This window comes from Bufo gargarizans, chromosome 2 (genome assembly GCF_014858855.1).
Source record: "Bufo gargarizans isolate SCDJY-AF-19 chromosome 2, ASM1485885v1, whole genome shotgun sequence".
Taxonomy (NCBI): Eukaryota; Metazoa; Chordata; class Amphibia; order Anura; family Bufonidae; genus Bufo; species Bufo gargarizans.
Genome location: NC_058081.1, coordinates 76,539,434 through 76,611,522, shown reverse-complemented (window position 1 = coordinate 76,611,522; position 72,089 = coordinate 76,539,434). Strand labels below are relative to the sequence as shown.

General features: G+C 43.3%; 1 protein-coding gene across 5 annotated transcripts; it reads left to right on the top strand.

Annotated features, from left to right (window-relative positions):
• Positions 1–13,902: 13,902 nt before the first annotated feature.
• LOC122927401 (zinc metalloproteinase-disintegrin-like crotastatin) lies at positions 13,903–59,922 on the top strand. Of its 5 annotated transcripts, none has more exons than XM_044279206.1 (26): positions 13,907–14,140; positions 24,635–24,717; positions 26,000–26,079; positions 27,602–27,680; positions 28,166–28,242; positions 28,636–28,816; positions 29,144–29,206; positions 29,322–29,393; positions 29,732–29,901; positions 30,645–30,729; positions 35,811–35,938; positions 37,762–37,939; positions 39,175–39,264; positions 43,476–43,671; positions 44,290–44,350; positions 44,450–44,594; positions 47,122–47,208; positions 47,470–47,556; positions 49,095–49,175; positions 49,979–50,054; positions 50,586–50,694; positions 52,294–52,384; positions 52,983–53,042; positions 53,620–53,679; positions 57,223–57,276; positions 58,593–59,922. In XM_044279206.1, the coding sequence occupies exons 1-26, from the start codon at positions 14,089–14,091 to the stop codon at positions 58,617–58,619; spliced, it is 2,472 nt and encodes an 823-aa protein (XP_044135141.1). In that variant the 5' UTR covers positions 13,907–14,088; the 3' UTR covers positions 58,620–59,922. The 5 variants fall into 5 exon arrangements, with proteins under 5 accessions (XP_044135144.1, XP_044135143.1, XP_044135141.1 ...); XM_044279207.1 differs by having other exon boundaries at positions 13,909–14,140; positions 26,003–26,079; XM_044279209.1 differs by lacking the exon at positions 53,620–53,679 and having other exon boundaries at positions 13,903–14,140.
• The last annotated feature ends 12,167 nt before the right edge of the window (positions 59,923–72,089 follow it).

Genomic DNA, 72,089 nt, shown 5'->3' with positions numbered 1-72,089 from the left:
ATTAAATTGCCCTGCAACAAGCACCATAGCTCCTCATCTTCCCTGTATACTCAATACTGCTGGATGTACCATAAATTATATTTTAGGTAGAGACTGTTAAACCTTTACTTCTGACCTCCTAGAACAACTGCAGCTGCTGCAAACCCTAAGAGCAGCTGTTTTTTATTTATTTTTTATGTTGAGAACACCTTGTCTCCACATAGTTTAACTTTTTTTGGGTTGAGTTCTTTTTTTTTATTTTTTTTTATTGAGTTTTCAATTTTAGATGAACAAACACAAACATAAGGAAGGAAAAGGAAAGGACAAAAAAAACAGTTTGTCATCATCTATGTCTGTTTTTGACAAGTCTGAAGTGTAGTAGTCGCCTAAGGCTTTCCGGATTCATACAGACAGGGTATCAAATTGGTACCATAATTTCAGTATAAGCGAGGTTAACACAATAGCATATGTCAGTCTCTGACAATGACCCGTCTATGATGTTATGGACATATACGATCCGCCAGTAACCAGCAAGTTATTTGCTGTAACGTTTTCTCGTTGCTTGGGCATCAAGTACCTTTTAATGTGATTCTCGCAACCAAGAAGAAAATGAGCCACAACAACAGAAAAAGAAGAAAAAAAAAAGGTCGGGCTTATCTGGGCACACACCCCCCCCCCCCGCCCCCCAAGAATAGTTTAAAAGGGGGAATTGTAGGTTTTAGCCAAGCTTGCAAGATCGCCTTGGTGCCTGCTGCTGCCACAAAATGCAACAGTTTTCTGCATCCTGAGGTGCAGTTATATTTGTCTGTGTCCAGGTACCCGAATAAAGCCCAAAGGGGGTCGGGTGGGATAAAATTAGTTAAAAGTGTGTTAGTGAAATTGATGATTTTGTCCCAGAACTCTCTGATCTTTGGACGATCCCATAAACAGTGATATAGTTCCGCGTCCAGAGCCCCACACTTAAAACAGCATGTAGAGTCATAACTGCCCATTTTAAATCCTCTCCTTTGAGTCAAATAGGATCTATGGCATATTTGTAAGACCATCTCTACATAGTGCGCTACGGGTAAGTGCTTGTGAGAGAGTTTGAGTGCCCTAAGTATCACGGATGGGATGGCCTGTGGTACCTCAGTCTTCCACTTTGTCAGGGAGACTTTGCATGTGGTGTAATCAAGAGGTATGTGCAGGAACCTGTAATTAACAGAGATTTGTTTTCCCCCTCATTAGGGCTCGAGTACAATTTTTTCAAATATGGGCTCCACTCAGTGTCTGGCATAGAGGAAATTACCTAGCTCTTTCCTGTAGATACGGGAAAAAGGGGAAAACTACGTTTGGATAGTCTCTCTGTAGCTCATGGATTGGTTTTGACCGACTTAGTTTGCTCATTTATGAGTTTACCTATATTAGTGATGCCTTGCGTTTGCCAATGGGCAAAAATTGGGTGTGAAGACCCATTCTGAAAAGAGGGGTTCAGCACCAATGTTAATTGTGCCGAGAATGAAGAGTGCAATTTACACAGACCCCTTGACTTGCACCATGCTCGCAACGTTGTCATGAAAATTGGATTATCCTTCACTATTTGGGGGAGATTCCCGTGCGAGGTGTGTAATAGCTTTGGCTGGGCTATGTGAGGTATGAAGGATTGGTCTATGGTCACTGAAGTATATCGCGACGAGGAGTGTAAGCAATCCGGCACTTCATCAGGGCTGCAATATTATACAGTTTAATATCAGGGAAATTTAAACCCCCGTTTAGTTTGGGCTGTTGCAATATGTGCCAGGCTATCCTGGGGCGTCTCCCAGTCCAGATATATTTCCTATACAAGTAATTTATTCGTGCTTGGATCTACCGTCTTAGGTAGATAGGCAGCATTTGTAGTGTATAAAGTAACCTAGTAATCATTCTTCCCACATAGGATAGTGAGAAGTGTTGCCAAACCTTGAGAGTAGACTGTAGTGAGGAAATATAGGGTTTTACATTGTAGTTATATAATTGAGATTTTTTTTTAGGGTTAGATATCCCCAGGTACGTTATGGCCCTTTCCTTCCATGTAAACGGAAAAGCCCTAGTCCAAATCGGTCGCTTGGGCCCGCTCAAAAGTAATGCCTCTATTTTGTCCAAGTTAATGGTGTATCCCGATAAGGAGCCAACAGCTTGGAGTTCAGCTAGTAGCTTCCCGAGCGAGTCTTTGGGATCAGAAATCATCAACAGGACATTTGTCCACAAATGCCGCTGTCCTCATATCGCTGTTACCTATCCTCACCCCATGAAAACTATGTGTGGCATGAAGACAGAACAAGAGCGGGTCCAAGGACAGATTGAATAATATCGGGGACAGGGGGCATCCCTGCCTCGTGCCTCTAAAGAGATCTAGAACCTGTGAGTTCTTCCTATTAATGGTTAACATAGTTGTCACATCAGTATACATATTAATTAAAAACTGCCTAAACCCCATTCCAAAACCACGTGCAGCTAGGGTTGTGTGTAGAAAAGGCCAGGACACCTTGTCGAATGCCTTTTCGGCATCTAGACTAAGAAGAAATATCTGGGGCTGTGTGGGATCTTGGGCTGCGACCGTAGCTGCCACCACAGGACGTACATTGTTAACCGCGTGCCTCCCTTGTGTAAAACCCATTTGAGTGGGGTGGATCAGGGTTGGGAGAAATGCTTGCATTCTATTAGCAATAATTTTAGCTAGGAATTTATAATCCTGATTCATTAAGGTAATTGGCCTGTAGGATTGAGGTAGTTCATGGTTTTTCTTTGGTTTGGGGAGCACAATCACCCTTGACTCCGTGAACCGGTCTACTTCCATGCCCTTCCTATATATCTGAGTGTACAGAGTTGTCAAGATAGGGATGATCTCTGGTGATAGCATTTTGTAATATTCTGCCGTTGGACCGTCAGGACCTGGCGTTTTACGGTTGTGTGATTCAGAAATAGCTTCTTGTTTCACCTCCTCCTCTGTGACATCTGCGTCTAAGTACGCTCTTTGTTCCTCAGTTAGGGAGGGCATGTGTAAAGAATCTAGGAAAGACCGCATCTCCTGATTTGTAGGAGAGGCCCTGTAAAGGTCCTCATAGTATTTAAAGAAGACCTCAGTTATTTTATCAGTCATAGAGTATAGATGGCCCTTTGTCCGGGCATTTAATACAGGTTATTGGTTTGATGCTTCTATAAGGTTTGGTAAGAGAGGCAAGTAGAATTCCTGCCTTATTTCCCTAGCGCAAGTACTTGTTTTGTGTACAGCGGATGAACCAGTGTGCCTGTCCTTGAACAAATGTGTCTAATAGTGAATTTGCGTCTAAGAACGCTTGTCTTGTTTGAGGAGTGGGAACTCTAGAGTGGGCCCGTTGGGCTGACAGAAGATCAGAGTGTAGTGAGTCGAAGCGCTCCCTAGCCTGTTTCTTTTTATGTGTGACATAGGCTATTATGTGACCGCGCATGACCGCCTTGAAGGTTGCCCATAAAAGTGGGTATCATTTAGATGAATGTCATTATCATCCATATAGTTAGTCCAGTGGACCCTAAGATATGTCCCAAAGTCCTCCGACTCCGAGAGATATGTGGGGAACCTCCACAGGCAGGACCTTTCTTGTGGTTGTAGTGCCGGAATAGTACCTGTGACCGGAGCGTGATCCGATATCGCTATGGGGTGTATGGTGACTGGGTTGAAGTTTTTAAAACCATCATATACATGTCTTACCTTCACTACCCTACGTATTGTAAGACATGTATATGATGGTTTTAAAAAGTGAACAAAAACATCTGTCAGTGATAAGATGAAATATTAGGCATAAAGCCGTGTTGTTTCATCTCAACACAATTCAAATTAAATTTTTTGGGGTTGAAGTTTTTAAAACAAGAATATATGTGTCTTACATTACACAGGATAGCGGAAAAATTAACTTTGAGTGATAACGTGACATATTATATTATGTATTTCTATCTCCACACAGTTCCAATTAATTTTTTGGGGGAGTTGAATCTATTAAAACCAGCATATACATGTCTTATTATACGAGGGGTAGTGAAGGATAACATTTGTGAGTGATAACATGACATATTAGGCCTAAATCCGCATATTTCTTCTCCACACAGTTCCAATTAAAGAGGAACTTTCACCGTTCATTACAATATAAGTACCCGGCACTGTAGGGTATTATTAGTAGATATCATCGCTATAATTTTTTTCAGCTCGACTGCTCTGTTGACCTGCTGTGCCCCCTGTTCCTATTTCGCGCCCTGTATACTAATAGATAACATTGGTACAGGGAGGAGCAGAGCGTGTCACAGTCAGGGAGAAAAAAAAGCAAACTTTCTCCCTGGCTGTGACGCTCACCGCTGCGATTGGACAGCGCCATAGCAAGAGAGAAGTAGACACCCCCTGCCCCCTAAGAAAATTTTGTATCTCCTCTCCCTGTACTGATGCTATCTATTAGCATACATGGTGCAAAACCAGAACAGGGGGCACAGCAGGGCAAAAAAGCAGCTGAGCTAAAAAAAAAACCAGCAATGACATCAACTAATAATGCCCAACAATGCCAGGTACTTATATTGTAATGTCAGGACCGGTGAAGGGTCCTCTTGAAAAAAAAATGTTGGGGGTTAAACTTATTAAAACAAGCATATATGTGTCTTACAATACTCAGGGTAGCTGAGGATAACATCTGTGATTGATAACGTGACATACTAGGCTGAAATCTGTGTTGTTTCATCTCCAGGCACTATAAGTGTTGGTCTGGTAGGAAGAAATAATTGCGTAGTTGTTTGTCAACTTGTGTTCTTGTGTTTTACACTGGAGAAAAGAGCGAGAGCAGTCAGCATTTCTACTGCCCTGAGAAGGAGATTCAGGAGGAGGCTGCAGACCTCATGCATAGCTGTGTTGGTGGTGATAGTAGTTGCACCCGTAGCCATGGTATAGTGGCAGTTGGGCAAATTCAGAGCAGGAGAGACCAAAAAACCCACCATAATATCTCACAGTCTGATAAAAGTGGTAGGGAGGGTGAGGACTCCGATAACGATAGTGTGCTGGACAGGACCTGGAAGCTGGATTGGGCTACTGAGGAGGAGGCAAGCCAGAGCCATGTCTACTTAAGGATCTGGTGATGCTGCTGATGCTGTGAGTCGGTTAGGCCCAAAATGTACCAGAGCTAAGCCTCTAGCTCTGCACAAGTATCTCCTGTCTGGCAGTTTTTCTCTATGCTTCTGGAAGACAGAAGCACTGCCCTGTGCAAGTTGTGCAAGAACAAAGATGTGGACATGTAAACAGAAATGTAGGCACCACAGCTCTATTGAACTACGTAAAGCGGCATCACCCCATCCCACTGCAAGCAAAGGCGGCAGCCAGCTGCCACAATAGGAATTCCCCACTTCTTTCGGTCCCCATCGTGGCAACCAGGCTGCATCCACGGGCAGTGCGGTGTCTTTCACATCGTCATCATCTCTTTCTGCCTCTCCCACTCATATTCCTCCTCCTCTCCATTGTCAGCCATCAATAATAGAATGCATGGCCAGGAAACAACTAAACATGCCCTGCAATCCGCTGGCCAAGTTTCTGGCAGTGCAGTTGCTGCCGTACCATTTAGTCAAGTCTGCTGCCTTAAGGGGGCCAATGGTGTGTGCTCAGCCTCACTAGAAGATACCTAGCCACCATTATTTCTCGCAAAAAGCATCCCTGGCTTGTACACATGGCGGAAAACGTGTGCCACTGCCTGTCTTTCATGGCCCATTGGGTCAATGTTTTTTGCGGTAACAGCAAGGCAGCACCCCGGCAACAAGGCCAGGTCCTTTTCTCCCACACATGATTGTGTTGGCCTGGCTCCCATACCAGGCATTTATCCACCTCCTCTTCCATGGACACTCTCCCCCTCCCCAACAGTAGCAGGGCACAGTGTCGCTCCCACTTCCCCTCCTTCCATCATATGTGTGAAGTCCAGCAACCGCAGTGTTGGAGCTGATCAGTCTGGGTGAGAGTAACCACACAGTTGCTAAAATACATCAAGAAGCAAACATCCCGCTGGCTGACACCCTGTCAACTCCAACTGGGCAAGGTGGTCAGCGATAATAGGCGCTACGTCGTGACTGCTTTGATCCTGGGGGAAATAACACATGCTCCCTTCATGGTAGTCGTGCAAGGCTTTTTAACCCCTACAGGACCGCAGCACGCAGGATTGCGTCTTTGCGGCGGCCCTGTTATTCCTCCTGGACGCGCCGGGGCGTCATCTAGCGAGACGCGAGATTTCCTGTGAACGCGCGCACACAGGCGCGAGCGTTCACAGGAAGTGCAGGTAAACTAGCTGATCTACAGCCTGCCAGCGGCGATCGTTTGCTGGCAGGCTGTAGATGCGATTTTTTTAACCCCTAAAATTTATAAGTTTTGATAACAGCGTCTAATATACCTGCTACCTGGTCCTCTGGTGGTCCCTTTTGCTTGGATCGACCACCAGAGGACACAGGCAGCTCTTTAAAGTAGCACCAAACACCACTACACTACACCCCCCCCTGTCACTTATTAACCCCTTATTAACCCCCTGATCACCCCATATAGACTCCCTGATCACCCCCCTGTCATTGATCACCCCCCTGTCATTGATCACCCCCCTGTAAGGCTCCATTCAGAGGTCCGTATGTGTTTTGCGGATCCACGGATCCATGGATCGGATCCGCAAAACACATACGGACGTCTGAATGGAGCCTTACAGGGGGGGTGATCACCCCATATAGACTCCCTGATCACCCCCCTGTCATTGATCACCCCCCTGTAAGGCTCCATTCAGACATTTTTTTGGCACAAGTTAGCGGAAATTGATTTTTTTTTTTGTTGTTTTTTCTTACAAAGTCTCATTTTCCACTAACTTGTGACAAAAAATAAAATCTCACATGAACTCACCATGCCCCTCACGGAATCCAAATGCGTAAATTTTTTTTGACATTTATATTCCAGACTTCTTCTCACGCTTTAGGGCCCCTAAAATGCCAGGGCAGTATAAATACCCCACATGTGACCCCATTTTGGAAAGAAGACACCCCAAGGTATTCGCTGAGGGGCATATTGAGTCCATGGAAGATTGAACTTTTTGTCCCAAGTTAGCGGAAAGGGAGACTTTGTGAGAAAAAAATATATATATCTTCTATGAACTCGCCATGCCCCTCATTGAATACCTTGGGGTGTCTTCTTTCCAAAATGGGGTCACATGTGGGGTATTTATACTGCCCTGGCATTTTAGGGGCCCTAAAGCGTGAGAAGAAGTCTGGGATCCAAATGTCTAAAAATCCCCTCCTAAAAGGAATTTGGGCCCATTTGCGCATCTAGGCTGCAAAAAAGTGTCACACATGTGGTATCGCCGTACTCAGGAGAAGTTAGGCAATGTGTTTTTGGGTGTCTTTTTACATATACCCATGCTGGGTGAGATAAATATCTCTCTATAATGACAACTTTGTATAAAAAAATGGGAAAAGTTGACTTTTAGAGAGATATGTCTCTCACCCAGCATGGGTATATATAAAAATACACCCAAAAACACATTGCCCTACTTATTCCGAGTACGGCGATACCACATGTGTGACACTTTTTGCAGCCTAGGTGGGCAAAGGGGCCCAAATTCTAAAGAGCACCTTTAGGATTTCACAGGGCATTTTTAACACATTTGGATTTCAAACTACTTCTCACGCATTAGGGCCCCTAAAATGCTAGGGCAGTATAACTACCCCACAAGTGACCCCATTTTGGAAAGAAGACACCCCAAGGTATTCCGTGAGGGGCATGGCGAGTTCCTAGAATCTTTTATTTTTTGTCACAAGTTAGCGGAAAATTATGATTTTTTTTTTTTCTTACAAAGTCTCATATTCCGCTAACCTGTGACAAAAAATATAAAGTTCTATGAACTCACTATGCCCATCAGCGAATACCTTAGGGTGTCTACTTTCCGAAATGGGGTCACTTGTGGGGGCCCTAATGCGTGAGAAGTAGTTTGAAATCAAAATGTGTAAAAAATGCCCTGTGAAATCCTAAAGGTACTCTTTAGAATTTGGGCCCCTTTGCCCACCTAGGCTGCAAAAAAGCGTCACACATGTGGTATCGCCTGTACTCAGGAAAAGTTGGGCAATGTGTTTTGGGGTGTCTTTTTACATATACCCATGCTGGGTGAGAGAAATATCTCTCTAAAGACAACTTTTCCCATTTTTTTTATACAAAATTGTCATTTGACACATGGGCATGTGTAAAAAGACACCCCAAAACACACTGCCCGACTTCTCCTGAGTACGGCGATACCACATGTGTGACACTTTTTTGCAGCCTAGGTGGGCAAAGGGGCCCATATTCCAAAGAGCACCTTTAGGATTTCACAGGGCATTTTTCACACATTTTGATTTCAAACTACTTCTCACGCATTAGGACCCCTAAAATGCCAGGGCAGTATAACTACCCCACAAGTGACCCCATTTTGGAAAGAAGACACCCCAAGGTATTTCGTGATGGACATAGTGAGTTCATGGAAGTTTTTATTTTTTGTCACAAGTTAGTGGAATATGAGACTTTGTAAGGAAAAAATAAATAAAAAAAATCATCATTTTCCGCTAACTTGTGACAAAAAATATAAAGTTCTATGAACTCACTATGCCCATCAGCGAATACCTTAGGGTGTCTACTTTCCGAAATGGGGTCACTTGTGGGTCATTTATACTGCCCTGGCATTTTAGGGGCCCTAATGCATCATTTGTGGGGGTTTTCTACTGTTTCTACTGTTTTTTCTACTGTCATTGTAGAACCTCAGGAAACATGACAGGTGCTCAGAAAGTCAGAGCTGCTTCAAAAAGCGTAAATTCACATTTTTGTACCATAGTTTGTAAACGCTATAACTTTTACCCAAACCATTTTTTTTTTTTACCCCAAACCATTTTTTTTATCAAAGACATGTAGAATAATAAATTTAGAGAAAAAATTATAAAGAAATGTAGTTTTAAAAAAAAAATTACAACTGAAAGTGAAAAATGTCATTTTTTAAAAATAATTTCGGTAAATTTTGATTAATAACAAAATGAAAAGCTCTATTAGTGAGAAGAAAAGGAGGTAAAATTCATTTGGGTGGTAAGTTGCATGACCCAGCAATAAACTGTGAAACCTTTATAGCCTTACCCTATATTTTGGACTCACATGTACCGTATTTATCGGCGTATAACACGCACGGGCGTATAACACACACCTTCATTTTAGAGGGAAATTTCAGGAAAAAAAAATTAAATTTCAAATAAAGCCTCTGATCTGCCCCCTCTGGTAACACAAACCCCCCCCTCCCTCCCCAGTATTAATCATTGGTGGCAGTGGCCACAGGGTCCCCCTCCTCCCCCCCATCATTGGTGGCAGTGTCAGTTCCTATCGGAGCCCCAGCAGTGTAATGCTGGGGCTCCGATCGCTTACCATGGCAGCCAGGAGTCACGCTACTGAAGTCCTGGCTGCCATGGTATGTTAGTGAGCAGAGAGCAGCGCATTATACTCACGTGCGCTGTGGCCGCCGGTCGCTCCTTCTCATAGGTCTGTGCGGCGCATTGCTAATGCTTACAGCATTAGCAATCCGCCGCACAGACAGAAGAAGGAGCGACCGGCGGCCACAGCGCACGTGAGTATAATGCGCTGCTCTCTGCTCACTAACATACCATGGCAGCCAGGACTTCAGTAGCGTGACTCCTGGCTGCCATGGTAAGCGATCGGAGCCCCAGCATTACACTGCTGGGACTCCGATCGGAACTGTGGGATATGGCCGGCACATTCATTGGTGGCGCAGTGGCCACAGTCCCTCCCCTCCTCCTCCTACTCTGTCCTCGTTGGTCTTCAGCGGCAGCCGCTCACAGTGGGGAGGGAGGGACTCCCTCCTCCTCCCTCCGCTGTGCCGGCCGGCTCAGTCCTGCCTCTCTGGCCTCCGGAGGACACGTTTCAGCCCTAATCGGCGTATAACACGCATACATCATTTGCCCCCTATTTTCAGGGGGAAAAAGTGCGTGTTATACGCCGATAAATACGGTAATTTCATCTATGTTCAACTTAATTGTGATTTTCTATGTAGACACTGTAGAGCTGGGATGGCGTCTGTGCTCCCTACTCCCCTTGTTTTTATGGCATTTTATGATTCACTGATTGAGTATTTAATAAAGCTTACTATTTTTTCACTATTGGACGTCTAAGAGCTTTTAGTTCTCTGTTTTCTTCATGTATGTACAAAGCTTGTCCAGTTACATTGGGACATTGGGTAGTCTTTTTGTATGAAGCCGCACCATTATGTGTACATATACTAGGCCATTGACACCCTTGGTTGTTTTTTATTTATATATTTTTTTATTTTTTATTTTTTATTTTTTTTATAATAAACGGTGAAAGTAGTGTAGTGCAGAATTGTAAAAAGTGGTCTGGTCATTAAGGGTGTTTAAGCTAGGGGAGCTGAGGTTGTTAAATAAGGACACTGGCTTGCACAAGGTGCTGGCAATGTCCAGGAGACTGTCCTCACATTTCAGCCAAAGCTTTCCTGGACTTGTAGCAACAGAGACATCTGCCGCTACACCACTTTAATCGCAACGTTCCAACTCACTGGAATTAAACTTTGCACATGCTCGATCATCTGTGAACAATTATGTCATGCACCAGTCTGCCTAAGCAGCAGGGAGCATGTGTTGCTTTGAGATTAGGGAGTGGCAGCTCATCCGAGACGCCTGTAGGGTGCTGAAGCCCTTCTAAGAGGCCCCAAAGTTTGTCAGCAGGGACAACTGTCATTCCCCTCATATTTATCTTAGAACAGACGCTGACGGTCATGCAGCAGGTGATGACGGCTGAAGAAGTACAGCTAATGCATCTTGTTGTCTGTCCTGTAGCTATTGGGGACCAACAAGTAGAATCTGCCATGAAGAACAAGGATGAGGAGTTGCCACTGCAGGAGGAGGAGTTGGAGGTGGAGGAGCAACAGGACGATGATGAGGTTGGCACTGGCCAGGACACCCAATAGCCTCAGTATGGGTTGGAGCCGGAGAGAACTGGCTCCACAGGAACACTGGCCAGAAAGGAGAGCTGTATGCTTTCTTGCTTACGCAGTGACAGGCGTATCGTTGACATCAAGCAGGCTGATGATTACTGACTAGCCATGCTTTTATACCCTTGTTATCAAAGTAAAATGGGGGAATGAAAGGGGACAAATTACATTATTGCCAGGAAACACTGTGTACGCATCTTGCCGCAGCTTTTGGCAAGCAGATGCCTGCCACCAGCGTGTCTGAAAGGTAGAACCCTCTCGCCCTCCACAGAGTCACCCCCCTCCCGCGGCCACAAGCAGTAGCAGCAGCTAGTTCAGTCTCCTCAACATGATGGAGCAGTTTTTCCACATACCGCACCAGGCTGAGTCCAGTCAGCAAGCCGAGAGCTCCCGCCTCAACGCACAGGTTCATGCCTACCTACACTCTGGTGCATACCCTGTTCTCTGACCCTATGGATTTCTGGGCAGGCAGACTAGGACAGTGGCCTCTTTCCCTCTTACTTGCCCAGCCTCCAGTGTCATTTAGGAGAGGGTTTTCAGCGCTGCAGAGGGTGACACCCAAGTGGACAAGGTTGTCCTCCACCAGTGTCCAAAACATCACTTTTGTCAAAATAAACAAAACCCTGTATTCCGGAAAATTTTCATACTATTCCTGCTGAGGCCAATGAATAGATTTGGCCTTACTGACAGTGCCCCATCTTGCCATTGTTGCTGTATGCTTGCCTGCTGCCCTGCCTCAATTATGCCACTGTCACCATCATGCCACTGCTGCAGCTTGCCAATGCCAACCATCATGTTCTGTACAGCTGCTGCCTGCATTATACCACTGTTGCCTTCATGCCACTGTCACTGCCTGACGACCATCATGTACTGTACGGGTACTGCTGCCTCCATCATGCCACTGCCGCCTTCATGCCACTGCTGCAGCTTGCCAATGCCAACCATCATGTACTGTACGGGTACTGCTGCCTCCATCATGCCACTGCCGCCTTCATGCCACTGCTGCAGCTTGCCAATGCCAACCATCATGTACTGTACGGGTACTGCTGCCTCCATCATGCCACTGCTGTTGCCTACCATCATCTTCTGTAAGGCTGCTGCTGCCTCCATCATGCCACTGCCGCCTTCATGCCACTGCTGTTGCCTACCATCATCTTCTGTAAGGCTGCTGCGGCCTCCATCATGCTTCTGCCTGCCTGCCAACATGGTACATAGGGCTGCTGCTGCCGCCGTCTCAGCTGATTCTGCTCCTCGCTCCTAAACCTCTACTGCCACCTGTATTAACACGAAGCATCTGCCACTGCTACCACTACTACTGTTACTACTACTACCCATAGACAGTCGACAGCCTTGTTTGTTCCATGCTATGCTGCTTCTGCTGCCGCTACTATTGCAACCACATGCCTCTTATTATCTTACCTGTTCCACATCCACGCTGCAGTGCTACCACTCGCAGCATGCCACTAGGTTTGTTCACAGCAAGTCACTTTTTTATTGACAATTGACACTTGTGCATGTCATATGGGCAGGCATTCTGACCTTGTCAAGGCATACTTTTTGGACTCTTGGTCCCCCAACAAACCACTGTTTGTTTGTTTTTTTATCCCATAACACTGTGTGTGCTTAAAGAGTAACTAAACTTTTGAACACATTTTTGATAACATGTCCCTAATGTCCTAATAACAGTTTTTGTAATATACTTTATTAATGGTTTTTGTATTTTTAATACACTTTGTTTGTGGCTTGTACTCCACTGACCTGTAGTAAAATTGTTATCCACTGACCGCCTAATATACCTCCAGCGACATAATCATTTTTGGGGTCCGTACTCCAGTGGCCTAAAATAAAAATTTTATAGGCTCCAGCAGGGAACATTTTGAGAGTTTCCCTTTAATGGCCCCTGATTAAAATGCATATTTTTTGTGGGAATTTTTGCCATTGACCCCCTCTGGTATGTCACTGTCCATGTTGTGGGACTATTTATGCACTTCTAGTAAGTATTTGGTGGCTGCAAATATGACCTGAAGGCTTTTCAGGTTCGCCTGCCATTAAAGTGAATGGGGCCTGCCGCGAATGCGCGGTTCGCGAACATTTGATTGCGAACGCATTCGGGAAACATCCCGGACGATTTTTGTCCATCACTATTTATCTGTATCTTTGTTCAGGGAACCTTTCCTCCTGGCTTCTGAGGCTTGTAGCTTGGGCCTCTATGCCCAGCAGAGCAGGGGGTAAGCTAGACTCTACACAACCTGGGGAAGGCTGGACTGACTAGAAACTAACTCAACTCCTCCCTCTCTAGAGGGTTCTATTGTATCTAACACAGCTCTGCCAGAAGTGCCGCCATCTGCTGGTGAACCAGGCACATTATATGTCAAACCATTACCAAATCATAAATACATTTACACACTGTGCAGGACCTAGGGATAAATACACGAGATGATACAGGGTGCACCATTAAAGAGGACCTTTTATTGATTTGTAGTAAGTGAGATAGATATCTGCACCTGCGGTGTACCCCCCACTGTGCTGCCGCCCTGCCTGTTTTTTTTAAACAGCGCTCCTGTGCCCCGTTATGACCCCCGCATTTTTCATGCTCAGTATTATATCAGAGCAATGGGGAGGAGATGCAGTCTTTCTCTGTGGGCGTCTTCTTCTCTCCTGGCTGTAGCGCTGTCCAATCGCAGCGCAGAGCGTCACAGTCAGGGAGAAAAAAAACTCCCTGGCTGTGACGCTCTGCGCTGCGATTGGACAGCGCTACAGCCAGTGCCTGTTTTAAAAAAACAGGCAGCACAGCGGGGGTACACCGCTGGTACAGATATTTATCTCACTTACTACAAACCAATGAAAGGTCCTCTTTAAGGATAGTGGAGGGGTAAAAGGAGTGGTAATGCCCCCTTGCAGGGCGTTATACATGTAGGGGAAGAGGAGCTAGCAATCAATTTTGGCTCCTAATATGGCATTTGGGAAGTAATGCTCTCAATATGCACAGCATTATTGAGAAATCCTCTTGCAGATGCAGATTTTAAACACTTGCATACACTTCCTCTGACACCAGTTCATCGGAAAGACAAGACCGACCAGCACAGCAATAATGTTGAGGGCTGCGCTGCTCCTCCTCGTGCTGCTGAGTGACCAGATTAGAGGTAAGTCCTTACCAAAATGTAAGTGTCCCTTGTGATTTGATAAAATTTGTTCTCTTGGCGCTCAGAAGTCCTTTTTGTACCTTTTTTGGATGAAAAAGGTTTCCATTCTGATTTCTTAAGGACATATGCAATAAGTGGTTGTTTAACCAGGTTCCTCTTTTCGATACCATCATGGTGCTACAGTTTCAGCATATCAGAAGAAGTGACAACTTAGACTCATCCATTCCTTCTCTCAACAAGTCTTAGCAATTTTTTTTATATATGTCCAGGTTCTGCAATGGTGCCTAATTTTTCAGGACGGATCAAACTATAGGGGGTGCAGACATTACAATTGTACTCAGGTGCTGGAATTTAAGGGAGTCCAAATAATCCCTCATATGAGGAGACCAGTACTGTAAAATACATCTGATAGTTGGGGCTTTGTTATGGACTTTGCATTAGAGTCCAGATGCTTGAAGTTGGTGGGTAGGGGGTCAAGGCTGATTCTAGCTTTTCTGCAGCTTGAGGCTCAAATTGAAATGGCGTACATACCTCTTACAAACCAGTGATGTAGTCACTGAGGCCTATGAGGCTGAACGTCAGGGACAGAAACCATAGGCTCAGATGACCCTCTGTAAACTGCCGCCACCCTCAGAAGCAGATCAGCTGCCGCCTGAGGCAAGATGCTCATCATGCCTCATGTCAGAAGCATCCCTGGTAGGGTTGTATGCAGGTATCTTACTAACTTTATATGTCTTGTTTGAAGTTGGCATTGAATGGCTCTAAAGCAGTACTCCTTAACTCTGGTCCTCAGGGCCCACCTGTTGGTCATGTTTTCAAGTTTTCCTTACTATTGAGCAGGTGATATAATTAGTGTCAATGCATCAGGACTTAGCCCAGGTGGGATATTCTCAAATCATGACTGGCAGGTGGGCCCTGACGACTGGAGTTGAACACTGCTCTAAAGGATTGAAAGAAACTACACTGAGTTGGTATGGGCTAGATAGTCCTTTTTCTGGTGGAGTGCCGCTTCTTGTGACAGACTTAATTTTTTGGATTGTTTTCCTGAAACAGTGCCATTTTTGTCAATGGGATGCATTTGGTATTGTAGCTCTACCACAATGCAGTAAGTCAAATGCAGTAAGACTTGCTCACACAATGTTTTTGGACTTTGGCACACGGTACATACATCAAACATTTATCCACACTATACAGTTGCATATATTGCCTATTGATTCCCACAGTGAGAAAAAAAATTCAGCACAGTATAATTTTTTTATTGTAAATTATTATGGCCTATGCTTTTCAGTACAGTAAAAAGGTGTTCCTTTCTATGTATGCCACACAAACACATACCAAGGAAGAATTTTTTTAGATATGTCGGGAACAATTCACAGGACATTTGTGGTGTGGGCAAAGCCTTAGCTACTAAGCCGCCCATAGTGGTGGCTACAGTCATGTGTGTTGTTCAGTGGTGGACTTATATATTAAGAGAACCTACGATTCCTAATACATTTTTACTAGTGAAAGTGACTGAATCCAATAAATAATGCCCGACGTGCCGAAGGTGGGTTTGAAAGAGGTAGTATGGGATTGAATGGTGTATCACATGATCCATGTCAGCTAATTGACAGCTCTGAGTAAAGTGTTGATGTCATTTTCCAGAATTTTGTAACTGTGGTGAGCTATGGTCACACTACCAGTTAGCCCTTCCATTAAGCCCAGCTTGTTTTGTACAGCTGTACATTTTGGATCTTTCAAAAACATAGCGAGATATATTATTATTATCATTATTATTTATTATTAAAGCATCATTTATTCCTTGGCGCTGTACATATCATAAGGGGTGCACATACATAATACAGACAATTGCACTAAGCATAAACAAGACGAGTTACAGACTGGTACAGAAGGAGAGAGGGCCCTGCCCGTGAGGGCTTACAATCTACAGGGTATGGGAGAAGGACACTGTAGGTGAGGGTAAAGTTGGTCATAGGGGTATAGCAGCAGCAAGATCACTGTAGGTTGTAGGCTTGTCTTAAGAGGTGGGTTTCAGGTTTCTTTTGAAGGATTCCACTGTAGGTTAGAGTCTGAAGTTTTGGAGTAGACAGTTCCAGAGTATGGGGGTGCATGGGAGAAATCTTGGAGCCGGTTGTGGGAAGAGATTATAAGAGGAGAGGAGAGAAGGAGGTCTTGTGGGGATCGGAGATTGCATTTGGTAATGTATTGGGAAAGTAGCTCAGAGATGTAGGAAGGGGACAGGTTGTGGACAACCTTGTATGTATTTGTTAGTATTTTAAACTGAATTCACTGAGCAATGGGGAGCCAGTGAAGGGGTTGGCAGAGGGGAGAGGCAGAGAAGTAATGGGGGAGAGGTGGATTAGCGGGGCAGCAGAGTTGTACAGTCGTGGCCAAAAGTTTTGAGAATTACATAAATATTGGAAATTGGAAAAGTTGCTGCTTAAGTTTTTATAATAGCAATTTGCATATACTCCAGAATGTTATGAAGAGTGATCAGATGAATTGCATAGTCCTTCTTTGCCATGAAAATTAACTAAATCCCCCAAAAAACTTTCCACTGCATTTCATTGCTGTCATTAAAAGACCTGCTGAGATCATTTCAGTATTCGTCTTGTTAACTCAGGTGAGAATGTTGACGAGCACAAGGCTGGAGATCATTATGTCAGGCTGATTGGGTTAAAATGGCAGACTTGACCTGTTAAAAGGAGGGTGATGCTTGAAATTATTGTTCTTCCATTGTTAACCATGGTGACCTGCAAAGAAACGCGTGCAGCCATCATTGTGTTGCATAAAAATGGCTTCACAGGCAAGGATATTGTGGCTACTAAGATTGCACCTCAATCAACAATTTATAGGATCATCAAGAACTTCAAGGAAAGAGGTTCAATTCTTGTTAAGAAGGCGTCAGGGCGTCCAAGAAAGTCCAGCAAGCGCCAGGATCGTCTCCTAAAGAGCATTCAGCTGCGGGATCGGAGTGTCACCAGTTCAGAGCTTGCTCAGGAATGGCAGCAGGCAGGTGTGAGCGCATCTGCACGCACAGTGAGGAGAAGACTTTTGGAAGATGGCCTGGTGTCAAGAAGGGCAGCAAAGAAGCCACTTCTCTCCAAAAAAAAACATCAGGGACAGATTGATCTTCTGCAGAAAATATGGTGAATGGACTGCTGAGGACTGGGGCAAAGTCATATTCTTTGATGAAGCCTCTTTCCGATTGGGGCATCAGGAAAAAGGCTTGTCCGGAGAAGAAAAGGTGAGCGCTACCATCAGTCCTGTGTCATGCCAACAGTAAAGCATCCTGAGACCATTCATGTGTGGGGTTGCCTCTCATCCAAGGGAGTACGCTCACTCAAAATTTTGCCCAAAAACACAGCCATGAATAAAGAATGGTACACAAAACACCCTCCAACAGCAACTTCTTCCAACAATCCAACAACAGTTTGGTGAAGAACAATGCATTTTCCAGCACGATGGAGTACCGTGCCATAAGGCAAAAGTGATAACTAAGTGGCTCAGGGACCAAAACGTTGACATTTTGGGTCCATGGCCTGGAAACTCCACAGATCTTAATCCCATTGAGAACTTGTGGTCAATCCTCAAGAGGGGGGGTGGACAAACAAAAACCCACTAATTCTGACAAACTCCAAGAAGTGATTATGAAAGAATGGGTTGCTATCAGTCAGGAATTGGCCCAGAAGTTGATTGAGAGCATGCCCAGTAGAAGCAGAGGTCCTGAAAAAGAAGGGCCAACACTGCAAATACTGACTCTTTGCATAAATGTCATGTAATTGTCGATAAAAGCCTTTGAAACGTATGAAGTGCGTGTAATTATATTTCACTACATCACAGAAACAACTGAAACAAAGATCTAAAAGCAGTTTAGCAGCAAAATTTGTGAAAACTAATATTTGTGTCATTCTCAAAACTTTTGGCCACGACTGTAGATAGTTTGGAGGGGTGCGAGGGTGCTAGATAAGAGGATGTTACAGTAGTCTAGGCGGGAGATGATGCATACATGTACAAGCATTGTTGCGGACTCCTGGTTGAGGATAGATATTTTTGAGTTGGAGGCGGCAGGTGGTGGAAAGGGCCTGGATATGCGCTTTGAAGGGCAGGGCAGAATCCAAGGTTACTCCAAGGCAGCAGACTTGGTTGACCCGGGAGAGTGTGCAGCTATTGATGGGGGAAAGATGGTAAATTCTGTTTTATCCATGTTAATTTTTAGAAAGCGAGAGGAGAAGAAGGAGGATATAGAAGATAGTACGGTAGTGATGTCTGGACCAGTGAGGTAAATTTGTGTGTCGTCAGCATAAAAGTGATACTGAAAGCCATGGGACTCTATGAGCTGTCCCAGAACAAAGGTGTAGATTGAAAAGAGTAGGAGTCCTAGGACAGAGCTTTGAAGGAGACCAACAGAGAGGGGATGAGATGAGTAGGTGGTGTGAGAGTGGGAGACACTAAATGTCCGGTTTGTGAGGTATGATGTGATCCAGGAGAGGGCCAGGTCCATAATGCCAAGAGATGATAGAGTTTGTAACAGGAGGGAGGGGTCGACTCTGTCAAAGGCAGAGGACAGGTTAAGGAGGAGGACAGAATAATGCTCTTTGGTTTTGGCAGTTAGGTCGTTAGTGATGTTGGTAAGGACAGTTTCAGTTGAGTGGTAGGGTTGGATTGTAGCCGGTCAAAGAGTGAGCAGGAAGAGAGGTGAGAGGACAGTTCATGGTGGACATGTTCAAGTAGCTTTGAGGTATATAGGAGAAGTGATATGGGACGATAACTAAACAAAGCATAGCAAGGATCAAACCAGGCCCCCCACACAGGACAGAAGGGTTTCTGCCTAAACTCTTTTCAATGACCCTGCCTCATTTGCTAAAAGTTGTTCCTTTAGAGGGTAGAATCCTGACCAAGTTTTCACATCCAGTAGAGAAGGTCATCCCAACTAAGACTGGGCCCCCTCTTTCCCTGGGCCCCATAGCAGTCGCATGGTCTGCCGCTATGGTAATTACGCCCCTGGGTCATGGAAAGGCTTTGAGGATTTATCAAAACTGGTGTAAATGAAACTGGCTTAGTTGCCCAAAGAAACCATACAGATTCCACCTTTCATTTTTCAGAGCTCCTTTAGAAAATAAAAGGTGGAATCTGACTGGTTGCTATGGATAACTAAGCTAGTTTTCCTTTACACTAGTTTTGATACATCCCCCCCCCCCATAGGATTTAGCAAAGTGTCATGGCTTAAAGGGGTTGTCTCACTTTAGCAAATGGCATTTATCATGTAGAGAAAGTTAATACAAGGCACTTACTAATGTATTGTGATTGTCCATATAGCCTTCTTTGGCTTGATTAATTTTTCCTTCACATTATCAAGGAAACAACTAGTGTATAATGTGATGGAAAAATGAATCAAGACAACAAAGGAGGCAATATGGATAATCACAATAAATTAGTAAGTGCCTTGTATTAACTTTCTCTACATGATAAATGACATTTACTGAAGGGAGACAACCCCTTTAGGTAATAAATGAAAGCAACTTTGGAGTGAAAGGAAACCTGTCAGGGTGAGCACGTGTAGTACCCTCGAGCAGGGATACTTTGAACTCTGGACATTTGTGGACATTTGCCCGTGTTTCCCTTATTCAAAGTCATCAACTCCTTACTTTATTTCACTTTCACTTCTCAGACTATGGATACACTAAAACATAATTCTTTTTGTTTTCAAAAATGCTATTATTGTGTAAAACTTAAATAAATAAGAAAAAGTATACATATTAGGTATTGCCATGTCCGTAACGATCTGCTCTATAAAAATATCACATGAGCTAACCCCTCAGGTTAACGCTGGAAAAATGAATAAATAAAAACTGTGCCAAAATTACACATTTTTTAGTCACCTTGCCCCATAAAGTGTAATAGTGAATGAACAAAAAATTATATGTACCCAAAAATGGTACCAATAAAAACGTCAATTCTTCCTGCAAAAAACGAGCCCCTTCAGAAGACGATCGGCAGAAAAGTAAAAAAAAATATGGCGTTCAGAAAATCGAGACACAAAAACATACTTTTTTTCAAAAATGCTTTATTATGTAAAACTGAAACAAACAAACAAAGTAGACATATTTGATATCATTACGTCCGTAACAACCTACTCTATAAAAAAAGCACATAATCTACCCTGTGTTGTAAAAAAATAAAAACTGTGCCAAAATAGACATTTTTTTGGTTACCTTGCCTCACAAAAAACGTAATATAGTGCAATTAAAAATCATATGTACCCCAAAATAGTACCAATAAAACTGGCACCTTATTCCCTAGTTTCCAAAATGGGGTAACTTTTTGGGAGTTTCTACTATAAGGGTGCATCAGGGGGGCTTAAAATGGGACATGGTGTCTGAAAACTAGTCCAGCAAAATCTGCCTTCCAAAAACCATATGGCATTCCTTTCCTTCTGCGCCCTGCCGTGTGCCCTTACATCAGTTTACGATCACATGTGGGGTGTTTCTGTAAACCGCAGAATCAGGGTAATAAATATTGAGTTTTGTTTGGCTGTTAACCCTCGATGTGTTAAAGAAAAAAAATGGATTCAAATGGAAAATTTGACAAAAAAGTGAAATTTTTTAATTTCATCTCCATTTTCCTTTAATTCTTATGGAAGACCTAAAGGGTTAACAACGTTTGTAAAATCAGTTTTGAGTAGCTTGAGGACCGTAGTTTCTACAATGGGGTCATTTATGAAGGGTTTCCACTATGTAAGCTCCACAAAGTGACTTCAGACCTGAACTGGTCCTTAAAAAGTGGGTTTTGGAAATTTTCTTTAAAATTTTAAGAATTGCTTCTAAAATTTTAAGCGTTTTAACGTCCTAAAAAAATAATGACATTTACAAAATGATGCCAACATAAAGTAGACTAATGGGGAATGTTAAGTAATAAATATTTTACGAGGCATCACTTTCTGTTTTAAAAGCAGAGAAATATAAATTTTTAAAATTGCGAATTTTTCTAAATCTTTGGTAAATTTGGGATCTTTTCATAAATAAAGGTGGAATATATTGACTCAAATGTATAACTATCATGAAGTACAATGTGTCATGAGAAAACAATCTCAGAATGGCTTGGATAAATAAGTGTTCCAAAGTTATTACCACATAAAGTGACACATGTCGGATTTGCAAAAAATGGCCTGGGCAGGAAGGTGAAAACTGTCCCGGGGTAGAAGGGGGTAAAGGGATTATCCCACAAAACTAACATATTGGGGGAAATTTATGAAGACGGTCGATTAAGACGCCGGCTTGAGCTGGCGGTTCATCTGCCTCAGTTGTGTAGAGGCGTCGGCCTCTACATGACTTAGGCGGACTTTACACTTGTCTACATCTACGCCAGCTTCCTTGCTGAGCTGCTGTGAGCTGCTTCCCTCACACAGAAAGGGAAGAAGATCCTCCAGATAAGCAGATAAGTACAAGAAGGAATTTTAAGTTGGTGAGATAACCCATGTTGCCGAAACTAAATGCCCCTTTCTGTTACATGAATGATAATAGCATGATACTAATAATAATACTAATGATACTTTCCAGGCCTGCTCAGAGCAGCTGAGGTCAGTGGAGAGGTGGCTGCATATGTAGTTATCTCAGTATAATTAGTGATGGGATCCAGTCATTTGGACACCGATTCCAGACTCCAACCATTGTGCCCTCTGTTCTGTACTAGGTCAAAAGTTACTAAAATGAGAAAACCTCATAAAGTCATTAATAAATCCTGACTTCAAGAAAAATATTCTGCACATTCCAAACCAGCACCTGGATCTGAATACTTTTGTAATTGCATGTAATTTAGCAAAGTCGCTGAGTTATTCAATAAAATGTATCTGTATAGCACCACCTGCTGTTTGTTCTTTCTCTTATTTCTCTGTCCATCTCACTGAGGTAGACACACATACTCGGTTCCATCCTTCAACTGCCCCCTGATCTGTGATAGGGAGAAAGCTGTGGTAGAAATCACACACCCCTGAATTGCAGCAGAAAGGGCACGCCCCGAGCCTCCAGCATGATATAAATTTAGCAGAGCAATTGGAATAATGAAATGGGAATTCTCTGGATCCATGTGAGGTACAGGGCTGCTTCTAGCTTTTCTTTTTAAAAAAGAGATTGTCACTTACTATAGGATGTCTGATTTTTATTTTTTCCATTAATCATGGGATTGCCCCTTTTTTATTTTCTAGTATTGCCAGTGTAAGTCTAAGGCCCATTCAGATGGTGCAGATTTGGTCAGCGTTTTGATGTAATTGCACTTTCAGATTGTACCTTTCTATAGGTAAATGCCGGGGTACTGAGACCACTCTGGTCAATGTCCAGGATGATCTACTGATGGCATTAGACCAGAACGACTCCATGGTCCTAGTCCTTCTGGACCTATCATCCTCTTTTGACACTATTGACCATCAAGTGTTATTGAACCGGTTTAAAGTGGTAGCCGGATTAGATGGAAAGACCTTGGCATGGATGGTCTCATTTCTCCAGGACAGGGTACAACGAGTGAAGCTGGGGGTATTTCACCGATCTCTCACTGTCCTGTGGAGTACCACAAGGCTCGGCACTATCCCCAGTCTTGTTCAACATCTATCTGAGACCATTGGCCGACATTATCAGGAGCCACAATCTTCAGTTTCATGTTTATGCGGATGATACACAACTGTACTTTAGGCTTGCCAAAGGAACAGTTGATCAAGTTGATCTGGCCGGATGTCTCTTGGAGATCGATCACTGGATGAGTGCCAATCATCTAAAGCTTAATGGAACCAAAACTGAATGTATTACATTCAGTGACCAGAAAATTACACCCTCAGCACCCCAATGGCCATTGTCTTTTGGACCTGTCTCTGAGACAGCCACCCAGGTCAGGGACTTGGGAGTGGCCTTGGACTCCAGATTAACCCTCAGGGTGGTTAGTACCTGTCACTACCAGCTGAAACTTCTGGGGAGGATTTTAAAATACATCGAATCCCCTCTCAGGAAAGCCTTGTTCGGAGCAGCGATCAGCAGTCGGTTGGACTATTGTAATGCCTTGTACATGGGACTTCCTAAGAAGAACTTGCATAGACTTCAACTTGTGCAGAATGCCGCATCAAGGCTCCTAACGGGTGTTGCCCGCCGAGAGCATATCACTCCCTCTCTTAAAGCCTTGCACTGGCTACCCGTCCAACAATGGATGATGTTCAAGATTGGATGCTTCATGTATAGGGTATTCCATGGTGTGGGGCCCTTGTACCTGCAACGTAAATTCACCAGGTACGCCCCGTTGAGGACATTGAGGTCTAGTAACTCTGCAAATTTTAACATCCCGCAAGTTAACAAGATCAGACGTGGAGGTAGATCCTTTTCGGCTCAAGGGGCCAGATTTTGGAACCACCTACCTCTGGCCCTGAAAATAATTCCCAGTCTTCTCTCAATCAGACGTGCACTGAAAACCTTACTTTTCAAACAGGCGTTTGATCTTCCTATATAACACTTATTTGGTTTATATAACTTTGGGGGTCTTCTTAAATCTTAGTCTATAAATTCATGGTTGGTAATGTTCTTTTATTCTAAAGATACTTTTTCCCCACGTTTATTAAATTGTTTTCTTCACATTCTCTATATCTCGTCCGAACCCTTTGAACCTTGAGATCCCCCTACCTTCCTCCCCTTTTTCTTGACTCTCCATTTGATAAGTGCTAGGAAATTGGTCTCTGGAATAGGTGCCTTATTCTCTAGGCCTTTGTGGCCCATGGCAAAGTGTCATGCCTTCTTTTTTTCCTCCCTGTTGAATTAGTCAGCTAAGCGCATCGAGGCCCGAAGGGTAAGACTGCGTGTACACAAGACTATACATCATCATCATCATCATCATGGAGTCATCAAGGCGGATTACACAAGCCTGCCCAGGACATCCCTCTACCTGCTCCTGGCATGTCTGAAATCTTGCGCATGCGCCATAAATCCTCTTTCCCTTCTCCTCTTCTGACATGCAATGGAAGTTAAACAGAAGGGAAAGGACCTGTTACCTTTCCTGACATGTTTCTTTTAGTAAATAGCTGTATTCCTCATGAAAGAACAGTCCTGAAGCTTTATTTCTTATAACTTTGTGTTGCGCCGTTCCTCTGTTATTGCTCCCAGAAATTTAGGAATAAATTGACAAGTGGGTGTTACCAGGTGGCGGCGTGTCTGTATACACTTTCACATTCACTAATCAAAGCTCACACTATCAGGCTGTAGGAACGCGCCCCCTTTGAGAAGGGGAATGGCAAACACCCGATTGTTTATTGGTAATTTGTCATGATACGATGATTAAGCGATATTTACATATTTCTCATGTCTTTGCTGAAATCTGCTGGAGATTTTCTTGTCCTTTTTTGTAGTAAGGATTTTTTTGGGGTACTAACAACAGACAGAGATCTTGAAAATGATGAGGAGACACAGGAGACCCCGATCTATCCTAGTCTTATGAGATCAGTAATCCTTTGGTCATTTCCTGCAGGTTTAAATGAAATGCCGGAGGGACAGAAATATGAGGTGGTCTTCCCTCGAAAACTTCATGCACATCATAAGAGAGATACTCAGGTACAGTAGAAGATTGTTACAGAAGAGATCTATCTAATTATATCATTATCTATCTCTCTATCATCATCTTTCTGTCTATCATATATCCTGTATATCTAGACTGATTTTAGTCCTATGGCATTGCCCTGACAGCTTGTGGTTTCTATATTTCTATGGCTGTGGTTTATTCTGTGCTCAGTCAGTGCTCCTCAGTTCCTTTTGCAATATACAGTCAGGTCCATAAATATTGGGACATCGACACAATTCTAAAATTTTGGTCTCTATACACCGTTCACCTGATTTGGATGTAAATCCCCTCAAATTAAAGCTGACAGTCTGCAGGTAAAGCACATCTTGTTTGTTTCATTTCAAATCCATTGTGCTGGTGCATAGAGCCAAAAATGTTAGAATTGTGTCGATGTCCCAATATTTATGGACCTGACTGTACATCCATTTCCTTGTAAAGTTCAGTAAAAAAAAAAAGAACATTTACTTTAAATATTATATCTTGAAAAATAATAGGCCACAGAATAACTGGGGTGTTCATTTTGGATGATCCTTTTTTTGTTAAAAGGGTCCCTGAACTATAACCTGATTGCAGGGTGTCCTAAGAGAACCCAGCAGCAAATGTCCAGTTTCCTGCAGCACCCCCACAGGCGAAGTGAAGCATTGCACAGGTTGTACTGAAACCCTGGGCTGTCTATGGGATACACAGTATCCTGGGTAATGCAGAGTGAGAGACGCTCTTTGTATTCAGATCAATATGTTGTAAAATAACAATAATTGTTAAAGAGGACCTATCACCTCTCCTGACATGCCTGTGTTAATAGCTTCAGCATTTCCCGTGTAATAACAATTCTGGATCATCTATTCTTATGGCTCTGTGTTGTGTCATTCCTTTATTATTTCTACTACAAGTTATGAATGAATTTCTAGCAGTCTGCAGTAAGGGTACAGGGGGGTGGTAACCAGTTGGAGGTGTGTTCCTGCACAGACTGACAATGGCAGCACTGATTGGATAGAGTGAGACTGTGCAGGTACACCCCCCAGCTGGTTACCTCCTCCCTGTACCCTTACTGCAGACTGCTAGCAATTCATTCATAACTTGTAGTAGAAATAATAGAGGAATGGCACAACATAGAGCCATAAGAATAGATGCTCCAGAATTGTTATTGCATGAATGCATGACGCTATTAACACAGGCATGTCAGGAGCGGTGAAAGGTCCTCTTTAAATCCTATAAAACGCATCTCTTTCCACTTCCAGACTATTTCGTAGTAAGTAATGTGTGGTCTTCTCTCAGCAGAGTGAATATCCTGACCTGGTGCAATATGGACTTGAAGTGAATGGTCAACCTATGGTCCTTCATCTGGAGAAAACTGAGTGAGTCTCCTCTGTGTGTTGACGATGGCTTGTTCCTGTTTGGTCAAAATCTTGAAAAAATGTTTGGGGTCATTTATAAAACTGGTGTAAAGTAGAACTGGCTTAGTTGCCCATATCAACGAATTAGATTCCACCTTTCATTTTTGACAGCTCCTTTGGAAAATGAAAGGTGGAATCTGATTGGTTGCTATGGGCAACTAAACCAGTTCTACTTTGCACCAGTTTTATAAATGATCCCATTTATTTAAAGATTTTGTTGGACTTCAACTATCACCAGTTCTTAAAGGGGTTTTCCAGGGAGAAACTTTTTTTCTATGAAAATGGTCCAGGCAATGTTAAAAATAACAAGGAAGGGATTACTCACCTCCGCCGATCCCTTGCCACTATGCTGTTCCAGCACTGGTCAGGTCTACACTGCTCTGCACTTCCTGTACCGACTTGACACACTGGAAATGCCAAGAAAGACCTGCTTAGCCAATCACTACCAGAGGTGGATTGGCGCTAATGTCAGCGATAGCTTGAGCTGGCCTTTCCTAGTGTTTGCTGTGCGTCAAGCTGGGACAGTTGGTTCAGAACAGCAGGGACCAGGTCCTGGTGTCTGTGTGCGCCCAATGGTCAGGGCAGGGGTGGAGCTGTAGGGGATGCAGGGGTAGCAGTCGCTACTGGGCCCAAAGACCCTTGTGCCACATAAGAAGACCCCAGTATTATAGAACGTGCATGCTGGTCAACTTACACCTCTGGCTGGAGGGACGGGGTTATGCCAAGAATTTGGCATGGGGGAGTGGGGGTGCCATTTCAATTTTTGCCTCAGGCAGCACAAAGGCTATGTGCCACAATGAGGGCCCAAGCAGAACTCTTGCACCAGAGCCCATGAGCCTTTAGCTACGCCCCTGTCAATGGGTGTATGCACATGAGCAGTGCTTTTCACTGACCATCTGTCCATTTAGGAAAAATCGCAGCATGTTCTGTCTTTATCCGTTTTCCATGCAGGACTGGTCAATTCGAGGCAGTGGGTCAGTGAAAAAAAAAACCTGAACCACACTGAAGATTTTGAGCGTTATTCATGTGCATGAAAACACATAAAAAACTGATTGCATCTGCACGGAGAAAAAAAGAGCTTAACAGAAAACGCTGGAGCGAAATCAAGGCAAAACATCCGTTTTTCACTGACAGAACTTGGACAAGTTCTGTATTGCTCATGTGAAATAGGATTTAGGCACCGTATCCGTATTTTGGTCCGCAAACCATATATTCTGTGTGCATTCCACATTTTTCTCAATCCTATTAATATAAATGACTATTCTCATCTGCAATACAGACCAGAATAGGACATGTTCTATAATTTGCGTAAAGGGACATGTGGATGCCCAAAAGATAAGAATGCGTGTACGGCCCCATAGAAGTAAATAGGTCGGTGTGCAAGCCGCAAAAAAATGCAGATACCACATGGATGAAAAATAGAGTCATGTACATAAAGCCTCACGGTGTGATATATTCTAATAAACTCCTGTTCTTCTCGCAGAGACTTAATATCTGAGAATTACACAGAGACTTATTACCTGAAAGATGGTTCCCCAGTTACCACCAGTCCTGAGATAAAGGTAAGTGGGTCCTCATATAACTTCCCTCTTTATATCAAACATACATACTTGCTATGGTCAAATTTCTTTGAAGAACCTAAAGAACATGGGTTTTTTTGAGTGTGAGAAGAGACCAACATGAGCAGATACATGTACCAGTTCCATATGCTTCCATATATCTTCTTTTGGAAGATATTGGATAATTTTTATTTTCATATATTTGGTTCAGTCTAAAAAAATATTATATAAAAACTACTGATGTACAACCACCCCATGTGACTGATTATAAGATGGCAAAAGGGGCAATGGCCAAACAGCTCCTCCATCCAATGTTATCCAATCTTCCCCAGCAGATCAAGAATGGTAATATTTAGGATGTTCTCCTCAGCTGTAGACACCAGACAGCATTGGAATCTGCCCTCAGACACAATAGATTGGATTAGATCGGGTCCTGCAGATATCGGTGGAATCTGTCGGAAAATGATCTAACCTTGTATTTCTTGTAGGATCATTGCTTTTATCAAGGGTATGTGACGAATGACAACGGCTCACAGGTCAGCCTCAGCGCATGCAATGGATTAAGGTGAGACCATAATAATGACTTTTACCTAATCTGTTGGTCTGGTGTTGTTCCCAGTCTACTCCTAATTAAAAGGGATTATCCAGCCTTTCGGGTCCCCAGAGTGGAGAGCAGCTAGACAGAGCACCTGTGGCAGTGGAGGTCCTGCATTACACAGACATCAGACTGATTTGGATGGTCACTGTGTAATATTTCATTTCCCCTGTGGTGGCGCTGTAGGGGAATGGTGCCTAGCTTTCCCCACAGATTGCAGGTGCTCTCTGAGAGTCTCAGCAGGAACCCTTATTACTGATATGGGGTTGTCGAAGGTGGAGATCATCTTTGATATGAGGGGCTATAGATTTGATTTCTGGAGAAGCCGAACTGACACAAACTTATTGTAAAATTTTCTTTCAGTGGCATAATTGCAACACAAGAAAATAAATTCTTGATTCAACCGCTGAAGATGTCAGAGACTGGAGCACATGCTGTCTACCAGTATGAAGCCCAGGAGCAACCAAAAACATGTGGTGTGGATGATACAAGTGTCAATGAGACAATAATGACCAAGTTAGACTTCTCAACTACCAGTAATGAGGTGAGAGGGAGAAATCTATCTATCTAATTATCTATCTATCTATCTATCTATCTATCTATCGAGTGGTGTGCTGCTACTTATAGTTCTACAAATAAAATATATTATTGTCATGGTAGTTTGCACCTGCTATCCATATGGAGGTGCTGGTTCATTCTTTGATTATATCTATCTATCTATCTATCTATCTATCTATCTATCTATTTATCTGTCTATCAAGCCACTCTGTCTCCTCCAAAGTATTTAGATATAGGACAGTGACATGTCTATGTGTAAAGTATCCCTCTATCTATAATATGATATGGAAATCACTCTACTTTATCTTCATAGAAACAAGCATTTCTAAAGTCAAGAAAATATATCCAGCTCTATATGGTAGCGGATAATTCTATGGTAAGAATGTGTGCTGAAATTATTCTGCATATGTAACATACAGTATATGTTCTGTATAGGTTATGTGTGCACACTTGATGACTTGCTTAATTCTTCATCATCTCCTTTCTTCTAGTACAATAGATTTAACCGCAGAAACGGTGAAATCAGGCAAAGGATATTTAGCATTGTTAATTTCGTCAATCAGGTAAGTTCGTGCAGATATGTATGTGTAGAAACCTCTTGGAGATGAATTTTCCCACTGCACACAATACTTCCCTGACACTGGGATCCAGAGTACAGCACAGATGGTGGACAGTTAATGTAAAGGTGAAGGGAAATAGAACCCTTTTGTATATGGGAATCATTTAGGGCCAAGTGGGCCAAACTGGAGAGCTACTAAGTAAAAGACTTGGCTTGTCCATGCAGTACGTGGTCGGCTGTTTACTTTAATGGACGGCATAGAATACGACATTTCCCTCGTGGTAACAATGACCAAGTCGCTCATCCTCCATGTCATTACTGTATATCTATCCTCATCCTTAGGTGTATAAGCCCTTAAATCTTTTTGTGGCTCTAACTGGACTGGAAATTTGGGGCAATGGAAACCTGTTTGAGGTGGTCACCTCTGCTGACACCAATCTAAGGCGCTTCTCTGAATGGAGGGAGAAAAAGTTGCTACCTATCAAACCTCATGACAATGCTCAGTTCCTAACGTAAGATTCTCCTATGTATATCTAAATCTGTATCTCATATCTAGCTATCTATTTGTGTCCTATCTATCTATCTATCTATCTCATATCTATCTGATATCTATCTATCTATCTCATATCTATCTATTTGTGTCCTATCTATCTATCTATCTATCTATCTATCTATATCATATCTATCTATCTATCTATCTATCTATCTCATATCTATCTATTTGTGTCCTATCTATCTATCTATCTATCTATCTATCTATCTATCTCATATCTATCTATCTATCTATCTATCTCATATCTATCTGATATCTATCTATCTATCTCATATCTATCTATCTATCTCATATCTATCTATTTGTGTCCTATCTATCTATCTATCTCATATCTATCTATCTATCGCGATAAACATGTAGTTCAAAATAAGTAAATGACTGCAAGATATGCAAAGCCACTCAGTGCACAGTGAATGCTGTAAAAATGAATCTCCACCCCCCCCCCCCCCCAAAAAAAAATATATAATGGAATTGTGTTTTTATTTTTCACACTTCAAAGATTTTTTTCCAGCTTTTTTAAATGTAAATTAAATGGCGCTATTAAAAATTACAATTTGTCATGCAAAAACAAGCCCTCATACGAGTATATCAGGAAAATAATTAATAACAAAAAACATTATAGCTTTGTAAGGCAGGGAGGAAAAGTGAAAACATAAAAATGCTTGCACCTCCAATGGATTGAATCCACCTTGTGTTTCCCAGGAACATTGATTTCGATGGCAGTACTGTGGGACTTGCATGGATCGGCACACTGTGTAGTAATACGAATTCTGCAGGTGTTGTACAGGTAAGACATATATTATTAGAAAAGACATCACAAAATGATGTTTTTATTGCCCACACCCAACAAACTGAAATTGTTTACTGTATAAAAACGATACATATTTAATGTATATATTCTGGGGTCCACTGTGGGGAAAGATACATTTCTCACTGGGTCAGCTGCAGTAGTTGTCTATTGTGTATGAATTGGTAATATCTACTTCTTGTTGGGAACCATATAAACCTGGACTAAGATGGAAATTTCAGGTCCTGGTGGTCCAGTGGAGAAGGCAATGCAATTCCGCAAGGTTGAGTATGTGACATCGAGTCTTCTTTAGTCACTCACCAATTGTGATACTGGAGGACTCACAGAAAATGTATTCCATATTTTGATTCTATTAGCAATATTTAGTCCAAATGTGGCCCCAACAAATCTGTATAAGATATGTTTCCTCTATTTATAATAAAATAAAAAATAAAAAATCACATGGCTTACCCTTGGGGGAATTTAATGTTTCCTGTGTTCAGTGGGAGGAGAGATTATGTTCCCTGGTATCCAGTGGGAGGAGAGGTAATGTTCACTGGTATCCAGTGGGAGGAGAGGTTATGTTCCTTGGTGTCTAAAGGGAGTAGAGGTTATGGTCCCTGGTGTCCATTGGTAGGAGAGATTATGTTCCCTGCTTTCCAATGGAAGGAGATGTTGTGTTCCCTGGTGTCCAGTGAGAGGAGAGGTTATATTCCTTGGTGTCCAGTGAGAGTGGAGGTTGTGTTCCCTGGTGTCCAGTGGGAGGAGAGGTTATATTCCTTGGTGTCCAGTGAGAGTGGAGGTTGTGTTCCCTGGTGTCCAGTGGGAGGAGAGGTTATTTTCCTTGGTGTCCAGTGAGAGTGGAGGTTGTGTTCCCTGGTGTCCAGTGAGAGGAGAGGTTATATTCCTTGGTGTCCAGTGTGAGTGGAGGTTGTGTTCCCTGGTGTCCAGTGGGAGGAGAGGTTATTTTCCTTGGTGTCCAGTGAGAGTGGAGGTTGTGTTCCCTGGTGTCCAGTGGGAGGAGAGGTTATATTCCTTGGTGTCCAGTGGGAGGAGAGGTTATATTCCTTGGTGTCCAGTGAGAGTGGAGGTTGTGTTCCCTGGTGTCCAGTGGGAGGAGAGGTTATATTCCTTGGTGTCCAGTGAGAGTGGAGGATGTGTTCCCTGGTGTCCAGTGAGAGGAGAGGTTATATTCCTTGGTGTCCAGTGTGAGTGGAGGTTGTGTTCCCTGGTGTCCAGTGAGAGGAGAGGTTATATTCCTTGGTGTCCAGTGAGAGTGGAGGCTATGTTCCCTGCTGTCCAGTGGGAGGAGAGGTCATGTTCCCTGGTGTCCAATAGAAGGAGAGGGTATGAATGGTAGGGAGAAGAGAAAGATAGGCGGCACTGCCAGACGTCACAATATATATATTTATGTACCGTACCCGGTCCTCAACTACCTGTCCCTTTATACGCCTTTGGCAGTGCACAGCCTTGACAGCATAACATATGGTGAAGTGAAGGGTAATAGAATAGGCGGCATTCACCAGCGTAGATGAAACGACTCTTTATTCATATAAAAGATAAAAAGTAACTCTTCGGGCTGGAGCGTATGGTGCGGTAGAACCTAGATGAAGTTGGCGGCGACGGCCATTCCGCGCTAACTTGCACTTCGTCAGGCCAGCGTCAGGCCGGCACGTCACTGCGTCGGGTTGTCTAGGCAACCAAGACGCTAGACCTCATTGCAACAGCCCATACGATCGAGCCCAGCTGGATACAACAACTTTTATGTGGCGTCAGACAGGAAGGTCAGATAAATACACCCAGATCATTTCTGTCATTGAGTCCCAATGGACCTACAGCACTAGCTTTCATAATTCACATGGATTCCCTCTGTAGGAGTGCTCGGTGCCTGTCCCCACCTCGGGACCTAAATGGCACCTGCTCTATCCCCGCAAAGGAAATACACTGTGGATTACCACCATGTTCATTGCGGACATGTTCAATGAACCTGGTGCAGCCTTTTCCTGTTTTTAGGGAATTTAGATGCTCTCTAAACCTCTCAAATAAGGGGCGGATTGTTTTTCCTATATAGAAGGCACCTTGTTCCTGAACCTGCTCCTTACTATCTTATCCTCTATGGTATGACACTTTTTGAAGGTTATGAGTGGCCTGTTATTTGCAAACACTTCCAAACCTTACTCATTTTTCTAAATATCCCAGTTATTACAGATAGCTCGTTTAATGAGGTTTGCTGCGGGACTATATTTAATCGTGAAGACGAATCTTTCCATTTCATTATGGGTATTTTTCCTTTTCCTATACAATAGCTCTTGTTGAGTGAAGGAACCTCCTTTTTTTCTGGCTGTGTCTACATCCCTCTCCTTGTATCCTCTGTCAAGTAATCTACCTTTTAGTTCCTCTGACTGTCTGTTGTATCCCTCTTCAGTATTATTTATCCGCTTAAGGCCTCATGCACACGACAGTATTTTTTCACGGTCCGCAAAAACGGGGTCCGTAGGTCCGTGATCCGTGACAGTTTTTTCGTCCATGGGTCTTCCTTGATTTTTGGAGGATCCACGGACATGAAAAAAAAGTCGTTTTGGTGTCCGCCTGGCCGTGCGGAGCCAAACGGATCCATCCTGAATTACAATGCAAGTCAATGGGTCAGCGAAAAAAAACCTGAAAAACGGCACAACGGCCACGAATGCACATAACGGTCGTGTGCATGAGGCCTAAGCCGCATGAATTGGCCGTAAGGTATAGATTTCTTGACACTATCTGGGTGGAAGCTCCTGTGATGCAAAAGGGAGTTTGTGGCAGTGGGCTTTTGGTGGCCACTGGTGTAAATGCCATCCTCTCCAGCCTCTATATGTACTGTACATCCAGAAATTCAAGAGACTGGCCCCCGAAGTTGAGGGTAAATCTCATGTTCATATTATTGCTATTATTTAAATGGGAACACAAAGTCCCTGCATTGCATCTCAGAACCTGACCATATCATAAACACGTCATCAACGTATCTCAGGAACAACTTTATATGTTGCAAGTATGGATTAGCTGTAGTGAAGACAAAAAAAGTTTGCATACATGCAAGATACAGGCGTACCCATAGCAGTTCCTACCTTCTGCCTATACCATTGGTTATCAAATGTGAAGGCCTTGCAAGAAAGAATGAAGTTCAGTGCCTCAGCAATGAATTGGCAATACATGTGTTTCTTATCAGTTTTTCTAAGCACTTGACTGATTGCCTGGACTCCTATCTCATGTGGTATTCTAGTATAAAGGCTTTCCACATCCAGCGAGACCAGTGCAAGTCCCTTGCGCCACTCAAAGGAATTGATGGCCCGAAGGAAGTCACCGGTGTCACTCAAATATGCGGGAGCCCTAGATAAAAGGGGTCTGAGCAACCAGTCAACATATTGGGAGAGAGGTTCTGTTAAAGACCCTATCCCCGCCACAATGGGGCGGCCTGGAGGAGCTGTGAGAGATTTGTGTATTTTAGGGACAAAATACCAGGCCGGCTTGTTAGAATGTTATGGTATTAACTTCTCGAACATATTAGGGGGCAAATCCGCAGCTACATATTTGGAAACTAATTATTTTAACTGAGACAACAAACCTATAGTGGGATCCTTCCTTAATTTTTCATAGGTAAGTGTGTCATCAAGCTGCCTATGCGCCTCACTAATATAATAATGTCTGGTTAGTAACACCACATTGCCCACCTTGTCGGCGGGCTTGACAATGACATCTTCCAAACTGCCCAGTCACTTCAATGCAGCTTTCTCTTGGGGAGTAACATTCTCGTATGCAGCGGGATAGATGAGAGCTTTTACATCTCTCATCACCCGCTTCTGGAAGATGTCAATGCCACAGCCCGCCGGCCGGCATGGGGAGGGAAAAGGTAGATTTAACGCCTTCTTTAAATGTGTCCCTCGTCTCAGCTTCATCTTCCCTCTCCTGCAAATTTGTGTCAATAAGCAATTTTAAGCAACCGATCTCTTCTACATTGAAAGGGTCAGCAATGTAAAACCCCAGATAACTGGTATAGGCTGGGATCTCTCCCTGTTTAATGGGTCGCTGGTAAGGTGCTGGGTCTTTGAACATTTTCTTTAAATAGAGCTTATGCACAGCCCTATGCAGATCCACTTCAAATCCCACCGGATCGAATTGTTCAACCAGACTGTATCCCAGCCCCAAGTTAAGGGCTGAGATACAGTCCGGAGACAACTCGTAATCCGTGAGGTTCACAACAATATTCTGTTTCGATCGTATGTCCTTGTTAGTAGGAGGCAGGCCTAACGCTTCCAAGAGACTTGTCTCCTCCTTCTGGTTGATTTTCTTTGCTCTCTTATTCCTCCTTCTTCCCCCTCTTCGGGTTTTCTTCCCAAAGGGTTCTCTTCGGTGGTATTGTTGACTTGACCTCCGTCTGAGGCACTGGAGTCAGAATCTGTGGTCCAGAATTCGCTTCTACTGTACTTCTACTTCTACGTGCAGGGCGTCTCTTGCGCTGTCTCCGTTCATTCCATTCAGACACCCTTCCATTCTCATAGTCCCACTTGTCTCTTAGGAACTTATCCTTTTTTCTCTCCTTAATTTCTACTTGTGTAAGAATTAGCTTTTTATTCAATTTCTTCTGAAAATTGAGATATTGAGTTTCGGTTAATCTCCCTTTAAGTTCTTCTTTCATTTTTGCTAATTCCTCATTTACAATCGCATATGCAGCTTCATCCTGTTGGAGCACCAACTGTAATATTTGCATGGAAAAATTAATGTGCATGTCCTTCCATTTAGCGACAAAGGTGTCGTCATCCTCATATTGCATGAGTTCCTTGTAGATCCTCAATCCTCTGGGGACACTTTTACTTTCTTTGTATGATTAAGTGAATTAACTGTCCAAAAAAGACGCAGTTGTTGTCAAATAGAACGAGAGGGTATGTCCCCTGGTGTCCAGTTGGAGAAGAGGTTGTGTTCCCTGGTGTCCAGTGGGAGGAGGTTTCTATCGGGTTTATAATGTCACCATTTTACTTGCATTGATTATCATTAATTTTGTCTCAGTAGTTGTGAACTTTAGACCCTCATTATTAATATTATATCCTCAGGATCATAGTGAGGAATATGCTCCAGTTGCTGCGACTCTTGCTCATGAACTAGGACACAACTTAGGAATGTCTCACGATGATAACTGCTGCCCTGCAACCTTATCTTGTATCATGGCTCCATCTTTAAGGTGGGTGAAAATAAACAAATGAGAAAACAGATGCCCATATTATATATTTTTTTTATAGCTTGTCTCTTGTGGATTATAAAGCGTCTGCTGTTCAGATGTGCACACATCCATACACACTCATTCCATAGATAATAATGCTTTTTATAACATTTACAATTGCGTGCATGAACAGAATGCATCATACAATTACTGGTGGCTTAGGTCAAATACAAGTCCACCATAAACTCGCTGCTTTAGGAGACTGAGGATTTCCTTGTGAGATTGCTTTTGAGGTTTTGGAGAGTTGAAGGGTGGTGGATGGCATATCGATGAGAACTCCAAGAAGGAGTGAAGGAAGCCTTAGATATAAGCGTGTGAGAAAGTCATAAGAGAGAGCACGTTAATCAGTGTGAGGAGACTTATAGGCCATATATGCTCCTCTGGAATTCTGGGAGGGAAGGGATGTAAATGAGCTCTTGACAAGCTCTGCCTCTAATGCCACCAGATGTAAGGCAGCTATGTGTATCTTATAAGTCAATGTTCAGCTCTTAAAATAAGTCTTGAGACATGACTTGGATATTAAATAAGCCAGCACCTCATCTGCAGACAGCTGTTGCAGGGTAATTGCCCCTCATCAGTGCAGAGCAGAGAGTACAGGCTTAACTGGGTGAGAGGCCTGTGTCCAGGTCAGGAAGGAACCTTAGGGAGAGAACACCTTAATCAGTGTGAGGAGACTTATAGGCCAAACATGCTCCTCTTGAGTTCTGGGATGGAAGGGATGCAAATGAGCTCTTAACAAGCTCTGCCTCTAATGCCAGTACTCTCTGCTCTGCACTGATGAGGGGCAATCACCCCGAAACAACTGTCTGCAGATGAGGTGCTGGCTTATTTAATATCTAAGTCATGTCTCAAGGCTTATTTTAAGAGCTGAACATTTACTTATAGGATAGCTGCCTTACATCTGGTGGCATTAGAGGCAGAGCTTGTTAAGAGCTCATTTGCATCCCTTCCCTCCCAAAGTCACAAGAGTTACAGAGAAAAGTGGTTGTATGTGGGGTAATATTGGTAGATTTATGATTAGACTGGCTTACTATTGTACCAGCAGATCCTCTGATGGGCCCAGGTAGGGTAGGGCTTGACTGCTTTAACTTTGTACCAGTGGATCCTCTGATAGGCACAGGTAGGTTAAGGTTGGAATAGCTTTCCATTGTACCAGTGGATCCTCTGATGGGCTCAGGTAGATTGGGGTTGGACTGGCTTATCATTGTACCAGTGAATCCTCCGATGTGCTAAGGTACCCTTGGACTGGCTTACCATTGTACCAGAGGATCCTCTGATGGGCCCAGGTAGGGTAGGATTAGATTGGCTTACTATTGTACCAGTGAATCCTTTGATGGGCCAAGGTACACTTGGACTAGTCTTACCATTATACCAGTGGATCCTCTGATGGGCCCAGGTAGGGGTGGACTGGCCCATTATAGTACCAGAGAATTATCTGGTGGCTTCAGGCTCTGAAACAATAACGGCCCGTAATTCCATAGGACCCTAGCAGTCCAGCATACTTTATACTCATTTGGAGCAATCATTTGCCACTTGGGGTTTATTTCTTATGAAGTTGAGTTGAGATTTACAAATAACTTACTTGACTGTATTGATGACATGTCCTGTGTGTGCAAAGGTAACAAAAATTAAAAGTCCACACCCACAGACTTATTTTACTACCCATCACCTTTATATGGTACCTTGGATATGCACAGTAGGAAGGGGTGAGGGCTTCTCAAAGTAAATACAGTGGTATCAAAGGTAAATATCTCACTTCTGGAACTTCCTCTCTCTCAACACAGCCATAACACCCCACGAACCTTCAGTTCCTGTAGTCAGCAAGACTATCAGAAGTTTATCCTGGAACATATGCCTGTATGTATGAAGGACAAGCCAAAGATGGAGGAAATCCAGTCGACTCCTGTGTGTGGCAATAAATTCACAGAAAGAGGGGAAGAATGTGACTGCGGCTCTGTGCAGGTAACAAAGTCAGTTTCGTCTGCGATCATTCACCATTGCAAAAGGTCCACTGGATAGCTGCCAAAGAGGCAAACGTTTATTAGTTGGCTGATAAAATCGGCAAGCATAAAATGTATCTGAATGCATGGCCGACAATTATGTAAATAAACAGCTGCATGAACAATCAGATCCTTCATGTGGTTAATTGTTTGGGCAATATTCTGCCTGTGTGAAGGTCCTCAAAGTTGGTTTGACTGATCTGACGAAGGGACCAGTCCTGACATGTGTTGTCTTGTCACTAATAATCATCCATCCTTCCTCTGGGTTTTCCTTTACAGCAGTGCCACCATATGGTCCCCATGAGCATTGATCAACTTGCTATGTAGTTGACTGTCACTCGTTAACTGGCAGAAATGATTGAAATAGAGAGTTGGACACTAATACACAGTCTTCTTCAGTCTTCCCTGACCTTAGCCTGTCTACTGTATTGAACTGTTGCTCCCTGCCCCAACCTAGGACCAGTTTCACAGATGCGCATGAACTTAGCCTGTCCTGTTCTCTATCTCCACCTATGTATATTGCCTGATCCCTTGGTGCTTTACATCAGCGTCTCTGACCCTCGTGGGTTAGCTGCTACCTTGACTAGGACTATTCTAGGAGGTAGCCTCCTAGCAGTGAAGTCTAGATCCCTGTATAGGGGTTAAAGGGTGAATACCGGGGAACCACCAGGAGAACAGCCGTAGATTTAGCCCTAAGCCAAACCAGTTAGTTGGCACAGTGGGTCCACACTCACTGTCCATAACAATAATTATGATAGAAATGTTATTATTCTTAAGATATTATTACAAAATTAATTTAACTGTGTATAAATATATATTAAATGGATTGTCTGGTTTGCAAACTCTCATTTTCAAATACCCTTTTGTGGATTTCTGATGGGAGAACCTCATCTAGTAACCAGTACAGCGAGAACCTACAAACAGTACCCTTGGTAGGTTGCTCTACAGATTGTGATGATCACAGTGGCTTCAGCAGACGGACATCCAGTTATCAGCTTATCACATAGGAAAAAGGATTGTACAAGGTGGAAAACCCCTTTAACAAGTGTAAAAACACTTAATTACTGAAGGATCTTGTAAAGTCTCTCCTAAAATCTTTAGGTGGCCATCATGATCATTTGAGGTTGTCTCGTAGTCACAGTGCCTATGTTCTGAAATATTATGGGTGCATGGATAACTCTCTCTTCGACATTGCAGGAATGTACTGACAAATGCTGTGATGCGGCCACGTGCAAACTAAAACAAGGTGCCCAGTGCGCAGAGGGTGAATGCTGTTCGGACTGTAAGGTGAGTTATGTATTCCACTGCGACCATCCCTACTCTCAGGTCACGTTGCAGGGGTGAATTACGGTACACTATTGACCTTATTAATTTACCACATAAAGTCACACCACCTATTTTAGATGACAGAATTATGCTAAATTACTTCCATAGTTTTTCAACACCGACAATATTTCATACTATAATTGCCACCACCACCTATACTTATCTCGGCAATAGGGGCCTACGCTTCCAGACTAGTCACAATAGAACAATTTATCTTAATGGGAAGTCAAATACCCTGAATCAATACAGGTAGTGTTTTTCGCAAGAGAAAGTTCTGCAAGACTACAAGGAAGAGACTCAAATTTAATACACAATAGTGCAGTGAGATACAAAAAGTAATTGTCAGATGAAAGGGTTAAAAAAGATACAGCAACAATGCAGTCAACAGTTTATGGAAATAAAAGGATTAAAAGCTAAGGCTACTTTCACACTAGCGTTTCTATTTTCCGGTATTGAGATCCGTCATAGGGTCTTAATACCGGAAAAAAATGCTTCCGTTTTGTCCCCATTTATTGTCAATGGGTACAAAACGTGACTGAACAGAACGGAGTGCACCAAAATGCATTGCATGCTGCGGTTTTCTTTCCGTCATGGGATGCGGAGCAAAACGGATCCAGAATGACCCACAATGCAAGTCAAAGGGGACGGATCTGTTTTCTTTGACACTATCTCACACAATAGAAAACGGATCCGTCCCCCATTGACTTTTAATGTTCATGACGGATCCGTCTTGGGTATGTTAAAGATAATACAACCGGATCCGTTCATAACGGATGCAGGCGGTTGTATTATCAGTAACAGAAGTGTTTTTGCTGAACGGATCCAGCAAAAATGCTAGTGTGAAAGTCGCCTAACTGATTTACAGTAGTGATATTCTGGGGTGGGGACAGCTGAAAATATGGGCAGTCACTCCAATGGGGGGGGCATTTATTAAGACCAGCGTTTTAGCGATCCTTTTGCTGGCGATGGATCTGCTGAAATTATGCAGAGGCGCCTGCCTCTACATAACATAGGCGCATCCACCGCTGGTCTAAATGTAAGCCAGCTTCCTTGCTTTTTTAGACCTGGTATGAGCGGGGAAAAGTAGCAGATTGCGGCGCAGATAACCTTTGTGCCGCAATCTGCAACAGATATAAGCCAGAAAACTGGCGTATATCATTTAGTAAATGACTCCCATGGATCCCCAATGGCTGACTTTGACCCTTTCTTTCCTTGATAATTTAGACCCATTCTTTTTTCCCTCCTGTCCCCCTGCTGGTGATGAAGCATACTCCTCCCCTTACCCAGTTATATTTCTATTAAGAAGTCCTGAAATGGTCATATGTCCTGGCAGGAACCTCCTAGAAATATAATGTTACCTGCAATCACCTGGGCATACATTTACCAACCAGGGCATACCAAACACGACGATAATCCAGCCATGAGTTTAGCCAATTCCGGATAGTTCCTCTGGGTGTGTGGCTGTGGATTCAACATATGTATGAGCGCTATTCTATCTTTGTAGGTCACTCCAAATATCAATTATGATGGAGTTTTCTTTGATGAATCATATTTTACATAGTATATGCCTCTGTGGAGGTCACTGTTAAAGGGGCGGTATGCTGTGGAGGTCACTGTTAAAGGGGCGGGGCACTGTAGATGTCACTGTTATGGGGGATACTGTCGATATCTTTTAACGACACACATAAACATTATATGAAATAGATGAAATATACCCGTGAGAAGCCGGATCCTTCTGCTTGTAGTTTATAAAGCTGAAAAAAGATATCTATCCTTCTAGTTCAGCCTGCTATCCCGCAATTTTCTTTGGTGCTCAGCCATTGTCATGCTTTTCCCAGTCCCTCATGGCAGACACACTACAGACACTTCTTTGCATAAGGACTCATGCACACGAACGTGTGCCAGACGGGTCCGCAATGTACCGGTACCGACCGTAGGGCCGCCGCCTGTGAACGCGGACCCATTCACTTTCATGCACTACTTTTTTGCGGTGCAGAGGCACGGACAGAAACCCCATGGAAGCACTCCGTGGTGCTTCCGTGGGGTTCCGTGCCTTCCGGTTTGCGGACCCATTCAAGTGCCTGTGTATAGCGGGTCCGTTGTATGTGCAATATGGCCACGGCCGGGCAACGGCTGTGTGCATGCGCCCTAACTTTCATCCCTGGTTGGATTTGTGGGTAATTACCTCCACTTGGAGGGAGAAGGTTATCTGATGCCAAGGCCCTAATGATGAAACCTTTAATCAGTATTTCTGGCACCTTGGTGAGTTTAGGGCCAATAAAATTGTTTTCAGAGAGTGGGCATCCTCTGATGCTAACAGATATGCATTCCTTAAAGGGGTTATCGAACACCTATAATGCCCCCCTAAATGCCCGGGCCCCTCACACAGGTTATACTTAGCTTGCTCCCCGGCACCCGCAACGCTTCCGATGCCCACATGGCCGCCGCCACATCTCCAATGAGCCTCCCTAGCATTGCGGATGACGCTAGAAAGGCTAGTTCCTGTTGTGGTCTGCTATTGACTGTCCATCCGATCCACGTGGCGGGGAGATGCAGCAGTGGCCAGCGGGCATCAGAATAGACTTGGGTCCTGAGGAGCAGGGCAAGTATAACCTATACAAAGGGCCCGGGCATTGGGGGGGTCATTATAGGGGTTGGATAAACCCTTTAAGGAACACAGATGGGGTTATGAACAGACAATGAATATTGACAATTTTACCTATAACACTACATCCAAGCATTGCTTCACTGCTGGGGTTTTGGAGCTGTGTATCAGCTGACATATCAGTTCTCTGTTCTGGCTTACAGATGGGTGTCCAAAGACACTCCTACCCCTGTCTTTTCTCTCCATATGCTCTGCAAGGGTAATGAACAGGGGTTGTTGTCATGAGATAACCTTACTGAAATAATATACAGATGATATAATTTATAAAAGATTTCTTACTTAAAGGGGTTGTGTCACAAAACCGTATTCTACATTTTTCAAACCAGCACCTGGATCTGAATACTTTTATAATTGCATGTAATTAAAAATGTATTATAGCCACTGAGTTATTCAATGAAATGTATCTGTATAGCGCCACCTGCTGTTTGTTCTGTTCCTTATTTTATGTCCGTCTCACTCAGCTGGTCAAACGTGCTCAATTTAAAGCTTCAACAGCCACCAACCATATGTTCTGTTACAAGCTGTGGCAGTTAGGCTCCATTCACACGTCCGCAAAATGGGTGCACATCCGTTCCGCAATTTCGCGGAACAGGTGCGGAACCATTCTTTTTCAATAGGGCCAGAATGTGCTGTCCGCATCCGCATTTGCGGATTCGCACTTCCGTTCTGCAAAAAAATAGAACGATTGCGGACAAAAAAAAAGGCATTTTCTATGAGAGTGCCAGCGATGTGCGGTCCGCAAAATGCGGAATTCACTTTGCCGGTGTCTGTGTTTTGCGGATCCGCAAAACACATACAGACGTGTGAATGGACCCTTACAGGGAGAGAGCTGCAGCAGAAAGGAAATGCCCCTGAGCTGCCAGGCTGAAAAAAAATTCTAGAACAGCAATTGGAGCAGTGAATGTGGAGATCTCTGGATCCATGTGAGGTACAGGGCTGGTTCTAGCTTTGTTAGAAAGGTATTGTCATGTACTATATGATGCATGAAATTATTTTCTTACATCAATCATGGCATAACCCCTTTAAACTTGGGTTGACTGAAGAAAAACATCAGTGTAAAAGATTTTAGTTGGACTATGATGAGGGGACATCCTCTATATCTAGAGAACGTTTCTCTATCAACATAAAAGAGGATTCTTTACGGTAAGAGCAGTGAGACTATGGAGCTCTCTGCCTGAGGAGGTGGTGATGGTGATGTATTTCTGGAGTGTAATAATATTACAGGCTATAGCTACTAGAGAGGGGTCATTGATCCACGGAGTGTTCTAATTTTCTGATTCGAGTCGGGAAGGAATTTTTTTTCCCCTAAAATGAGGAAAATTGGCTTCTACCTCATGAGGTTTGTTGCCTTCCTCTGGATCAACTTTGCAGGATGACAGGCTGAACTAGAAGGATATTTTTTTCAAACTCACAAATTATTTACTATGATATTGGAAAAGGAAATGTTCATGAATGTGGGGTGAATAAAATGATAATCTTTGGCTTAATGATTGTTTTGCACTTCCAGCTGAAGTACGCCGGTTTCGTGTGTAGACCTGCCAAAGACGACTGTGATCTGTCTGATATGTGTGATGGGAAATCGGCCACGTGTCCCTCTGATGGTTTCCGGATGAATGGATCTCCTTGCAAGAATGGGGAGGGTTATTGCTATAATGGGAAATGCCCCACCCTTAGCAGCCAGTGTGAAACTTACTGGGGAGCAGGTAACCATACAAAGTCAGCCTCACAAAAGGTCTGACCTAGGGACTGTAGAGAAAAGTGTGGTACATAGTGGCATAAGACAGCGTGCAAGAGCTGTTCATGGGTAGTCTAAACTCTGTTTTTTAAGATAATATGCAGTACAGCCCAACCTGATCCAGGCTTTACATGAAAAAAAAAAAAATTGTTAGAGGTGTCCACCACCAACTTAAATAGGATTTGAAGGCTCCATTTGAAGTCATGGTGACAGAAGATGTCGGGGGAGAGAAGGATGGGGCAAGCTGAATTTCAACGCCTGATACTTTCATTGTGGTAGGAGATAGGCTGATACTAGTGGTGTCTGTAAATGGCTTTCTCCATTCTTGCCATTGAAACCACATGTATACTGGGCTGAACTGAGCATTTATGTCTAGAGGCACCAATTCTTAGGAACTGTACATCTCACATTTGTGGCTCAGGTCTTGAGTGATCCCTTTTAATATTGTGCCTTTTCTATGTGACTAGTGGTTAGGCAAACACTATAAATTAGGAGGGTGATAGTTCCTTTTACATTCCACAATTTTTTATTTAGACTTTTAGAAACTTTATGCTTTTCTTTAACTTTTGTCTTGTCCATACACTAGGTGCTTTGGCTGCTCCTAATTCCTGCTATGAAACTAGCCGACGATATTGCCCCCAGTCTAGGTAGGAATGGTCTGCGGATAATAAGGACTTAATAACTTATGCTGTATGTACATTCTTATGGTAAATCATGTCTGATATTTTTAACCTCTATATTTTTAGGTACGGGCAATGTGGAGTGTTGTACTGTTCTCGAGGTAGCAGTCAACCCATCATCAAAAACTTTGGTTACTGCAGTATCTCACAATGTAAAACTCTTAACCCAGAAGTCCTGGTGGAAACTGGAACAAAATGTGGAGATGAGAGAGTAAGTCTTCTATATTCTGATACCCATAGATATAAAGTATGAGGGTGTGGTGGTCAGCACCATGATCCATTTTTCTTATACATACACACATTCCAAGGGTGAACACTCATTACACAGAGGTGTGAATTTTCCTGACAATGGCACGAATGTCACCAAACCAACAGGTGGAGATGTATGTAGTTGGCTGAAGGAAGTTCCCTCAAGATTGAGTTTCAATCAGAAGTTAGGATCGATGAAGTTCATTTAATGTAGTGTTGAGCATGAGTGACTAATGCAGGTGGAAATCATCTAAAATTGTAAGCAGAATATAGACCAGATATACAGAAAACAAAAGAAAATGAAACATCATGTATGTAGCTTATAGGTTGAAAGACTCATGTTGATCTTGAGGAGCAGGTGCCCTCTGATCACATACACACAGCAGAGCAATGTGTTGGAGGCTGAATAAGTCCCTATACTGTGGATCTCTAGGGACTCTGTGCACCACCATATGGTGATCAGTACGGCATTGTATTTCTAGGTGACCTTAGCTCCAGAATTTGGCACCTGATGGAGAATGTCTAAATTTTTTTTGTCTGATGAATACCAGAAAAGTCTCCAAATATGAAATAGGAGACATACAGAGGTACGGTATAGCCCTGTACACTGGAATGGTTTCTGTATTATAGCTCTTAAAACCTTAGCATGAGGCCCTTCTCACATTGCAGGAAGGAAGGGTTTTCTGCTTCCTCCTTTCATGTACTCTGTAACCCTTCCCCATTTTTTATGGGAGAACACCTAGAACAGTGGTGGTTACCAGTGCTAAGCGAGGAGTCAAGGAAATAATATTTTATGGAAAACTCTCATAAAGTAGGGCACAGAAGCACAAATACATGTTTACACCCTGCATCATGTTCATTTGTCTATTTTCTTGTTAAAGGGGTTGGACACTTTCTGGTTACTGTTCTTCAGTGAGTCTGTAAGATGATTATATGGCACTTATCAATATAGCCTTTGTTGATATTCTGCACCATTTTCTATATTTCATAAAGGTATGCCCCATTGTTGGCCAAGTCTTTTGTGCTTTCCACACAGAGGTCCTGTCTATAAGATGGCCGCTGATAGAGGGACATGTGACCAGACGCAACATTCTGCCTCCTCAATTGTAATACACATTCAAATACCCTGCACTCTGTACTTGCACTGTTGGGAGTTTAGTGCAGGAATGTGTTAAACTTAGAATGGAGGAGACTGCGTTATGTGTCTGGTCATATGACCATCCATGGACAGGACCTGTATGCAGACAGCATAGAAGATTTCACCAAGGGGACATGGCTTATGAAATCTAGCAAATGGCATAGAAAATCAACAAAGACTATATTAATAAGTGCCATATAGTAATCTTACATATGCAGTGGCCAGGTTTGAAGTGGCCCTAATGCTACACTGGGTCCCCCAACACTGCCGAGGTGTCACCACGTGTTGCTACTCAAGGGATGGTAAGGCATGGTGCACCCCAATGGGAAATAAGTCCAGAGAGTCTGGGTTTACAGTAAACCAGTGTGCTTCTTTACTGGAGGAACTCACGTGCAAAACAATACGGGCAATGCATTGAGCTGGCTTCTCCAGTCTCCTCCCTGGCAGAAGAAGTGTAACTGTCCCTCTCTGTCTCTCCCTCTCTCTCAGAAGACTGGTACTTTGTCCAAAGGCTGGAGGCCCACGGTCTGTGGCTCACCAGTCCGGTTGGCTCTTTGGTCACAGGGATGGTGACACATGGTCTGTGACTCAGTATCTGAGTTGCTAATCAGTATTTTTCTTTTTTCTGGACAATTTATCCCAAAATCATGGACAGCCAACATTTTTTTATCATCCATTATTGGAAAACCATAATGGATGATAAATTTCATAAGTAATACATCTCTATAACTCAATATACTGATAAGAACTCATTACCAGCACTTACTGTGAGCTGTAAAGTGATGATAATTACCACCAAAATAATCTAGTCAAGAACGACCAGCCTCAAAAAGAAATCACGGACACGTCTATTGTTTTCAGACATAATCACATAGCAGCACTTGGCATTCAAAAGGTCAGTCTATCTGGTTTTGCTGGTAAACAAGTCTGGCTTTTTTCCCTCCAAAGCATGCTCTTCTTTAACCCCTATGTTAACTGTGGAAAATTATTTAGAAAGTCCCAAAAATTCTCTCAGTAATCGTTAACCCTTTCTCCAGTGCTGTGCAAATACAGTGCAAATGTACAGGATCTATATCACAAAAAAACATAAAATTCAGTTATGGTGTTGATCACTTTGCATAGGGGACATAGAGGCACATGTCCACAAACGTCCAGGCTTCGAAGTACCACTGCTCCAGGACACCACACATACACACTAGTCAACAGTAGCCAGATAGTGGCCAATCCCATTAAATGTCTGGTATTCCAGGCAAACAGCATGTCAGGATTATATAAAGGAAGGGCTAATGTTTTCTTGTTTTTTTGGATAATTTCTTCTTTTTCTAACACGGAACAAATTGTCGTTTTGTAGATGTGTATAAATGGGCAGTGTTCTGCGGTTCTAATGCCCTCCCGACCTGCAGACTCAAACTGTGCTACAAAGTGCCCTGAACATTTGGTAAGGCCTGTCTCTATACACTTGTACTGTAATGTGCTTCATCTTTGCAGTGAGCCCAGGAGGAGCTAGAGCGGAGGATAGGAGTAGTAGTGGCTCAGGCTGTTACAGTCAATCACGTTGTCTTTCCTCACATCGTTACTCCCTGGGGCCGTGCGGTGAAAGGAGAGTGCGCCCTTTTCTTCAGGGCACACCCAGATGTTGTCTTGTTTTGCTTGGATGATTTCTTCTATTTCTAACACGGAACAAATTGTCGTTTTGTAGATGTGTATAAATGGGCGATGCACTGCAATTCCAACGCCCTCCCAACCTGCAGACTCAAACTGTGCAACCAAGTGCCCTGAACATTTGGTGAGGCCTTGCTCTATACACAAGTATTGTAAGGTGCTTGGTCTTTAACCCATCTTAATCCAATTGTATATGAATTCACATCTGAAGATGTCACCATAAAATTGAAATAAAGCACCCCACACAGAGGCTGGGGGTTGTTGCAGGGTGTCCACTCTATGCTGTCCACTTGTAGTCCCTGGAAAAAAAAAGTTAATTACACTGATACATCACGCAAACAGTTTTTGGCAGGACTAAGTCTGGTAGTTTGGTTTGTATGAGTCTCCTCACCAGTGATATGTTATTACTGGAACCCGCTGTATTCCTATAATCTTGATCTGAGGGTGAATCTGCGCCCTTGGATAACTGAGTACCAGCGGGCACTGTGTACTTCATTCTACATAGTCATCATTTGCATCCCCCCAGTCAGTGGTCTCTGGTAGCTGTCCCTGTTTGATGGTGCTGAGAAATTTCCTGATAACTTTAGTTCTCCTACAGGTTGGTGACCAGATAGGTATGGGCAATGTGGAGTGTTGTACTGTTCTCAAGGTAGCAGTCAAACCGTCATTAGAACCTTTGGTGAGAGAAGGAACAAAATGTGAAGCTGGAAGAGCCTTCTGGATTCCAATACCCATAGCTATGAAGCATGTGGTTAGCACCATATTACATACATTCATTCCAAGGGTGGACATTCACTAAGCCCCACACACAGAGCTTTGAATGTTCCTGACAGTGGCATTCAAAGTATGGCATCAAACCAACAGGCAGAGATGTCTGTAGCTGGCTGAAGCAAACACCAAACTTTTGAAGTCCTCTCAAGATTGAGTGTCAATTAGACATTAGGATCGGTGAAATTCATTTAATGTAGTGCTGAGAATGACTAATCAGCTAGAATCGTAAGCAGAATATAGACCAGATAATATGTAACCAGAAGATGTAGCTTACAGGGTGAAAAACTCATATTGCAGAACCCTCAGAGCAGAGCCATGTGCAGGATCTGTAGGCACTCTGTGTACCACCATATGGTGCTCAATACGCCATTGTATTCCTAGGTGAACTCAACTCCAGAAATTAGAACCTCATGGAAAATGCCTCCGTTCTTTTTGTCTGTTTAGTACCTGCAAAACATCCTCTGTATCAATTTGGAGACATGCAGCCCCATACACTTGTATGGTTACTGTATTGTGGCCCCCAAACACCTGAGAGGTCAGCAGGAGGCCTTTGTCACAGTGTGGGAAGGAAGGGGTTTTGCTGCCTTTCCCATTCCCTGCTCTGTAACCCTTCCCCATTTTATATGGGAGACTTCCATGGACACCACTAGAACAGTTGTGAGTACTTACCAGTGCTTAGTAAGTGGTCATGGGATGTCATTTCATGAAAAATGCTTACAAAATAAGGCACCCAACTATATGATGGCTAGCCCTGCAACATGTCTTCATGTTACATACCTGGTATTCCAGGTAGACAGCATGTCAGTGATATATAACGGAAGGGCTAACGTTGTCTTCTTTGCTTGGATGATTTCTTCTATTTCTAACACAAAATAAATTGTCATTTTCTAGATGTGTATAAATGGTCAATGCACTGAAATCCCAATGTCCCTCCGACCAGGAGAATGCGATGCCAAGTGCCCCGGACATTCGGTAAGTCCTGGCTCTATACACTTGTATTGTAATGTGCTTGGCCTTTACTCTCATGCTAATCCAATTGTAGATGACAGGGATAAGCAACCTCCGCCACTCCAGCTGTTCAGAAACTACAACTCCCAGTATGCTTCAGTCACTTCTGTGGAAGTTAGAAGAACAGCTGAGCATGTTTGCATGCTGGGAGTTGTAGTTTCACAGCAGCTGGAGTGCCGAAGGTTGCTGATCCCTGGTACATGAATTCACATGTGAAGATTTCACCCTAAAAAAAGAATAAAACACCAAGTTTTATTATTTAAATTTTTCTATCTGGGTGACTACCAGTATGGCCGCCACTTGTCTGGTGATCCTGTATCACAAACCTGCATCATTCATCCATCCAGGAGGTTGTGCAGCTTTCTGATATACTGTGTGTTTTAATTCCCCTCCGGTTTAAAAGATCTCTGCTCGCTGTCAGTGAATTTAATGTTTCTTTTTTGCACACGGAGGCTGGGGGGTTGTTTCAGTGTGTCCACTCTATGCAGTCCACTGGTAGCACCAATCTCCTGTCCTCAATCCATGATGAAAATGTTTACCTATACTGATACACTGCAAACTGTGCTGTATCCGGGCCCTTAGGTAACTAAGTGCCAGTGGGCCCCTGTGTACTTCACCCTTCTATGGGCAAACGTACATCATGTTTCCCAAGGTCATTGTTGTTAAACCCCACCACCCCCCATCCAGCTATGGTCCCGCATATCTGCCCATGTTTGCATGGTGCTGACACAGCCCTGATCTTGATATTAACCTTATTTCTCCTACAGGTTTGTAACAATTTGCTGGAGTGCCAATGTGACGAAGGCTGGGCACCACCCGACTGTGACACCAGACCTAACACGAGTAAGTGCAAAACTGTTAAACACCTCACATGCAATCCAAAGGGGTTGTTCACACCTGGGGACCTTTTCTGCAGACTACCCAGGGTGGCCAGACCCGTGGTGGGAATCATACTTACATGATCCCTGCTGCTGTGTTCCAGCTCTTATGTCTTCCCGCGACAACATCCAAATTGACGTGGGTCACGTGGCTGCTGTAGCCAATGACTGGCCGCAGCAGTGACCTGTCGCATGGGAGACGTCACCGCTGTGGCTAGTCATTGGCTGCAGTGGCCACGAGACTCCTGTCAAACCTTATGCTGACGAGGAGAAACCTGAGACTTGCTGCTCCCAAGGGGGAACCATGGAGCTGAAACACAGCAGCGGGGATCAAGTAAGCAGGGACTCTCCACAGTTCCAGCCATCCTGGGTGGTCTGCAGAAAAGGTCCCCAAGGGTGTATGACCTTTTTAAGGTAGCAGTGGGCCAATCTTTACTGGGCAAAAAGATCTTCCTATACTTTACATTTTCTTTAACTCTGTTCTGTTTCTGAATAGGAAGCTCCAGCACCATTGTGCTTGCAGTCCTCATTCCTATTGTGATCCTTATATTGATTATGGTGGGTCTTTGGTTCTACAAGACGTGTCAGACGAAGAAGAAGAAGAGGTATGACCAGTCATGGGAGTGGAAGGGACAAATTTGGAGAATATGGTTCAGAAGAGCATGTAGCAAGGATAATGTGAAGGATCATGGGACAGTTACAGGCTTGTCATAAACATACATAGCAGCTGGACATACATCTAGTTTTCAAACCATTGCCTGGGCATATCAATGGACACTGAGAACATATACAATATTATGTTTCGTAAACTCTAATGCTTCTAGGTCTACTGTTATTTGGACTATATAAGTTCTACAAGGGTTGCTCTAGAGCAGGGATGTCCAAAGTTTTCTGGTTGAGGCCCACCAGTCCCAAGGGCCACAATAAAAATTGAAGGGATATTACTATCTGAATAATATAAGACATATAAAAACTGCATGCCATAAACATCTGATAGGTGCAGGTTCCACTTCCAGGACCACGCATGCAGTCTCTCTTCACTGTAGTTTATGTAAGTTGCTGAAACAGCCAAGCATTTTACTACGACCATAAACTATATTGAAGACGATTTAGGAGACTTCCATTATGGGGATCCCATAAATGGGAGACTTCCATTATGGGGATCCCTGCTCTGCATGCCACCCCTCTCTGATATAATAATACATGTGTGAAGCTGCAAGACTTAAGATACCTTTACAAGAGCTGATTATTGTGTAAATTATTGTTAAATCGCGCAAAACTGCACAAATATCGAGCAGTGTAAAATCAATAAACGATAGAGTGACGAGCGACAATCGGTAGATTTCTTGTTGGTTCAATCGTTTTGTGTGGGCACAAAAATCTTCGATGGACTTAACGATTTCATACGTGTAAACAGGAATCGCTCACTGTATGCACGATTACACCGTGGGTGTGTTCAAGCACGCCACTAAAATTTTGCTTTGTGTAAATGCAACATTCTGCTTTACAAACGATGGAATATAGAAACATAGAAACATAGAATGTGTCGGCAGATAAGAACCATTTGGCCCATCTAGTCTGCCCAATATATCTGAATCCTATGAATAGTCCCTGGCCCTATCTTATATGCAATCGAAATTACAATTTTGTAAACAATAATTGGCGCATCTAAAGGGACATTGTTGAAACATTCACTACACCAAGAAATGACTCGTTCGTCGTTCAATCGTAGCGATAATCGCCTCGTGTAAAGGTACCTATAGTCAAGCATCAGTGTGACCTGATGATTGAGGGCCGCACAGAATGGTATCATGGGCCACGGGTTGTGCACCCCTGCTTTAGAAGATGCACCCACTAAGCACTCCCCTGAATTGTTGAGGGTAAGGTGCTCCTTTATACTTATGGCACTTGCCACTTCTTACTGGGTCCTCTCAGCCATTAGACCCTTGATTGGTAGTAGATATAGAAAGATCTAGATTCCACCTTCTTCCTGGTGACTACTTTTAAAGACCATTTTGCAAAAGCATCTTCTAGTGTCAGAGATTGGTTTTAAATGGAAGGGGATGAGTGGTGCCCAGAGAATGGATAGTATTGAAAACTGGGGAAATCAACATAACATGGACCTTGATCTGGAAAGTGCTGTGTTTGTACTGATTGAATATGATATGAATATGACGCCACCCATTCTTCTCTCATCTCTGTAGATCTCCTGAAGATGGCTCAGGTGTGACCAACCCTACCTTCAACATCCAAAATAAGATTCCTCAGCAACCAACTTCCTATCAGAATCCACAAGTAAGACGGTCAACTGGATTATGCTTAATGAATCTATTGACGTACAATATATGTAGTACTTTTGCAATGAATTAACCCCTTTCTAGGGCCTAAAATTTATTGACCTAGGCCAAGTGTACCATGTCTATAGTAGTATAGGACCTTGGGCTATAATGTCCTAGATCAGTGATGGCGATCCTTTTAGAGACCGAGTGCTGAAACTGCAACCCAAAACCCACTAATTTATCACCAAGTGCCAACACGGCAATGTAACCTGAATACCAGTATAGTCTATATTCCATGTACTTTATCATTGAGCTATAATAGCTGCCTACATTCAGTGCGCTGCCTGTGCCGTTCATAGTGCGCCCTGCACTGATAAATGGCAGGAAAAGTCTAAGGCAGATTGGTACAACATAGACTTTTTCCAAGGTGCGGGTGCCCACAGAGAGGGCTCTGAGTGTCGTCTCTGGCACCCGTGCCATAGGTTCACCACCACTGTCCTAGACCACTCTCAGCTTCCCCTGCACTGTATTCCAAAGTTTGGTGGTTTCCATTAGACTGATTCTCTACAAGTTCTTATATAATGTGACATGACTTCTATTTCTTACACTTGCAGCAATACCCTGGAAGACCTATATATCCTCCACAGCCGCCAGCCCAGTACCAGAAGCCTCAGGTATCACTGCTGCTCTCCTGGTGATATGGATTATCATATTCTGTCTATTGTAGGAAGGACACTGCAGGGTAAAGTGCAGGAAGGGACAGCACTGAGGATAGTGCAAATAAGGTCAATCAGGAATGTTGGATGCTGTATGAGGCAAGTTAACAGGATCTCCTAGACATGGCTCAGGTGTGTCCAACATCCAAAATAAGATTCCTCAGCAACCGAATTCCCATCAGAATCCAGACATGAGATGGTCAACTGGATCACCTTGTCTTGTTTTTCATTACCATACATTTGGTGAAATGTTTGTAGTACTTTTTCAATGAATCAACCTTTTCTACAAGAGGCAAAATTGACGACTTGAGCACCACCCAACGGCCCAAGCCCACTAAGTCTGTGCAGGGCCTAAAAGTTATTGACCTAGGCCAAGTCTACTATGTCTATAGTAGTGTAAGGCCATGGGCTATAATGCCTTAGATCACTCTCAGCTTCCCCTGCACTGTATTCCAAGGTTTGGTGGTTTCCATTAGACTGATTCTCTACAAGTTCTTACATAATGTGACATGACTTCTATTTCTTACACTTGCAGCAATACCCTGGAAGACCTATGTATCCTCCACAGCCGCCAGCCCAGTACCAGAAGCCTCAGGTATCATTGCTGCTCTCCTCACTTTTTGGCCTCTTGCACACGACAGTTGTTTTTTGCTTCAATTTTTTTTTGCTGAAGGGAAACAAGGACAACGGACGCGGAACACAAACGGATGAACTATCAGCATTTTTTGGCTGACCCATTGAAATGAATGGGTCCACATACTATCTGCAAAAAAAACGGAACGGAGGCCGAGAAAAACAACTGTCGTGTGCATGAGGCCTTTCAGTGATGATATATGGCAGGGATGGCCAACCTGCGGCCCTCCAGCTGTTGCAAAACTACAACTGCCAACATGCCCAGACTGCCTACAGCTATCAGCCTACAGCAGGGCATGGTGGGAATTGTAGTTTTACAACAACTGCAGATTGGCCATGCCTGATATATGGATTACTATATGCTGTCTATTGTAAAATGATCTTTTTATCTAATGTAAGAGTTTAACCACTAGAAAAATCCACTGCCATAATCTCCCATAGATGAAGAGGACAATCTCTCAGGTTGTCTTCCATTATGATGCAGTTACATTTGATAGGATGATTCAAGGAAGGACACTGCAGGATGCAGGGCCGGGAGAGGCAGCACTGGACATATTGTAAGGAAGGACACTGTAGGGACTAGTGCAGGGAGGGACAGCACTGGGTATATTGTAAGGAAGGACACTGCAGGGAGGGACAGCAGTGAGTATAGTGTCAGGAAGGACACTGCAGGGAGGGACAGCACTGAGTATAGTGTCAGGAAGGACACTACAGGGAGGGACAGCACTGGGTATAGTGTCAGGAAGGACACTACAGGGAGGGACAGCACTGGGTATAGTGTCAGGAAGGACACTACAGGGAGGGACAGCACTGAGTATAGTGTCAGGAAGGACACTACAGGGAGGGACAGCACTGGGTATAGTGTCAGGAAGGACACTACAGGGAGGGACAGCACTGAGTATAGTGTCAGGAAAGACACTGCAGGGAGGGACAGCACTGGGTATATTGTAAGGAAGGACACTACAGGGAGGGACAGCACTGTGTATATTGTAAGGAAGGACACTACAGGGAGGGACAGCACTGGGTATATTGTAAGGAAGGACACTACAGGGAGGGACAGCACTGGGTATAGTGTCAGGAAGGACACTACAGGGAGGGACAACACTGAGTATAGTGTCAGGAAGGACACTACAGGATGCAGGGCCGGGAGAGGCAGCACTGGACATATTGTAAGGAAGGACACTGTAGGGACTAGTGCAGGGAGGGACAGCACTGGGTATAGTGTCAGGAAGGACACTACAGGGAGGGACAGCACTGAGTATAGTGTCAGGAAGGACACTGCAGGGAGGGACAGCACTGGGTATATTGTAAGGAAGGACACTACAGGGAGGGACAGCACTGGGTATATTGTAAGGAAGGACACTACAGGGAGGGACAGCACTGGGTATAGTGTCAGGAAGGACACTACAGGGAGGGACAGCACTGAGTATAGTGTCAGGAAGGACACTACAGGGAGGGACAGCACTGGGTATAGTGTCAGGAAGGACACTACAGGGAGGGACAGCACTGAGTATAGTGTCAGGAAGGACACTACAGGGAGGGACAGCACTGAGTATAGTGTCAGGAAGGACACTACAGGGAGGGACAGCACTGGGTATATTGTAAGGAAGGACACTACAGGGAGGGACAGCACTGGGTATATTGTAAGGAAGGACACTACAGGGAGGGACAGCACTGGGTATATTGTAAGGAAGGACACTACAGGGAGGGACAGCACTGGGTATAGTGTCAGGAAGGACACTGCAGGGAGGGACAGCACTGGGTATATTGTAAGGAAGGACACTGCAGGGAGGGACAGCACTGGGTATATTGTAAGGAAGGACACTGCAGGGAGGGACAGCACTGGGTATAGTGTCAGGAAGGACACTGCAGGGAGGGACAGCACTGGGTATATTGTAAGGAAGGACACTGCAGGGAGGGACAGCACTGGGTATATTGTAAGGAAGGACACTGCAGGGAGGGACAGCACTGGGTATAGTGTCAGGAAGGACACTACAGGGAGGGACAGCACTGGGTATATTGTAAGGAAGGACACTGCAGGGAGGGACAGCACTGGGTATATTGTAAGGAAGGACACTACAGGGAGGGACAGCACTGGGTATAGTGTCAGGAAGGACACTGCAGGGAGGGACAACACTGGGTATATTGTAAGGAAGGACACTGCAGGGAGGGACAGCACTGGGTATATTGTAAGGAAGGACACTACAGGGAGGGACAGCACTGGGTATAGTGTCAGGAAGGACAATACAGGGAGGGATAGCACTGGGTATAGTGTCAGGAAGGACACTACAGCGGGGGACAGCACTGGGTATATTGTAAGGAGGAACACTGCAGGGAATAGTGCAGGGAGGGACAGCACTGGGTATAGTGTCAGTCAGGACATTGTGTATATCACTGATCTTCACAGTGTACACGGCTTTATCTGGATTGTATGTGACATTGTTTATCCGGACGCTGCATTCACTTTGTATACTGGGGCGGTGTGAGGCATTTTGTATCTGGCTGCTCTTGTCTAATAATGCGGCTGTTGTAAGGCACTTCTTATTGTAAACCCTGTACAGAAAATGAATTTCTACCAGTAAGGTTTACTATGTGTTATATATACTGATAGCTTTCTGCTTTACAATCGATGAACACGCGGGTATTATGGAAATGTGGCGCACCCTCCTCACTCTTCCGCCCAGGCTCAGAAACCGCAGTTACCACATATACAGACACGTACAGGGCAGGAAATAGTGCGCTCAGGAGCTGACAGTATTTTGTAGATTTTGTTGATTCATATCTGAAACCTACTCATCACTAACCACTGGTAAGGACTGATATAAGCATCCATAGTAGATGCTGCAAAATGCAGATATTAAAGAAACTCTGCGTGGTTTACTGATGGAAACCTCTTGTAATTTCCAAATTGATAGTAGGAGGCACTTTTTTTGAAGAGGGTTTTCTGCAGGTCAAACTTCAGAAAAAGTAAATGACTTGAGGTCTTCATTTGTACAACCAGAGATGTAACTTGAAGCTCTGAGACTCCCAACAGAATATCTGGGCCACTCAAATAGGACAACGAACATAGTTGATAACGGTTACAGATATGCAGGAACCATCCCTAAATTTCAGAGACAGCGCCAGCAAATTTGGGCTGTCACAGCCCAAAAATGGATGGGGCTTATGTAAGCCCCGCCCATAGGGTGAGCATGGGGCATTCCCAGGGACAGGGCTTAAATGTTCCGAATTTACCATCTACAGTGTTATTAGGCATGACAACTATGAGATTTTTGCATGGCTAACCTGTAATTAATGGTGGACGATTTATCATTAAATCTTTCCAAAAATTTGATCAAGTATTTTTTTAAATGGCATAATATTTTTGGTGGCCAGTCACACACTTGCTTCCTTATACTACCTTATGGGTGGCATCCACGGACACCAGTGTCCACCAGGTGCTTCATGTGCTCTGCCTTATCCTGCTCTAATTTATTGTGTTTTTGTTCAATTTTAATCATTTCAGAAGCCAGCTGCTGCCCCTTCTTCTAGACCAATGTATCCCCCGATGCCACCACAGGTACAGTGTATGATAACTTATCAACAGACCTCACTTTCCTGAAAGATATAATATAATTGATATGTGATTATCATTATTACTACTACTACAAATAATAATGGTTATTAACCCCCAACCTGAGATCTGCCGAGTATGTGTGTCGGATGTCGCTCGGGAGCTGTTTTACACAGCAGGTACAGCAGAGTCAGTGATCGGCGACAACTCTGATCTGATTTTCCGAGAGGTCGTTTACTCAGAGTAGGCTGCTCTTGGTGACCGAACGACCCCCCCACAACAAGGTTGCAGGAGCCATTTGGTTACTTTAGAAGCATGGGGCCTTCTGAAGCCTACCATGGTTAAGTTCAGGTAGGGCTGAATAGGAACACAGGGATTTTCCCATAGACTGAAGTGGTAAGCCATTCATTGCATTCGATGGGACACCTGATCTAATGATTGTGTGTTCAAGTCCCATAGGGCGGGTTAAAAAAAAAGTTAAAAAGAAAGTAAAAAATATAGTAAAATAAACAAAAAAAATTACATTTAATCCCCCTTTTTCCCCATTCCACAAAAAATACATAAACAATTAAAATAAACATCATTGGTATTGTCGTGTCCAAACATTCCCAACCTATTAAAATATAAAAGCGTTTAACTCAAATAGTCAATGGTCGTAATGGAATAAATCAAAATGGCTGATTGGATGTTTTTGGTTTGCTTGACCTCGCCCAAAAATGTAATAAAAAGTGGTTATATTGTCTATATAGTTACAGATACCCCCAAATGGTTATCAACAAAAATTAAAGATTGTTCCCGAAAAAGTGAACAATCACACAGCTCCGTAGACTAATATATAAAAAAGATATGGGTGTCAGAATATGGAGATAAAAATACATTTTTATTTTCCAAAGTTTATATTCCAGAATATTATATTCCTGAATATTTTTATATTCCAGAATTTTAAAACATAAAACTCTGGTAGCAATGTAAATGTGCTGACCTGCAGAACAAAGGTAACGTCAATTTTACCATATAGTTAATCCTATAAAAACAAAACCCATAAAACAATTGCAGGATTTTTTTCTAGTTCCACCCAATTTAGAATTTTATTCCAGCTTCCTACTACATAGTTTGCAATATTAAATGGTGCTATTAGAAAGTACAACTTGTTCTGCAAAAACAAGACCTTGTATGGCTATGTGAACAAAAAAGAAAAAAGAAAGAAACTATTCTGTGTCAGGAAGGAGTTAAAGGGGTCTTCCAGGCTCCCCATATTAATGATCTATCCTCAGGACAAGATCCAGTTTTATCCAATGACATGACACTTTATCTTGTTTCAGGCTGCTAAACCCAACTACAGAAGATAAGATGGGCATCCCTAGCCGGAAGACATTGGCATTGGAGGGAACCATTTTCATATTCTATGGCGCCCTCTACTGGAAAGCAGTGTTAAAAACATGCACGCATTTTCTTCTATGTTCTCAATTTTATTTATTATTATTTGTATTCTGTAATTATATTAATATTCCCACAATGTATTGCACACTATATAAGTATTTCTTAGTGTAGCTGTCCGCTCATTTCATTGTTATGGACCTGTGGGTGTGGAGAGTAATGGCACCCACACATGGGAATATCATAGATATACTGTATATATTGTAATTTGTCGTGTAGTGTAAGCTTTGTACAAAATAGCAACTAAAATGTTTCATTGTGTGATGAGACTGTAACCATTCTATGGCACACAGACCCATAATACTGCCATCTGCACTAAGGTGCCCATATATACTGTATATGGAGTGCATCTGATTTTACTTGAAAGCACATGCGGCGAGATTTATCAAACATGGCAGATCTCTGGCTGCTGGTCTCAATATCTCCTGTACCACCAGAGGATACGCTTAATTTATGAAAAGTTGCATTCCTCATCATAAATTAAGGGGCACATTTATTAAGACCGGCCCATAGCTGGCGGTAGATCCACAGAAGTTATGAAGAGGCGCAGGCCTCTCTAAATGTAAGCCAGGTTCCTAGCTGTCATTTAGACCATTTTCTATGCCTGGTCCCCACCCACACCATACTCATAATTTTAGACCTAGCTCGAGCTAGGAAAAGTTGCAGATATCGGCACAACTAACCATTGCGCCGGCATCTGTGCCTGAAATACGCCTAATTTAGGTGTATGTTAGATTAGTAATTACCCCCTAGATGCCTTCTCCAGCAGGAACTAATTTATTAAGACTAGCCTGTGCTACACTGGTCTTGTGCTGTCAGGGGAAGGCATTTAATTTATATAGAGGTGCAGAATACAACTAAAAATGCTCTGGTCCAGATTTTCAGTGATGATGTATATGATGATAAATGTGCTGGTTCCAGTGGCCCTGCGCCCGCGCCACCCTCATCATGCCCTTTTTTCAGAAACTGTTGAGGGCGGTGTAAAAGCACTAGTTATTAGATTTATTTGCAATTTTTTTAAATGCCAAAAACACAGCGTAGGGGAATGATAAATGTCCTGCTAAGTTTGTTAATTGTTTGAGGATTTCTCCTTTAGAGAGACCTCATTGTAATTATGGTGTTTGGTGACTGCACTTTTCATAAGAATATTGGACAATGTTTTTTGTATTTAATTAAAATGAGGATAATGCAAATAAAAATTTTTAAACAGTTGAATTTACAGACATCACAAAACCTGTACTACACACAAAATACTCAGGATAGGCCATCAGAACAGCGGAGGTCGGACATACCATGCATTAGCTGATCAGCTGTTTCTTTGTAGCTCTAGTGCCGAAAGAAGGCAGTATAACTACACAGCTCTGTCCATTATGTAGTGGACAAGCTGGTTACTGCAGCACTGATTCAATTCACTTCAGTGAGAGTTGTGCTGCAGTAACCAGTTTCGTCCACTTTACAATGGATGGAACTGCTTAGTTCTGGCACCTACTTCAGACGCCAGAGCTACAAAGAAACAGCTGATCGGTAGGGGTGCGGGGTGTCCAGAAGATAGGCCATCGATTTTAAAATCCTGGATAACCCCTTTAAAGTGTACCTGAGTTTTCAAATTCTTTGTACAATCATAACTGTGATGGAACAGGTCTTTTTGGGCTTCCCTAATGTCTTCCTCAGCCATATTATTCCCTGTTTTAGCAGCACAGCTATATGCATTTCTCTCACAAGCAGGGGGCCTCTCCCTTCTATGGAATCTGCCAGTACTGCACTGCTGTCACATCCTTTCCCTTACTTCCCACTATGTTTGGGGAATATTAGCATATTTAGGTATATATATGTCAGTACAGGTCTTATAAAGTCTATTAAAATCATCTAAGTATCCCCCCTGTCCACCTTATAAATACAGAAATATAAAGTTTTATAACCTGCTTGTCCGGTCACCAATCTGCCCAAGGGGCGGCGTTTCATCTGAAAATGCGCCCAGCCAGCCGCTCCCAACTGCCGTTCTGAAGCCCCGCCCAGCTCATCAATATTCACTTCGCTGGGCGGCGGCTACAACTCTCCACGGTCACAATCCTGCGCATGGGCAATCGAATCCTCCTGGCATCGTTCATGTCTAATCGAATGCGCCTGCGCCCCGCCGTGGTTAGATCGCGCCTGCGTACACACCCTGCCTGCGTCCCCGAGGCCGCTGCAGCCTCTGCCTCATGCGCATGCGCCAGGCACTGTTCATAGCAGCGCTTCAGAGCGCTGCTCACTCACATCTCAAAAGGGGTTAATGATAGGTGCCCATGCGCAGGATCGTGACCGTGGAGAGTTGTAGCCGCCGCCCAGCAAAGTGAATATTGATGAGCTGGGCGGGGCTTCAGAACGGCAGTTGGGAGCGGCTGGCTGGGCGCATTTTCAGATGAAACGCCGCCCCTTGGGCAGATTGGTGACCAGACAAGCAGGCTATAAAACTTTATATTTCCGTATTTATAAGGTGGACAGGGGGGCTACTTAGATGATTTTAATAGACTTTATAAGACCTGTACTGACATATATATAACTAAATATGCTAATTGGGCCTGTCAGTGTCCCTTTAAAGTTACTTTTATTCAACCAGCAAGTAATTTTTTGACGGGAAATGACATAGATGTACAAGAGGCATTATTGTCGGAAAAAAAAACATTTCTCAGCTTTTATTTACATTTGAGCAAAAAGTGTCCAGTCCAAAACTATTCATACTCTTCTCGATAATCAATAGAAAAGCCTTTATTGGCTATTACAGCAATCAAACGCTTCCTATAATTGCAGACCAGCTTTTTGCATGTCTCCACAGGTATTTTTGCCCATTCATCTTTAGCAATGAGCTCCAAATCTTTCAGGTTGGAGGGTCTTCTTGCCATCACCCTGATCTTTAGCTCCCTCCACAGATTCTCAATTGGATTCAAGTCTGGACTCTGGCTGGGCCACTCCAAAACGTTAATGTTGTTGTCTGCTGAAAATTTCTTCACCACTTTTGCTGTGTGTTTTGGGTCATTGTCATGCTGAAATGTCCACTGGTGCCTAAGGCCAAGTTTCTCTGCAGACTGCCTGATCTTGTCGTTGAGAAACCTCATGTATTGCTCTTTTTTCATGGTGCCGTTTACTGTGATTAGGTTCCCTGGTCCATTGGCTGAAAAACACCCCAAAAGCATTAGGTTCCCACCACTATGTTTGACAGTGGGAATAGTGTTCTTTGGGTTGAAGGCTTCTCTTTTTTTACGCCAAATGAAGGAAACATCATTGTGACCAAACAATTACATTTTTGTTTCATCTGACCATAACACAGAAGACCAGAAGTCTTCTTCTTTGTCTTCTCTGTCCAGATGAGCTTTTGCAAAGGTCAAATAATTACTTGCTGGTTGTATAAAAGTAACTTTAAGTCAAAATTTGAGAGGGGTATGAATAATTATGGGCAGCACTGTAAGTAGGGGGAAATCACACTAACAGACACACAGGATACTCCTATAATCTTTCAAAGCGGTGTAGAAGCAGTTATTTTATCAGGCTCAGGACCTCAGCTAGCTCTGACCCTCCCCCCCCCCCCCCCCCCCCCCCATTTCCTGTGGATGCACTGAATCAATAAAATGTTTTTAATCAATTCTTATTTTATTGATTTTATAAACATGACAGGTAAGTATACATTATACAGAGGTCGCTATAGGTGTCAGTGAGTCACAAATCAATGACAAGCCCATTACAATCAAGTTCCACATGGAATAATTTACATAGTAAAAAATCTTCAGAGGCCTATCTGCCTGACAACACAGGAAACATGGAACATGTAGCGCCGTATAATAAGTGATACACTGGTTCATCCAGAAGCATGTCAAATTAAGCACACATGTTGATCAAGAGAACATCAAAAGAGAGGATGTATAGGGGAAGGGGTTTAGGGAAGGTGAGAAAGGGAAAGGAGTCGAGGGGAGGGGGGGAGGTGTCGACCAAGAACCCCAAGTATAATAAATATCACATGAAATCATTATAGAGACTGACAATAATCTGACATCACCTGGTTTTGTCTGGGCTCATTTCGTTGTGTGTCATTCTATTCGTCATTCTATTTTCTCCCCTAATATGTGTTAACCATGCCAGATGTTCAGGAAAGCCTTTCTAGTCTTGTTTTCCCAACCAGCTAGTTCTTCCATACGACACAAGTTTGACATCTTATCATACCACATTGAGATAGTCGGGGGGGGGTCAACATCTTTCTACTTCAGTAGAATGAGAAGTTTTGCCGCCATGATCATGTGAGTGGCCAGGTTTGACTTATCTGGTCTAAAGTCTGCTTCTGGCAACCAAAGTAACACCAATGGAGCAGACAGCATTAACTTATTGGGACATAATTTATTAATCATGGATTCCACCTCTGACCAAAACGTTTTCAATTTGGGGCATGACCACCAAATATGTGAGATGCTACCAGTACCCGATGAACACCTCCAGCATTGATCTGAGGGAGACAGATTTATTCGGTGGAGGAACTCAGGGGTACGATACCACCTAGGAATTTTCCTGAATTTTAACACACTTAGAGAACCCGTGAGAATGAGTTAGAATGAAGGATCTACTGTGTCCATCTAGTTTAATGTTCGACTCTCGTTCCCAATCTTTCAGATAACTAGGTTCCTGAAGGTCGCAGGATGTCAACATCTGCTTATAAACTAGGGAAAGGCATTTAGATGGTAGAGTAGGCATTAATACATCGTTTTCTAGCCATGAAGGATCAGGCAGGGGCAAGTAACTAAATCTTTTGAACCTATTGCAGGACCTATATTCTATAGTGAGAGACGGACGCCCAAACTTTTGTGACCTCCATAGGTTGTTTTGCAAGGATCTGCGGCAGAATGTGAAGGGGAGTTAATGGGGACATTACCTATGTTTAACGCACTAGATCTTTGGCATCTAGATATGGTATTTCTAGTTAGTTCACTCACTAATTCTCGTTTATTCAGCAAAGGTGCATTATACCATAACAGGTATTCTCTATATCTCCCCAGCAGGGCTTAGTGAGGAGGGAGAAGGGTAACCTAGCTTTTCTGTTGGCCCAAAGAAAACTACTGAACATCGACTTAAGTTTAGCTAGGAACATGTTAGGTATAGATATTGGAAGGGACCGGAATAAATATAACAATTGTGGGAGGATGCATGTGACCAGCACAGTCTTCCTTCCCAGACAGCATAACATAGGCATGGAGAAGCTTGACAAGATGGCCTGAATCTTATGTAGTAAGGGAGTATAATTAAGTTGGAAAAGCAGATTCAGGTTAGCGGGGATCATGATCCCCAGATATTTAATCGCTTTAGTAGGCCATTTGAAAGGGGTCATATCATTTATTCTCATTAGTTGAGACGGGGAAAGAGAGATCCCCAAGGCCTCAGATTTGTCAAAATTAATCTTGAAATTAGAGGCCTTGCCAAATGCCTCGATGATATCCATAATACACGGCATGGCATCTCCGGATTTGAGATTAACAATAGCAAATCGTCAGCGAACGCTGCCATTTTGTGGTCAAATTTATTTATTCTCAAGCCTCTGATATTGGTGGTTTGCCTGAATTTCCGAAGCAGTGTTTCCAAGGTTAGTATGAAAAGTGTAGGGGATAGTGGGCAACCCTGTCTGGTACTGTTTCCAATGACAAAGCAATCTGACATTCTGACGTTCACTAGTATGCGGGCTGAGGGGGAGGAGTATAATGTGAATATCGCATGTACAAATCTATCTGGAAACCCAAAGGATTCAAGAGTTCTACGCATAAATTGCCAGCTCACCCTATCAAACGTTTTTTCTGCGCCGGTTCCTAAAAGAATTAGGGGCATTTTTTGGGAGTTGGCGTAAGAAACTGCATGTAAGACTCTGCTAACATTATGTCTGCCCTCCTTGCCCGGAACAAATCCCACCTGCTCCTCACCAATCAGGTCAGGGAGTAGGGAAGCAATTCTGTGGCTCAGCAGCTTGGCCCACCACTTCAGGTCTGTATTAAGGAGAGAAATGGGCCTGTAAACTGAATCAATAATTGACACATGTTTTGCCTATGAAAAATACACAAGACATGTCAGGCTATGTTCACACATTACAGTTGTTGTAAATCTACTGTAGATTTTAATAGATATTCTGTGTCAGATCTCCACAGCTGAAACTGAAGATTTCTGCTGCAGACTGGTAGGTGGATCTGCACATGGTTTAGCCCCATTGTAATCCCATGAAGCTTATCCGTAGCTTCCAGCATATTTTAATATTGCAGGATGAGATGAAGAATGATTTGGCTGCTGCCAAACTGCTTTATTGTTCTCTGCTATTATCACAGTACCAATCAGCAGCTGCATAAGTTTCCTTGGGCCTAAGGACCCTTTTATGGCGGCCGAGGATCAGGTCAAACAGGCTAATTCACTATAATTGGCCCATGTAAGGTGCCCCAGATCACCAGAGTAAACTGTGTTATCATAATAATGATTATTTATCCCCCCCTTTGACTTTGCACTGACTATGTAAAAGGCACTTACCCCCTTCCTGACCAGCGCCTAGTACATCAGACACCCGCGGATCATATCCACGACCGGCGATAATGCCGGTCGCAGACATTTAACACTTCAGATGCTGTGGTCAAACCTTAGCACGCGAGCTTCCGGGTAAGCTCCGGCTCCCCCATGTGGCGATCGGAGCATGTGTGCGGCAGCCCATGTCATAGATAATGATAGGAGGCTGCTGCATAGTGATTCTCAGAGACTCCAATGCTAATGCATTGGAGTGTATGAGAATAGCAATCTAATGATTCCTTGTTATAGTTCCCTATTGGAACTACTAAAAAGTGTAAAAAAAATAATACAGTTTAAAAAAATAAAAGAAATAAATAAATGAATGAAAAAATATAAAAATTCAAATCACAACCCATTCCAAAAAATAAAGATAAAAAAATAAAAAATACATCATGGGTATCACCACGTGCGAAACCGCCCATACTATAAAAATATAAAAATATCTTCCCCAATACGGAAAACGATGAAACCCCAGAATGGTATCAATAAAAAGTACATATCACCCTGCAAAAAATGAACGCCCACACAGCTCTGTACACATTACAAAAAAGTTATAGGGGTCAGAATATGGCGATGAAAAAATAAAACAGATTTTTTCCCCCCAAGGTTTTTATTATTTTATCAGTATCAAAACACTAGAAAAACTACACATATAAGGTATCGACGACGGATTCATACTGACCTGTAGAATGAAAGTAACTGGTCAGTTTTATCCCACATCGAACGTCGTAAATAAAGAATCTGTAAAACTGTGGCGGAATTTCTTTTTTTCCCAATTCCACCCCATTTGGAATTTACCGGAGCTAAGACGGAGTAAGGTATCCAGTAAAGAGATCACCAATGAATAAAGTTAAAGTTACTGATTCGTTTTTAAAGGTTCTCCTGTGAGCGGCGTGGCCCTGTATATTCTAACCCCCAGGCAAGCGTCCCTGTCACCATGGAAACGCCTAGGGGTTAGAATATACCATCGGATCTTCTGATTATACAGGCGGCATATAAGACTGATGGGACAAGGGGCAAACAAGGCATTTTGCCGCCCCATTGGCAAGTGCCGCTCTAGGCAAATGCCTTGTTTGCCTCGTGATAGATACGCCACTGTTCGCGCCACCTACGTTTCGACCGATGCAGGAGTCCTTTTCCAATGAGTCCTATAGTGTACAGAGTCAGGCACATTTATATGCATCTGAATACGGTATAGTTTTGTTCATTAAAGGGTTTCTGTCATGAGAAATAACGTTATGTAGCTGACTGACATTAGCGATGTGCTAATGTCAGCAGTACATAACAGTATGCTTTATAACTCCCTGCCTGCCACCGTTCTCTTAAAATAAAGACTTTATAAATATGCTAATGAGCCTCTAGGTGCTATTAGGGCGTTGCTTCAGCACCTAGAGGCTCAGTCTACGCACCCTTTGGCATGCCCAAGTCCAGTTGATTGACTTTCGAGTTCTCCTCAGTGTCCCGTAAATCCCGCGCCTGCGCCATCTCGTTTAGTATTCAGGGCAGGCGCAGTGAGGGAAGGACGCGATCCTGCTGCCGGCTTTCTTCCTTCGGCACAGGCGCAGTGAGGAAGTCGGCAGCAGGGGTGCGTCCTTTACTATTAAACCACGGCGTTGCATTACTCAATTCAAAACAGCTGTGAATCATAGGTATGGATACATACCAATATTAGATTTTGGTTTGAAGGCTATGGACAACTTTTTAGTCTTTTTTTTTTACTTAAAGGGAACCTGTCACCTGGATTTTGGGTATAGAGCTGAGGACATGGGTTGCTAGATGGCCGCTAGCACATCCGCAATACCCAGTCCCCATAGTGCTTTTATTGTGTAAAAAAAAACTGATTTGATACATATGCAAATTAACCTGAGATGAATCCTGTCCCCGACTCATCTCAGAGACAGGCCTCATCTCAGATTAATTTGCATATGTATCAAATCATTTTTTCACACAAAAAAAGCACACAGAGCTATGAAGACAGGTTATTGCGGATGTGCTAGCGGCCATCTAGCAACCCATGTCCTCAGCTCTATACCCAAAATCCAGGTGACAGGTTCCCTTTAAATGCCTGTACTTTTAGCTGAAAATTATTTTTGCAATATAGTTTTATTACAAATTTTGCACCATTTCACTTCTGCATCTACTAGGTTTCACAGTACATACAGTAGCAAGCTGCAGAATGCCGTTCACAGTCAAATCTGTCAGAGAACTCATATTATGGCTCCGTTAACAGCTCAACATTGATTTGGTCAAACATCTGCTTAGAATATTGTTCAGGAGCTGGTGAATAAGCAGCCAGGTGAACTCTCTGACGGAGATGACTGAGAAGAGAATTCTGCAGCTTGCTATGTACTGTGAAACATAGCAGCTACAGAAGCCAAATGTAACAAAAAAATGTTTTTAAAAATGTATATCAGCCCAAAATACATGCATTTAGGTTAAAAAAAAGGTGTTGAAAGGTGGTACATGAGATTTAGTGGAAAACAGTCAAACATTCCTGCATGTCTGAGAAAGTAAGAGCTTTCAATTTACACTACAGTCAAATGGAGGAAGACTTGCGGTTTTAATACTTCCTTTAAGGATCAGTTTTTGACCTATTAATTTTAAATTTAACCTTTTAAGCACCATCATAGGGGAAGTGAGATTTAGGCCATTGTCTGAAAGGGATCTGTCACTAGGAAAAAGACAAAAAAAAAGGCACAACAGGGGAGATCTATAAAATCTGGTGTAAATGAAAACTGGCTTAGTTGCCTATAGCAACCAATCTGGTTCTAATTTTTATATTCCGAAGGAGCTGTGAAAAATGAAAGGTGGAATCTAATTGGATGCTATGGGCAACACTGGATCCCCCTGACACCACCAAGATGTCACTCACCATGTGTTGCTGCTCTCTGGCAGGGTTAGTAAGGCCACGCACTCCAATGGGAAATAAGTCCAGATACAGGGTCTGCAGTCAACCAGTGTGCTTTTTTACTGGAGGAATTCAGGTGCAAAACAATACAGGCGAGGAATAGGGCTGGATTCTCCAGTTTCCTCCCTGGCAGAAGAAGGGTTTGATGTTGAGGAAAGGCCTGAGCTAGATGTCCCTCTCTATCTTCAGAAGGCTGGTACCCTGGTTCAAGGCTGGTGATCCAGGGTCTGTGGCAGAGTATCCCCATCTCAGCGTCTTCTTCTGGTCACTCAATAGTATGGCAGAGTCTCTTCCTCTAAACACTGTTCCCTAACTGCAGCACACTAGGGGCTCACACTGCTTTCCTTATGTACACTTTCTAGCTAAACTAGAACCTTCTAGTGGGAGGGGTGGGGTGGAGAAACTCAGCACAAACAGATACATTGTTACACTTTCCGTCCCTCATAGACTTACATTAGGGCTACTCAATGGTAATGACACAACAGTTTTTCCAGGCAAAAACAAGTGTTCAGACATAACAACAGAGCTAAACCAGACATTCAGAAGGTCAGTCTGTCTGGTTTTGGTGGTAAACAAGTCTGGCTTTTTCCCTCCAAAACATACTCTTTCTTAACCCTTATGGTAACTGTGAAAAATTACCAGCTTCTCATTCAAAGTTCCAGTGTTCATCCACCCTTTTAACAGTGCTGTCCAAATACAGCGCAAATGAACAGGATATATATAACAACATACATATAATATATAGTTACACAATATTGAACAGTATAGGTCAGTGCAAGTTAACCGTTTATAGTGAAATAAAGTGAGGAGTTGATAACTTTGCAGAGGAGAAACAGGGCAGATGTTCACAAATCTTCAGACTTCAAAGTACCCCTGCTCCAGAGCACTACACTGAGAATACCTCCACTTGTAAATATGTATATTCATGCCTTGTTGCATGCCACATAGATATTGTTTGATTCATGACCGTGCCCATAGTCAGTGTCTAGCAGCTGAAATAAGAACAATGGTGTCAGTAATGCATCTATCATCTATATTTAGCCAAACTAGCCAAAAAGCGGGTGAGGGCATAAAATGCTCCCAAGGTAAACATACCTTAGATTCTAGGCGTATGGTACCATATACCACCCAAGACTTTAGGACAACAGGGCAAAAACATACATGGACAGTCTTACCAGCGGGGAAAGATCTGCTGATATCTCTGTTTTCAGCACTGTCCTGGACAATCTTCCGCAGTTTCTTTGTTGAACAAGTCTTCTTTACATCTAAATAATCCCATGCATTGTAGACTGTAGATACATTTTTAATTTCCCATGTCAATATCCATATCTAAACAAAAAACATAAAATCCTGCAGTTTTCATACTGGCCACTAAGCCCAATAATAAGCGCCACTTCTTGGTCTGTACAGATCACTTTACTGCAGTTATCTGCTTATCATTACAGACAGATAACACCTTTGTGTATTGATAACAGAGGATCCATCATTCAGAAAGCTTATCTACTCCTTGCTTGTAAAATGACCTCTGCACAGGTCACAGAGCATGCATAGAAAACTCTCCCCACAGAAATCAATGAGGTCAGCTCCTGTCCATTGTGTCTGTGGCCCATGTGGCTGCCATAAAGCAATTCTTTAAATACTTTCTTAAAGGGGCTGTGCAGCAATATATATATTAATCACCTATCACATCAAATCGGCAGGGGTCTGACACCAAGCACCCCCGCTGATCACCTGTTTGAAGAAGAGGCGGTGCTCCATGCAAGTGCTGCCTCTTCAGGGATGGTTTGGGGTCTGTATACAATGAGGGTTTGATGTCTGTGTATATATGACGAGGTCTGGTTTGGAGTCTGTACAAAGGGAAATCTGGTTTAGAGTCTAAACCTGGGTCTGTATAAATATCTTTATTTAGGGGTCTCGGTGCGGTTTTAATTCCATCCGATTATGGGGGTCATTTTCACTATTTGTGATTCAAATGCCATACATAACAGTGTACCCCATATAAATAGACACGATGTAAGGGTGTAAGCATGATTTACTAATGTAATTGAATGTAGAGTGTAAATTGCCTGCTATAATTCGTTTGGTCAGTAGATGGCAGCAAAGGACTAATCTACATTGAAGTTTACTATAGAGAAAATTCTTATATTCATTTACCCTGTAAAGTCAAAACACCGATAATTTAGGGGCAGGCTAGGACTCTCAGAAGGGTTATGGGGAACTGTAAATGCAGGTTTGAGGTTGCACTTTGAAGATGACTTGCTGCATCACAGTCTCCCTGTGAAGGAGAGGGGTTTCCTGGGAGAGCAGGAAGAGAGCAGACGGGCCCTACCTGCTGGTGAATGCTGAGGACGTCAGGAGAGAACCCCTGTGGAGCCAGAAAGGGATTTGCGGCTCACAGGGGAGACGGACATCAGCCCAAAGGAAGACACTTGTAGTGTCGGTCCCAGGAAACACGTGGCTGACAGTCCGGTTCGTGCTGGAGTGAACCAGGGGATCAAGGAAAAGCACCAAGAGACTGACAAGAACGGTAAGTGCGGCTCTGCCGCGTCACACCTCATTGTACTGTACCAGTGACACTTTGGGGACATATAAGAAAGCAGCAAGATACAGACTTCACCTTGTTGAATTACAAATAGTATTGCGCAATACGTAAGGGGGCATCCCAAAGATAAAGCTCGCTCAGGAACATTCAGGCGCAGCCAGGCTGCTTTATGGACTGTGGGGGAATATTTCACAATAGCTAGTTTAGCGTTAGGCAGTATTACTGTTACTGTTTGATTTATGCTCTGTTGTTATCCTGTTTATATATGCCTAGCCACTTATCCATTACTACTGTTCAGTAAACTTTACTGCTGGGTAAGAACCATTGTCTGTGTGGCATTGTGTACCCTCTCTACCTGTGGACGGCGCTGCGAGCAGGGTACATTGATTGCCATGCAGAACCCGACCGGTTCTGAGGCGGCTCCGGCCATGGCCCCCATCACTCTTCCTGCCGTGGGGGTTGCTCTGACCATGTGTTTGCCCGCAGGAGCAATGTTGAACCAGCTAGTGCGGTTTGGTGGCCAAAATATGCTGTTAGAAGACTGGGCCGCACATCTTAAAAGCACCCTCAGGTTGTACAATTTGACTTCGGATCTACAATCAGATGTGCTTCGTGATGAAGGGAATTTTTTTTTTTTATTCGGCGAATCAGCTGAATCGAACTTTTAATAAATTTGCTTATCTCTAGTTCCAGCAGGCTTTAGCATATAACTGGCAGGCAAACTGAATTCTGCTCTCTTTCTCTTTGACTCTGTTGTACTGACAAGCTTAAATAGTATCTTTGCTTTGTTCTTGATGCTGCACTTTCTCTCTTTAGTCTGACTCTAGGTTATGCCAGGGAACTTTTCTTTTGGCTCCTGAGGCTTCAAGCTTTGGTCTCCATGGCCAGCAGAGCTTAAGGTGCTCTGGCTGGCATTGGCACATCCAGCAGAGACATGCCCCTGCACACCCTTCCCCTTGCAGGGGGTAAACCTAACTGGAACTCACTGGTCCCCACCCTTCCTGCAGGAAGTAGAGCTGGCCCACTTCCCTACAGAGGGGGGTTAGAATGGAATGGTAAGTTCCATTCTATCTAAGATAGCTCTGTCGTGTTTGCTGCCACCTGCTGGTGAACCGGGCATATTACATGAACATAACAGTTGCATAAAGATATTATAGATGCGCATTGTGGAGGACCTGGACAAAAATACATAAGATTACATTGTTTTAGCCCAATAAAGACAGTAGCAGGGTGCAAGAGTGGTAACCCCACTTTGGGGTGTTACACATTGTCATTCATAAAGATGAAATTAGGCCAGTGTTGTTCATGCAGAGGCAAATTGACTGGATTAATAATGTTTTCCATATAGTATGGGCTTGTAACTGTACCATTCACAAA

What these genes read in the sequence shown, in the direction of transcription:
- LOC122927401 (XM_044279206.1), top strand. Translation starts at nt 14,089, where the DNA reads ATGTTGAGGGCTGCGCTGCTCCTCCTCGTGCTGCTGAGTGACCAGATT. An exon ending in TGGTAGCGGATAATTCTATG is followed by an intron (nt 29,207 to 29,321) that starts GTAAGAATGTGT and finishes CCTTTCTTCTAG; the next exon opens with TACAATAGATTTAACCGCAG. An exon ending in CCAAGTGCCCCGGACATTCG is followed by an intron (nt 49,176 to 49,978) that starts GTAAGTCCTGGC and finishes TTTCTCCTACAG; the next exon opens with GTTTGTAACAATTTGCTGGA.